General features: G+C 42.0%; 2 protein-coding genes across 2 annotated transcripts in view; both read right to left on the bottom strand.

The window, feature by feature from the left end:
- The window catches only part of LOC134406664 (cytochrome P450 2J2-like), a 21522-nt gene extending 1142 nt beyond the window's left edge, over window positions 1-20380 (bottom strand). The window contains exons 1-8 of the mRNA XM_063138185.1: window positions 20067-20380; window positions 13896-14058; window positions 10398-10547; window positions 8746-8906; window positions 7708-7884; window positions 5118-5253; window positions 3599-3786; window positions 1501-1639 (exon numbers count right to left, since the gene is read on the bottom strand). Of these exons, the coding sequence (XP_062994255.1) occupies window positions 1501-1639; window positions 3599-3786; window positions 5118-5253; window positions 7708-7884; window positions 8746-8906; window positions 10398-10547; window positions 13896-14058; window positions 20067-20267 (1315 nt within the window). The 5' untranslated portion in view covers window positions 20268-20380. The remainder of the gene's footprint in view (window positions 1-1500; window positions 1640-3598; window positions 3787-5117; window positions 5254-7707; window positions 7885-8745; window positions 8907-10397; window positions 10548-13895; window positions 14059-20066) is intronic.
- Window positions 20381-31121: 10741 nt separating this feature from the next.
- LOC134406675 (cytochrome P450 2J2-like) lies at window positions 31122-55816 on the bottom strand. The gene is made up of 9 exons (XM_063138196.1): window positions 55496-55816; window positions 54129-54291; window positions 48672-48821; window positions 46531-46691; window positions 41766-41942; window positions 40521-40656; window positions 36051-36238; window positions 33497-33635; window positions 31122-32220 (listed from the first exon to the last, which is right to left on the bottom strand). The coding sequence occupies exons 1-9, from the start codon at window positions 55694-55696 to the stop codon at window positions 32045-32047; spliced, it is 1491 nt and encodes a 496-aa protein (XP_062994266.1). The 5' UTR covers window positions 55697-55816; the 3' UTR covers window positions 31122-32044.
- Window positions 55817-59784: the final 3968 nt, after the last annotated feature.

The following is a 59784-nucleotide window of genomic DNA, read 5'->3' as shown; positions in this document are numbered from 1 at the left end:
TTCTAGAACTTTGAAATATAGAATTTTATGGACTTCAAATTTTATATCTTAATGTTTATTTCTCCATTCCCTAAATCCCAATGACTTGGAGAGAGTGGAAACAAATTTCATTAAAATACAGATTTAAAACATCCAGTTAATGGGTTGGATCCAGATAAACACTTAACAGAATTCCACTTGGATTGGCAGAAGAAGAGGGCACAGAGGCAAACATCATGATTCCTCCACCCCTCTACAGCCCCCTGTGCCTCCTGAAAACCTGGATGCTGGAGGGAGCCTTTGGTGCAGCGTGAGAGACAATGTAGGAGGAAGATCACTTGCCCAACCCACTCCCTCAGTGATAAGCCTCTGCTGGATCCCAGCACCTTCCAGTCTGGATCCATGCCAGTATCTGTTTCAATTTGACATTTACTGGGCGCATCATACCTGCTCCAACAGTCAACTGGCTTGACTAAGGCCTCTACTGTAGCAGTATTGAACCTCTTTCTACCACAGGGCTGAATTCCATTTCAGAGAAATTTTTGGGGGCCACGTTACAGTGGTGGGTGGGGCTGAAGGCAAAATACACAAACTACCAGCATATTTTAGTTTAAGGTTATTACGCTGGGAAGCCACCTAACAATTGCAGGTGAAAGTAGGTGGTTCCGGGGAAAGGGGTTGTGGCCATTTGGGGAATATGCATTTGGCCCCCAGGCCTAAGATCTACACCCTATTTGTACAGCCAACCCCAAATGGATCCAGAAGATGCAGTAGTCTCTTGAGAGAGGAAATTCCATAACTGTTCCATAACTGCAGAGAACACATTTTGGCTCAGCTGCTCTGACACAGAAGATAAACATAAGAGTTTGTAATATGACTGAGTGTATAAATCCCTCTCTGCCCTTTCCTCTTTCTATTTGGAAGTGTCTTGAGTCAAAGTGTGGCAAGCAGAGTTCCTCCTGTTTTGGACAGGACAGGGCTCCTGTCCCTCAAGTGAAAGTGTGCTGCAGAATGGAGAAAGCTACACCGGCTCTAAGAATTAGCTTGGTGAGAGCAGGGGGTGGGGACTTGAGCCTTCACATAGTCACTGCTTTATACAGTCCAAGCTTACAGAATGAAGGGGAAACTGCACAAACACCAGGAAGCTACAAAGCAATTGGTAGCCGGGGGTAAGTGGGTTGGTCCATGGATAGAGGGCATGGCTCCCTGGGGAATATGCACCTGGCTCCCAAGGCTAAAGCAGTTTCTTGGGAGAAGGCATTCCGTAACTGTAGGAGCAACGGCTGAAGGCACCTTTTGCGGGGCTTAGCTACATTGACACAGAGGACAAACCCAAGTAGAAACTCTCACCCAGACTTTGAAATTGTGATATGGTTGAGACTATATCCTTCTCTGCACCGACTCTAAGAATGAATGAGTCTCATTTCAGGCATGGTTAGAGTAGGGGGCAGGGACTCCAGCCTGCTTTATGCGGCACTTATGAGCAGTCTATCAAGCTTTTTGCTTTTTTCTTAAATTTACCAGCAGAGAACGGCAGGAATGCTTCCCTTTTCCTGAACTGACCATTCTCCAGGAAATGGCCAGGATTAAAGACATTGGGTGTTTCCCATTCATCCTTGTCAAACAGTACTGATGTCAAGCTGGAGAACAAGATGGTTCCCTGCCAAAGAAAAAAAAGAGTGGGAGGTAGATTAAAGTACAAGTCCAACTGTATCAGTTCAGAGATAAAGAAGGGTTAATTTTTGGCTGTGAGAGTCTCTACTCATTACCTAGAAATGCACAAAATTGTTTTTGGAAAACAAACAAAGAACAAGTGCCAGATGGATTTTTTAAAATATTAAGTTTTGGAGTTAGGATTAGCAACACCAGCTACTGACAGATTTCAGGCCTGTTTATTGGTTCAAACTCAGAATTGGGACCGGTGTCCCGTCCCATAGAGGAGTTTGAAGGAACAAAAGGCTAGCTAGCCCAATTCACTGTACCCCTTCCTGATCATAATATGCCTCCATAATACTCCAAGAGTGTCTTAAAGAGAAACGGGTGGCATCTTATTGTGCCTGTGTGCCAGTGGGGACTGGTCTCACAAGAGGAATTTAGCACTTCATAAAGCAACCTGAAATGAGAAGAAATGCTCATTTCTCGAACAGGGCAGGGCAGCAGAACTTGCAGAAGAAAGCTATGCTGGTCTGTCTCTACTGGGGAAACAAGCACTTTTATCTGGATCTTATTTTATGAAGTGCTAAATCCCCATTGTGCAAGCTGTTGCTCCCGCTGGTGGGATATTGCTCAATAGGTCCAAATAACTCATGCAAGCAACCCAGGTAAGCCAAAGCTAACTACAGAAGGCAATGATGATGATTTTTAAAACCTACTAGCAATAATAACCAAAGTCAAGAAAATGTGTTCATAAGACTGACATATCCTAGTCTTATTTGGATTCCAACATCCTTGTGACATTGCAGGCTGAGAAGGCCACCAAGACTGAACAGCCAGGCCTATGCTTCTGTCTGCACTGGTGATGACAACCAGTTCCATAACTCCAAAGCAGCAGAGGAGAGGGGAGAATGGGCAAATCACAATAGCATGGACCAGGGGTATTGCTAAGATTAAGGGCTAGATCAAGACATGCTGAGGCTTTAAACCATGTCAAGAATCAGACGGTAAAAATACAATAAAAAATGTGAATGTCCAGCATTTAAAATATATACAGCTAACTTATTTTTCTCTAGAAACTTTTGAATAACTGTTTCAATTTCTCAAATGAGTTATTCCATTGTCAATACTCTAAAGGATCTTCCACCCTCTTTCAAGACATTTTCAAAAGCTCTCTTCATTGTTAGAATTACTTTTTTTTTTTGCTTAGCCAATAATACTATAAAAGTAGTCTTTAAAATGGTCTTCACATTAGGTAAACAGGCCTTTCCCTCCCTGCTGTAGCATTGCAGAGGGTGAGTTGTGTGCTGGGAGTTGCAGTTAGAGTGGGCCTGTTCAGACAACACGCTAAGCCATGGCTAGGCCACTAACCCTATTGCAGCAAATGGTTAGTGACCGTGTTTAAACTGTGGTTATGTAGCCATCATGGCTAGGAATGGTTCACATGACACACTAAACCATGGTTCACATGACAAGCGAAGCCATAATGTTTAGCTCAAAATGCTTAACCCCTGTGGTTTAGTGTGATGTCCAAACAGGGTCAGTAAGTGAGAGGGTGGAGCCAGAGTTGTTGGAGTGTGGCCTGATGGGTTAATTTTGCTAAACTCCTGAAATAAAGAAGCTTTAAGTCCTTATATCATGTAGTTTGTTATTCCTACAACACAGCACCCCCACCATTAAAGCAGTGGGGGGAAAGGAAAAAAGGGGCAAAATGGAGTGTTGGAGCAAAAATCCGCTGGGCGCATCTGCCTGGGCCCATGAAGGCTGAACATGGGGGTGTCTGTTGCCCTTGTGGATTTTCGCCCCAAAATCTTTTTCCGTATGTCTGGATCTATTTTCTAGATCCTTGGTGCCAGAGTAAGCTTTCCTTCACCAGTGACAATTGAAAGGTCTGATGTAACTCAGTATTTAGATACTTGGCTTAAGGATGTATTACAAAGATTGGATCTATTTCCTTTACACTTACTTTGGGCAAATGAAACCCAGCCAGCGTTGTGTCATTTGTTGTCATTCGTGGTGCATTCAAAGGCACAATGTTGCTTATCCTTTGAACTTCGTGAACAACCGCATTGGTATAGGGCATGCGATCTCTGTCATCCATCACTGGCAGTCGTGACTCGCCAATCACAGAGTCTATTTCAGTTTGGACTTTTGCTACACATAAAGTAACAGTTGCAATCAGTACAAGAAAATACAAATCTGAACTATAAGCAAACAGAACTTCTCCAAGAAACTGGGAACAGTGTCATGAGCAATGAATGTGCAATTTGGGGGGGAAACATACACAGCGTTTTGCTTGGATGAGAAGAATAAGCCTAAGCATGAACAAGTCTGAGAGGGATCAGATTCATAGAGGGATACAAAGATGTACACCCAAAGGTTTTAACAGCTGCCCTCATCTAATGTTTTCAGTCAGTTTAATAAAAGAACCTCCAAATTTAGGGCTAGTTCAAACCCCTTAAAACTGCTCACACACTACACTTAATACTCTACACTTAATAGTATATTGAGACAAGCAAACATAAACTTCAGGTACAGAATTATGATAATCAAACAAATAAAATTGCATTTAATTAAGGAAATAAAATATAATTTGTTTTTAGCCCCTTTATTACTATTGCCTGCAGATGTGAACCATGAATTCACACCTGACATTGATATAAGATTCCACTAGAAGAAATTAAGTGCGTGTGTGCACGTGTGTGCATGCGTGTGTGCATACACACACATACACACCAGCTGGCAGGAGAGATTTGGGAAGTGTCCTGCTCTAGGAGACATTCTTCAAATATACCAATATACACATAATCACAAATAGGGAAAATGGGATTTTCCAGGACTTAGTAATATGAATTGTGGTCAAATTAGCTGAGCAAACTCTTAAATTCTGCCAATTGCCAGTATTTCATATAGGAATTATTTTACAATGTGTGCTCCTTTTCTTTAAACTATTGTTTTCATTCACCTGAAGAACACTGACTTGCTAAACAAAACACACAAAAAAAAACATCATGGCACCTTTGAGCTGAAGTAGCTTCAAAGTGGCATGAGCCACAGTGCTCAGATTTAGGAGCAAATATGTGAGGATATTTTTGAAAGGGATACTAAGAATTCTGTTTCCTGCAAGGAGACCTCAAAATAAGAGCACTAAGTTGATTCAAATGTGCATATCTATTTCTGCTTACTATATCACATCAGGGATGCCGGATGTATTGCAGTGAAGAGTTCAAGGTGCTCTTTCCACCCCTTTAGAAATTACCCTAAGTTTCATCATGGAACAGATTTTATATATCCTAGAACCCTGTACTTTTCTATTCCCAAGTCTCTAAAGCACGCTTCTAACTACTCCTATGGAATTAGCTGTTTGCAGTAATTATTGGGGCTAAAGTTGGAGGCAATGAGTCACTCTCAAGAGCAAAAACAGTATGGCATTGTATTCATTTTAAAAATAGCAAGAAATGAAAGAGAAAAAACTACCAGTCTACCTTGAATTTCTGGATAAAAGGCCATATACAGCAAAGCCCAGAGAAGCGTTGTGGAAGTTGTTTCTGTTCCAGCAAAAAACAGGTCCAGTGCTGAATGTAGGAGATTTTTATCATGGAAACTGGAATCAGCGTCCTCCTTCAAAAAGAAAATAGAAAATGCTAAACATTCACTAAAAACATCAGCCCAACATCAGCTCTAGCTGTCAGGTGATCACATTCAAGACCTCTACAATATTCCTGAAGAGTGCTCAGGATCTAATATGATCAAGCCTGCAGTCTGGAGAATTTGTCTAACTGTTGTTTTCAGTTGGTTGTCTCTCTCTCTGTGTCGTCTGTTTATATGTTTTTATGTAAATAGTTTTACACTTTGTACAATGTATCTCTAATGGGTTGTAATCTATGTAAATTGCCCTGAGAACTTTGGCTATGGGGCTCTATAGAAATGTAATGAATAATAATATTAAGGATAAGTATCAGGGTAATAATTGAGAGTTACTGAAACTGAGAGTAAGTTTTAAGAAATGGAGAAAAAGACTTCTAATAATTAATTATCAAGAGCAGATAACGTAATGGTAGATTATATGGTGCTGTTGCACCATGTCCTGCTTGTTCATCCCTGGCCGATGGCTGGTTGGCCACTGTGTGAACAGTAGGGCTGTGCTCTGCTCCACTAAAGGGAGATCTGAATCGGGTTGGAGGAGCTGTGGATCAAGGCAAAGTGAGTCGCTCCACTGTGGAGCGCTTCACCTCGATGTGGAGCTCCAATCGCCATTTTGAATGGGTTTTTTTCCATAGGATTGTATTGGGCGAAAAATGCCTATAACTTCTTTATTTTTAAAGATAGAGCCCTGAAATTTACTGAGGTTAGAGATTGCTCATTGGGGGTAATTTGTGTAGATTTTCAGAAATATACGTTCAGCAGTTGGGTTGCAATGAATTTTTATTTAATGGGTAAAAGCGGGAGGGGGAAATAAGCTTTTTTCAGCGTTGATAGACGGCTTCATCTCCCAATCGTGATCACCCCATGTGAATCATCCTCCAATCCCAATGTTGGAGGGGGGAATAAGCAAAAGACATACAGAGAAACTTTTCTTTGTTTGTCTTTGGGTAGGACTTCGGTCAGTGAGGAGTGGATTGATGAAGCAGTAGCCCAAGCAAACTCACACAATCATACATTGCTCCAGTAAAAGAACCCAAAAACCAATCTTTTAAATAACATACAAGTAAAATAAAAGATAGGCAACACAGCACTGCAAGGTAACCATAGTAGCCTTGGTGGAAAACAGGATAAACTTGTACTGTACAGCAGTGGTGGAAAAGTGGATGATATCCTGGGCATGTCCAATGTTGGAAAGTGGATGTGACCAGTGCCCCCTGCCCTTGAGGACACATCAGAACCCTCAAAAGGGGAAATAGTGGATTGTGCCACTGTAGTCTACCTCCCGGTGCAGGTCTGAGTTGTTTCTCACATAACCAGCTATGTGCTGTATGCTCGCCCTGTTTAATATTTCTATCTTGAAGTTCCCTGTGTTCATTTTTGAACTGGTTAACCTGAGAGGAAGATTCTGATTTAGGTTTAACTTTAAAAATTCTCCCAAAATCAGGGCATGATCTGGTTTCCTTCAAAGTGTCCATGTCTAAGATCCTATGTGGAAGCTATCATGGTGCCCAGTTACATGTGTGTAGCTCACAAAATAATGGAGATAACTGCATTTCGGTAAATGGGGGGAAATCTTTTAAAAATTCCCCAAAAATCAGGGCATGATTTGATTTCCTTCAAAGTGGCCATGACTAAGGATCTATTTAGAAGCTATCATGGTTCCCAGTTACATCTGTGTAGCTTAAAAATTAACAGAGATAACTGCATTTCTGTAAATGGGAGAAAATATATTATAAAATTCCCCCAAAGTCAGGAGATGATCCCATTTCCTTCAAAGTGGCCATGCCTAAGGATCTATTTAGAAGCTGTGATGGTGCCCATTTTCATGTTTCTAACTTGAAAACTAAAAAAGTTATAGGCATTTTACATTTTCAATGGAAGTCTATGGGGGGGGGGGGGAAGCGGAGCTCCGGACCTGGATCCTCAGTGGAGCAGAGTGGAGGCGGATTGACCCGAAGTGGAGCGGACCCAATCCAAAAGTTGTGGATCAAGATCCAGAGCAGATCGGGGGGGGGGGGTCCATGCACAGCCCTAGTGAACAGAGTGCTGGACTAGATGGACCCTTGGTCTGATCCAGCATGGCACTTCTGTTCTTATGTTCTTATATGATGCCTGTAGAGTGATATTTTTTGTTATGTCAACTGATTGCTCAGACATTCACAAACAAGTTGTGAAATGTAGGTGGTAGGCAAGTGGTGAAATACCCCCCAAACATTATTTCATATGCAGCTATTGTGCATATTTGCATGCATACACACATACACCCCTTTACCTGTTTGAATTCATACAGAATCAATGGAAACAACATGGAGGTAAGGCACTGAATGTTATTTCAACAAATCAATTGGCCAGTTCTAGTCTTTTAGATTGTGTGTCTTTTTCTAAAAATTAAGAAAGAAATTCTGCCCTGCCATTGATTTAGTTAATTACCTTGGCTATTTCTTGTAGATAAGCGTCAATGAAATCTCTTGTGTTAAGTGGGTTCCAGTCTTCCTTGTGCTTTTCAATGATTTCTCTCACAAAGGATTTCAATTGTTCCCAGTTTTTAAACAGGGTCTGATGGGGACCTGGCAAGTATTTCATGAGAGTTGGAAAGGCATTGTACAGCTGGGGAAAGAAATGCTAAAATTATATAGTCTGTATGAGGGGGGGGGGAAATAGAACGTCTAGTGAACCCTCCAAAAATAATGGCACACCATCATGCTATCAAGAGAAAGAAGCTAGCCAAAAGAAAAGTCATATCTAACCTATTACAGGAAAAATTAAAGGATTGTAGACACTGTTCCCTGAGCAGCACACATCATAGTCACTGGGATGCCCCTTAAAATGGCATCCCTGTGGCAAATCATCAACTTCTCGGTTATAATGTATGAATTACAGAACATGAATACACTCAGCATAGCGGTGCTGCCATAAATGGTGTCCCTTCTCTACACATATTGTAGAATTCACATGGGAAGGCCATTTTTGATTGCACCACTTAGTACAACACAGACTCCAATTTAAATATAACGCCCCAAATGTTCATTAACATTTAGTTACATAAACATTGTAGCACAGTATGTTTGAATATTCCACCTGTAGAAAATAAACTCACCTTCTTGCTATGGAAAGCAAGAGAGACAAGTTGGTCTATCCTTCTCATTATGTTTTTACAATCACATACATGATTCCCCACCTATAAGTCTCAGCTGTTCTGTAATATATGATTTTTTATTTTATTTTTTGGGGTGCTAAGTCCTTTATTGAAAACATACCCACACCCAACTTTAATGTCTTCAGTATTGTAAATGTCACCCCAGTTTTCTTGCAGGAGGAGACTTGACACAAAAGGAAAAGAGAAATTTTAAAAACAACCAATCAGAGACCTGGGAGAAGAATGTTCTGGTCAAGGGGCTTTTGACAGTCAAAAGCAGAGGGTGGAGGAAGACAGGTGTGGTTGTTCATTAGATCACAAAGCAGCCCTACCTGGTTCCAAATGCTTCCCTGAAGATACAGTGTTCTGTCAAGCAAGTGCAGTAACGTCTGGAATTGACTGTCATGGTAATCAAAGCGGCCCCCAAAAGTGATGGAACAGATGATATTTGAAACGGCATTATTAATCTGAAAGTGAGGATCAAATGCTTGCCCTGGAGAGAAAACAAAGATAGAAGAAAGTTATTAGGAAGATTATGATTATGGCACTTGTATAACAAATATATGGGGCTTTGGGATAGAATAAGGCACTAATAAATCCAATAATTTCTACCTTAGTAGCACAGGACTCTGCTGTATAGAGCTATGTACAAGACATTCTGTGTGGGTGTATTTTCAAGGAAGCATATGTCCATTATAATTTAGGAAGAGATTACTCTGCAGCAGAAGGGCACATTTGATGGGTTACCGATGGAGGCTGCCTTGAACAGGAAGATGCATTGGTGCAGACTTACAGCCTTAGTGACACCTACTAAAGAAAGTTGCACAGCTCCAGCTCTAGCTTTCTAGTTTACTCACCAGGAAGATTATTAAGCAAAAACAGGGGTCTGGAGAAAAGCATTTTATTTGTTTGTTTAAAACAAATATGGGCAACCTGCAGGGCAAATGTGGCTTGCCACCCCCACCTCCCGCCTTCCCAATTATACAGTTGATAATTCCAAGACATTACAAAAAGCCTCCATTTTCCTCATCCACCCTGCTCTCCCTTCAAGTTTTTAGGAAAGAGTGATCTTGATCAGGATGGCTGGGAGCGGAAGCAACGTTAAGATCAATGATTTGATTGAGATCCCCAAGTAATTATGATTGCTAGGGTGATGGAAGAGAGAGAGAGAGAGAGAGAGAGAGAATGAATAGGCATGGGCATCTGTGTGTTGTGTGTGTGAAGGGGGGAAAGGGCTCCTGGCCCCACCGAGTTCACATACACAACCATGATCATTCCAGTTCTGGATCTTTGGGATCCACCTGCAGCTAGGGATCCTGAAGAGATTTGAGATGGAATAAATTGAGTTTAGATTGCTACGAATCTGACTTGCAGAATCTGATGCGGACTGGCCTCCTCAGTGCGGAGTTGACTTCCAGATTTTATTTTATTTTTACTTTCCTCAAATTTATGCAACTTAATTTGTAGGAAAATATCCATATTCGTGCTAAGACATACATCATGCTGGAAAATATACTTGGGGAAAAGTTGAATGGAGTGTGGGCGGGGTGATACTCTAAGTGTTACATACCAACATCAATTGTGTAAATTGTCATGAACTTTCTTATGGAATTATTTACGTGTTTTTTCACTTAGCAGAAAAATAAATCGACTCCATCTGTGAACAGATGCTGGAACGAACAACACTGCACAATCAACAAAACATAAACAGTACAGATTTCACAAAATCTGGACATCTCTACCTGCAGCCTTCTGGGTGCATACAGAGACCCACACTAGCAGAGGCTCCCACAGGAGCTCCTGTCAATCACATGGGAAATGTACCTTTGTGAAATTTCCAAGAGATATTTTCCTGGTCGTGGAAGAGTTCCTGTTCAATCAGAGATACATTAGTGACCTGGAGCTAATGCATGTTTGAGTTTGTGCCTACAAAATGGCAACTTAAAGATCATCAGCACCATTGCCTGATGATTCTAGTTCTTGCCTTTCTCCTCTTCAATTGCATCCATTAGGTATCTACTCTCCTCCTGTATTCGTTCTTCTAAACTTCTTTTGCCCAAACCAAAGCTTCTGAGTGTTGATAAGGCAAATCTTCTTTGTTGTTTCCAGCTAAGTCCATTAGAATTAATTAATCCTAGATAGGAAGATTTCACATTACATTGGTAAGCACATTTAACATTCTTATTAAATGGTAAAAATGGATTTTCTTCTCTTTGGGGCTATTCCACTTACTTTCTTATGACACACTGGGTGGTCTGCAGGGCATTTGGGGATGATTAAGATTTGTTCGTTCCTCCTGATTCTGCTATTATTGTTTTGACTTTGCTCTTGCTCTTGTTGCTTTTTGTGTGTTTTACTGGTTGTAGAGACCCACTTTGGGGTTCAGCAGTGAGAAAGAAGCTACCCTTTTGCTTTAAAACAAGGTGCCCCAGAGAATTTGCCCTGATAGCGATTTGGGGTGGGGTTGGGGACCCCCAAAAGACTACATGCATCCTGCAGGCTGTGTTTTGCCCTCTGCTGCTCTAGAACCATCACTCACTGTTGACAGCTTGTTTTATTTTCATTTTTATAGCTCTTTTGCTAAATAAAGAGAAGTAAACTGATAATTAACAGGGCCAGCCCTACCGCGGCAGGTCCTGCTTCAGATGGTGACCCGTCTTGGGCCGGGCCTGATAATTAAAGAGTCTTTCATCCTGCCCTAAAGAAATAGAAACTGACTTTGGGGCAATTAGGAGGCTTTAAATCACTGATCTACCACCAGCACTCAACCAGAAGTAATGAAGTGCACCAAAGTTGCAAAATGTTTTCATTTAGGCACGGGAGCCCTGGAAAGCCTAAACAGTGCTTTGGCTGTCTGCACTGGACAGGGTTGTGCTGCAATTAGGTTTCTTATGATACACACATTAAAAAAATACCACAGAGGCCATTATACAAAGCACTGGAATACAGCAGGCTGATGACACCATCTGGATGAACTGTAACATTCACTAGAATATAGGAAGCTGTGCTATACTCAGTCAGTCACTGGTCCATCTAGTTCAGTACTGTTTATACTGATGGCTAGCAGTTCTCCAGGGTTTCAGACAAGTGTTTTCTTTCTCAGGTCTATCTGGAGATGCCAGGGAATTTAGGGGTGCTGTGTTCTACAGATTGTCAGGCACCTTTCATTCTATTGTCCTCCCATCAACACAATTGGATTTTTTTCAGCTTCCAAATTTCCACAAATTTGCATGTGCATAAATGTGCAATTTCCCCGCAACTGCACAATTTCCCCCCAAATGCATTTTTTCATGCTTTAGCCTATGGTGGAAATTTATTTATTTATTTATTTTATTACATTTATATACTGCCCCATAGCTGAAGCTCTCTGGGTGGTTTACAGAAGTTAAAAACAGTGAAATGCATATTTATGGGCCAAGCTTCTTTTATTTTTGTGTATTTTTCTATAATGAAAATGGTTTGCAAGTCCACAGACTCCACCAGACAGGGGAAAAGCCATTCCACTGAGGAATCTGTGGGTAAGATTCATAAAAATCCAAGCTCATTTGGTTTCATTGTGGATTTCTCTGACATTCCTACACAGGTGATCTTGTGCATGCAAAACACATGCTCTATTACTGAGCTACAAGTCTTCCTCTTGAGGGAACAAGGAATGAAACCCAATTAGGTTTAAGCAGCCCAAGAATTGCTGCCATGACATGCGAACCAGCCCAATGCCTTTTAATGTTAAATTTATTTATTTATTTTATTTCTAGTATTTTTATCCTGCACGTCAGCCAAAAAGGCTCCCGGAGCAGCTTACAATCAATCAGTAAAGAAGACAGTCCCTGCCCTCAGGCTTACATTCTAAAAAAGCCATGACACACAAGGAAAAGGGGGTGTGGAGGGAAGAGAGGGGGGGGGAAATTAAGGAGACTGTTTAGCAGGACTGGTGGGAAGGCCCTGCCCCCTCTCATCTCCCAATGGAGGGGCAGACCAACAAGTCCTTCTTCTTTCCCACAGGGTCATGATGCCAATTAACCTTGGGGGTGGGTGGCTGGGGCAACTGGAGGAGGCCCTGATGGTCTCTGCCTGCTCCTGTCTCCCTCACTAAGAAATTGTGAGAAACGGCCTTTAATGGCTAATTTATGGATTTATCTTCATTATTAGCCAACTTGGGATCTCTGTAGGAAATAAAATATACACATGTTTTGAAAGAGACAAATAAACAAACAAAAATTGCCTGATTAAGGAGTACCAATAATAATAATAATAATAATAATAATAATAATAGATAGTTGTTTGTATATTCCATTGCTTCTCCATCTCATGAAATAGCTGCAAGTCTAACACTGACAGAGAGCTTGAACCTCTTAAATATTCTACTCAAAACACTTTCCAAATGGTCTTCAACTTAGCCTGGTTGTACTTGGTGAGTGGTTTGACGGAAGACACACTTACATGCTCCTGCAAAGGTTTTGTTGCTTTTGGGTTGCATCAGAATTATCACATAAGAGGCACAAGAGAAGTTTAAAATGTAAAATAATTATGTTAATTTCCTTAGGCAGTTAGGGCTGAGTCCCAGGACCCCTAGAATCATGGCTGGCTGGGCTCCCTCTCCAAAATCTGGGCATGACACACGGAACAACTACAAAGTCGACAGTACAATGGAGTGCTGAATTAGAGGTTGTGCTCATGTGAAGCCTTTGCCACAAATTAGGTTGAATCACACAGCTGCTAGTCTAAATACAAAAACAGCAGACTGGCATGTAGCTAAAGGTCATCTGAATTGGCCCTTACTCCAGGATGCTATATGTATCAGGTTTGTATGCAACAATTTGCCTGGTTGGCCATGGTCTTCTCCAGGCAATCGGGAAGGGAAGCTCTTGTAAACTGCAAGCAAGATGGTTTTCTGCTTTTTTTAGGCCATCAGATGACAAACGTAAGCGTAAATAGAATAGAATAAATCCTTATGAGGATCTGTTTCCAAGGCTTCTGATACAGACTTCAAGGAGATCACTCCTCATTGGGTTGGGTTGTGAACTGTAGCTTAATGCCCTTTTTCCAGAACTTACTCATAAGCTGATAACTAGTTAAACAAAGAATACTTATCGCTACCCACATGGCATGTTTCGCCTACTATTATATGTGTACAGTCCAATAACAACAAGCTGTTCCATCACTACAGTCCAATAACTACTGTTTTGTCAGAACAGTGAAACCCCAACCAACTGAAGCTCATTTGGTTTACTGAGACTGGAAATGCAAACACTGTCCTAAGCATCACTTGAGAAAATTTTATCTTGTGAAACAACCTAAAGAAGCCTTCCCTATCCTGGCCACTGGTATCTTCCAGATGTGTTGGCCTACAACTTCCACCACTGCAATCAGCAGGGTGCCAGGGATGGGAAGGCTAATCTAGAGGTTCACACAATTAGGGCAGGGACTTTAAAATAATAATACAAGAAACATAAGAAATTGGTCCATGTTAAAAGAAACTCACCAAATTCCCCAAAGATTTCCAGCATAAGAGGAAATCTGGGGCGGTCTACAAAATTTTCACCCTGATGGACGAGGGCTTCCTTCATCAGATGCAGCCCATTCACAATCACTAATCGCTGGTTTCCAAGCTGCAGGCTGAAGACGTTACCATATTTTTCTCTAAGCTGGAGGGAGAGGGGGGAGAATTTAAAAGAGTGAGTATATTCCAGATTAACCTGGCTAGTTGGTGCTCATAGAACGTCTATATGGAGGACAGACAACTTTTTAGTTGCCATGTGCTGACTGCCTGAAAGCTAAACGAGGATTCATTTGTTCTTGTTGAAGTTCTTGCAATGATTTTCTCCAAATTCTCACTTCTTTCCACATTTTTCAGGTGCAACTAGTCTTACCATCAAGGCATTTCTCCTAGTGTTCAGCCAAAGTTTAATCTCCTGTACCTTAAACACATTAGATCTAGACCAGGCCTCTGGAAATGCAGAAAACAAAGCATCTATGATACAGCCCTTCTAGTATTTGAAGAGCACTATCATATTTCCCCTTAATCTTCCCATCTTCAGGCTAAACACTAGGGATGTGCTCCGCTTCTAATCGGACCGGCGAATTAGAAGCGGAGCGGGGGGCTTCGCCTGTTAAGTATATGAAAAGAAATACTTGCTTAGTCATTAAAATTGTGTGTGTATGGCTATCTCAGGGTTAAACAGAGAAAGTCTATCTGTGGGCAATTACCTTGAGATAGAGGCTGTTCTGGGAACCTTGCCAAGATTCTAAGTTAGCCTCATCACAGCTGTATGTAATGTAGATAAGAATTGTGTAAGATGTGTATATAGTTTCTCACTTGTGTAAAATGGAACTGATCACTGCTTACTGATCACTGCTCTATGATCACTGCTCTCTGTGTATGCCTCAGTGTGCTGATCTGAACTGATCTGATCTGAATTGAACTGCACAGAAGCCTGAAGGAAATAAACCAGTTCTGCTGTGTAAGACCTGCGTGATGTGTGTTTGTTTCTGAGCACAAACAGAGTTCCAGAAGGAGAAAAGTTCTGGCACAATAACCCAACAAAGGTTATGGGCCCAGTCCAGGCAGCCTAGTCCTAGTCCAGTCCAGCCTACGCCAGCCTAACCCAGGCAGAAGAACCAGAACTTGGTGGGAACGGTGCAGTATCAGAACCAGGAGTCTGCTAAAACAGAAGACTGTTGATGGAGAAAGACATCAAGCTAAAGCCAGTGCTGCAAAGTGAGGAAAAATCTCAGTCGGCTGACTCTGAGGAGGACTCTGAGCAGGAGGACGGTGAGATACCAATTCCTAAAGCAGAGGGAATGGCAGGAGCTAATATGTCTGGTTTGCATCAATTGTTGGAAAAGCTGAATGACTCTAACTATGCATTATGGTCTTACAAAATGCAAATGTATCTGATTCAGGCTGAACTGTGGTATGTAGTCACAGAGGATCCACCAGATAGAGCAGATCCACAGAATGCTAAATGGTTTAAGGACGATGCAAAAGCAATGGCAGTTATTGCATTAGCTGTGGAAGACTCTCAAATTTCCTTCATTCAGTTTTTGAATACATCAAAAGAGTGCTGGAATGTGCTACAAGCTGTATATCAAAGAGAAACAGCGGGCAGTAAAGTAATTCTAACCCGGAAACTGTATGGAATGAAGCTGAAACCAGGGGAGTCTATGTCAAACCATTTGAAAAGCATGAGAGAAATCTTCAATCAACTCAGGGCACGAGGGATGGAGTTTACAACTATACACCAAGTCTATGTGATTTTGTCAAGTCTTGATTCATCGTACGACGCGGTTGTCACCATGATGGAAAGTCAAGAGGAGAAAAATTTAACCCTCGAGTATGTAGCTGGAAAACTACTGGAAACCTATGAAAGAAGACAAGCTTCAAAACAACAGAGCTTTAAAAATCCTGTGGCTGAATTTCAACAAAGCCATAAATCTTCTGACGTGGTGGCTGCATTAAAGGCAAGGAAATGCTTTAACTGTGGTTCCACAGGACACTTAAGGCGGGATTGCAACAACAAGAAGAAAAAGCAGTCGACAGCAAAGTGGAGAGAAGAAAACAACATGAATGAAGCTGAATCAACAAAGAAGTGTCTTCTAGCAAGAGTCAAAGAGACAATGAATCCTTGGTTTTTGGACTCTGGGGCTTCAATAAGTATGGCAAAAGACAAACTTTCATTTGTAACCTTGGAAACTTCTACTTCAGAGCAAAAGTGTGTTACCCTTGCAAATGGAACAAAAATCCAGATTTGTGGTGTGGGTAATGTATATTTTGATTGTCTGGGAGTTGAACTACAAAGTGTTTTATATGTACCAGAATTGGAAACAAACCTTCTAAGTGTGTTTCAGTTAACAGAAATGGGGTATGAGGTTTGTTTTCCTGAAGAAAATTGTACTATAAAACAGGGAAACAAGGTGTGTGTGCAGGGAATAATGAAAGAATCTTTGTATGTGATTAATATACTTGTACAGAAAATGAAGTTGTAGCCAGCAAAGTCACAACAAAAACAATAGCCAATTGCAAACCACACCAAGAGTGTATCCATTTAACTCATAAAAGGTTTGGTCATGCTAACTATAAAACAATTTCTAAGATTCCAGAATTGTGTGAAGGGGTGAAAATCAAACCATGTTCTAATTATGTAGAATGTAATGTATGCAGTGAAACCAAGTGTCATAAGTCAAACATTCCAAAACATAGTGAGAGAACAACAAAAAGAATTTTTGAATTAATTCATGCAGATCTTGCAGGTCCTTTTGAGACAAGTCAAGGAGGAAACAGATTTTTCTTGTCTATTGTTGATGATTACAGTAGATTTGGATTTGTGTATGTGTTAAAACAGAAGAGTGAAACTTTTGGAAAGTTCAAAGCGTTTGTTAAGTGGAGTAAAAATAGATTTAAAGAACCTATAGCTAATCTAAGAACGGACCGGGGAGGTGAATTTCTTAGCAACCAATTAAAAAAATTCCTCAGTGATGAAGGTATACAACATGACCTTACTGCTCCATATTCACCATTTCAAAATGGAGTTGCAGAAAGGAAAAACAGAACCTTGCAGAACATGTTAAGAGCTCTATTGAAAGAGTCAGGATTGTCTAACCTGTTCTGGGCAGAAGCTTTGTCCACCTCAAATTATTTGTTAAACAGGCTTTACCACTCTGTACATGAAAAAACTCCATATGAAATGTTTTACAAAAGAAAACCTAGAGTGTCACATATAAGAGTTTTTGGAAGTAAATGTTTTGCTCATATTCAGAAAGAAAACAGACCAGGAAAGCTAGCTCAAAGAGGTTTGGAATGTAAACTGTTGGGATATGATACACAAACAAAAGGCTATCGTTTGTGGTCTCCATATCACAAAAGTGTAATTGTGAGCAGAGATGTAGTTTTTCATGAACAAATGCAGGAAACAAAACAGTATGTAAGTTTGCCTGTAGAACAGAAAGCTGTAGAAACAGAAGAAATTCCTGAACAATCTCAGCAAGAGAGGGAGGGGGAAGAAACTGTGGAGGAGGAAACTATGCCTGTAACTATGCCAAGACGATCAGAAAGGGAACGCAAAGCTCCAATTCGTTATTCAGATGAATACCAAAGCAAACAGGTTTCTCATAGAGCTTTACTAATAGCCTATGAACCTACTTCATTTGAGGAAATTCAGGAAATGGAACCTACAGAAGCTCAGGGCTGGCATGAAGCAATGTCAGAGGAAATCAGAGCAATGGAAAAAAATGAAACGTGGGAGCTAGTACCTTTACCTGAAGGTCGTAAAGCCATTACCTGTAAATGGGTATTCAAAGTAAAACAAAATGAGAAAGGACAGGTGGAACGTTACAAGAAAACAAAATTGTGTAGCAACCTCTAGTGCAGAAGCAGAATATATCAGCTTATCTCTGGCTTGTAATGAGATTGAGTGGTATAAACAATTATTTGCTGATCTAAGGTTGGAAATTGAGACACCAGTAACCATATTTGAGGATAATCAGGCATGTATTAGTATGGCTACATCTGAAAAGTGTAAGCCAAGAACTAAACATGTGGATATTCGTTATTCTCATGTGAAAGATATAATTCAGAAGGGCTGGATTAAGTTTGAATATTGTCCATCTGAAATGATGTTGGCTGATTTATTCACAAAACCAGTATCAATGGTAAAACACAAAGAGATGCTTTTAAAGCTGGGTCTCAGATTGTAACACAATTTAAACAACATGCGCAAGAGGAGGACTGTTAAGTATATGAAAAGAAATACTTGCTTAGTCATTAAAATTGTGTGTGTATGGCTATCTCAGGGTTAAACAGAGAAAGTCTATCTGTGGGCAATTACCTTGAGATAGAGGCTGTTCTGGGAACCTTGCCAAGATTCTAAGTTAGCCTCATCACAGCTGTATGTAATGTAGATAAGAATTGTGTAAGATGTGTATATAGTTTCTCACTTGTGTAAAATGGAACTGATCACTGCTTACTGATCACTGCTCTATGATCACTGCTCTCTGTGTATGCCTCAGTGTGCTGATCTGAACTGATCTGAATTGAACTGCACAGAAGCCTGAAGGAAATAAACCAGCTCTGCTGTGTAAGACCTGCGTGATGTGTGTTTGTTTCTGAGCACAAACAGAGTTCCAGAAGGAGAAAAGTTCTGGCACAATAACCCAACATCGCCTGCCCTTAAGGCGGAGGCGAAGAGGATTGGGGGGCCGGCGGAGCGTGGCGAAGAGGATCGAGGTGAAGGCAGATCCTTCGCCACGATCCGGAGCTCCACTGGAAAGGTAAGTGGGGTTTACCGGGCCCTGCTGCTGTCGCTGTCGCCCATGCGGCGATGGCGGCAGGGCCCGGTAAACCCCCCCCCCCCGCCCTCCTCTCCCTTACCTGCCTCCGTCTGCGGTCCGTCGGCTTCTTCAATTGAGCCCGCGGTTCAACCAGGAAGTCTGTGCCGCTTGCGGCCCAGACTTCCTGGTTGAACCGCGGGCTCAATTGAAGATGCCGACGGACCGAGGATGGAGGCAGGTAAGGCCCCCCTCCCCCTTGGTCCCTTACCGGGCTCTGCCGCCGTCGCCGTCAGCTTGTACCTTGGCATGCATGTGTATCCCTGGATAAGCTATCATGGTGGTGAGTTTGAGGTTTCTAAAGTGCAAATTGATAGCACTTGGCGTGCATGTGTATCCCTGGATAAGCTATCAAACTCAGAGGTTTTTAACTTGCAAATTGACGGAGCTATCAAAACGGGTGTGAATGGGGTGCCTGATTTTCATAAATTCCCCAAAAATCAGGGGATGATGGGACTGCCTTGAATCTTGGTGTGCGTGTGTATCCCTGGATAAGCTATCATGGTGGTGAGATTGAGGTTTTTAACGTGCAAATTGACGGAGCTATTGAAAGGGGTGTGAATGGGGTGTTGGATTTTCATAAATTCCCCCAAAATCAGGGGATGATGGGACTGCTTTGAGTCTTGGCATACGTTTGTATCCCTGGATAAGCTATCATGGTGGTGAGTTTGAGGTTTTTAACATGCAGATTGACGGAGCTATCGAAAGGGGTGTGAATGGGGTGCCTGATTTTCATAAATTCCCCAAAAATAAGGGGATGATGGGACTGCCTTGAGTCTTGGCTTGCGTATGGATACATCCATGAGGTGTCATGGTGCCAAACTTGAGGTTTCTAACTTTAACAGAAAAAAAGTTGTATACTTTTTTAGCTTAATGCAAGCCTATGGGGGGGGAACGGAGCTCCGATCCGGATCCGGAGCTCCGCAGCGGAGCGGAGCGGACATAGGCGGGGCGGAGCGGCCCGATCCGCAAATCACGGATCTGGAAGAGAAGTGGAGCGGGGGGTCCGTGCACACCCCTACTAAAAACATCCAGTTCCTCCAGTCTTTTATCGTAGGACTCCTTTTCCGGACCCCTGAACATCTTCATTCCCCTCCTCCCAACCCATTCCAGTTTGTCTTCATCAGCATTTCCCAAACAGGTGTCTTCCAGATGTTTCGGACCACAATTCCTAACCACTGGTCATGCTGGCAGGGACTCTTGGGCATCAAGTTATGGAAGGTTGATCTACATTCTTCCCAAAGTGCAGCACCCAGAACTGTTTCTTTAATAGGGATTCACCCCTAGGACAGGGACCTATTTGGTGTGCTGAAACTGGTCTTATTCTTACCTTTTGCATAGCAAGATGAGGCTTCTTGGGATCAATATCCAGAAGATTGCCCAAAAAAGGAAGAGGCACAGGCCCTGGAGGAAAATCCCTTGGCCGTCTCCATTTTATGTAATTGGCAATGAGCAGAAAGGTAGCCAGGAACACCAGAACCACCTGTAGAGGCAAGCTCTCCTGAAAGATAGCCGGTAAGAGGAACAGCATTTTCCAACTCTACTAGCCTTGCCGAGTCTGAACAAACCGTTGTCTGTAGAGGGAAACCAAAGCAAACTCAGCAAGAGAAGTTATGCCCACCCTCTCTGCTAATGTTGTGAGAATGTTTTCCTGCTGCTGCTGCAAGAAAGGAGGTCAAAGTCTGCACGCCGCCACAGAATGATTCACCACACCTACAAAAAAGCATAATGCGTATTACCTAACTTTGAACTCTGGCCTGGAAAGAGGATTTCTTTTGTTAACATGTTTAACAGAAAGGAAGAAGGGAGGGGAAAGATCATCTTTCTTAACTCACAGGGATGAACTAAGTCATTTTGCCGCCTGAGGCAGAACAGCATGAGTGTTTCACCCCCATGCTACATTCTACGTATAGAAGATGCCTGGACCCGTTTCCTTTTTATTTATTTTTTTAACAATAATAACAATAAAGAACAAAGAAAAAAACCTACTTAATACAATAATCTAATAATTATGATGATAATAATAATAATAATAATAATAATAATAATAACCATAATAAAAATGATAATAATAAAAGGTGCAACCCACCCCCTGGGACCATTATTCTCCACTCCAAAATTGTAACATGTGACAGTTTACACCCTTTCCCTTTTCCTAATACAAATTTGACAAATGGTTTCCAAATCTCCTCAAAACCGTTCTGCTCTAATATTCCTTTCTTAACTTTCATACACCCCGTTAGCCTATCATTAATACCAATATCCCAGACTTCTTTATACCATTCTTCTATTTTATATTCTCTTTGTTCTTTCCAATTCCTAGCAATTATCAGTCTAGCTGCTGTTAGTAAATTAGTTATTAATTTTTTACTATTTTGCGTACATTGGACCCCTTCATATATTGATAACAATGCTATCTTTGGGCCTATTTCTACCTTCATTCCCATTATTTCATTTGTTTCTTTAAATACTATTTCCCAAAACTTCTGAATATTTTTACAATCCCACCACATATGAAAATACGTACCTATTTCCTGACACCCTCTCCAACAATTTACTGAATATTTCTTATCTATCTGGTGTAATCTTACTGGTGTTAAATACCACCTCCATACTAATTTGTAGTAATTTTCTTTTATTCTTGTCGACATACTCTTTAATATACGTTGACTCCATATCTTCCCCCACTCTTGACCACTTAACTGTCCTACCACGTCTTGGTCCCATATCATTTTAATATGTTCTTGTTGTTTTTCCATGCTCATTAGTATCTTATACACTGCACTCATTATACCCCTACCAACTAACTTTCCATTTTTGTTTTCTCTTTGTAAAATCAACATATCCATTTCTGTACACTCTCTACATTCTATATTTTCCTCTTTCCACTTTTTTGTCCATTGTTCTAGTTGTGGTGCCTCCATCTAAGCATTTCACCTCTCTCTTACTAACTGTTTTATTTTGTCTTTGTCCATTTCCTTCATCCAATCTTTTAATTTATTTATTCCCCTTTCCCTTAAATCTTTCTCCAATTCTTTCTTCAAATTCTCTGGGAAATTCCCCATCATCACCACTGGCGTTAGGGGTGATACCTTTGGCATTAATTTTTCTTTATATTTGGCCCAAATCTCTATTATATTTTTCATCAAGGGGTTCTCTATTCCCCCCATTTCTTTTTTTTTAAATTATATATAAAAAAATGTTCTCCAACCTATACTTCTTCTCTTGTGTCTCCCATTCTAACCATTCCAAATCTTTATTTCCTATCATCTCCTCTATCACATATCTTAATTGATTTGCAATGTAATACCAGACTCTTATCTTGCTCCTAATCTCTGATCCTTTCTAAACGTGCCAAATTCCTATCTGTTATTACGTGTCTGTTTGGCAATTATCATCTGCAGTTATTTACATTTAACACCCACTCTGACAGTAATTCACCTCAGTACATATAATTCACAGCGCTTTAATTTATTACTGAAATCCTTCCAATTTAACCCCTTTCTCCACATAGTTTGGAGAAAGGCGGTGGTTGTCCCTCGCCTCAGGCTCCTCAAGTGGTGGGGCTTAGCTTGAGCAGGGAGTGTCTGTGGCCAGGCCTGTTGTTCAGAGCCTGTGTCGTGGCAGGGTACCTCTGACAAGGATCCTAAAAGGTAAAGTTTGTGCCAACTGGCGGAGTGTAGAACGCTCCTAAAAGGTCATAGCGGTCCATAGTGGACCATGAGAGGGTAAGACCTATATCTAGGCACCAGAGAAGACCGGGATAGAGACCCAGCCTGGGTAGAGAAAGAAACCCAGTAAAAGAGCTCAAAAGTTATGAAGTAATTAAGGGGATCCCCAACAGTGAAACACACAAGTGAAACATATGACATTTATGTCTGTCTGTCTGTCTCTTTATCTACTCCAATTCCAACCATGAGCTGGGAAAATAATCGGACTCCCATATAAGCCATACCTGTGTTATGTGTCATGTTTTATGTCTGAAGGAGTTGCCCTAAATAAGTGGACCTGCTTTCTTTTTACCCACCAAATATGAGCTGTGCTGATCAATCTCTACCTATAGAGGATTTTGTAGAATCCTGGACTTGAAGGGGGCCTTATAAGCCATCTAAATCCACCCCCAGCTTGATACAAGAATTGCCAAGCCAGAGCTTTAGAGCATCTGCTTGAAAACCTCACCTGCTTAGACAATTTGTTGCATTGCGGAACTACTCTTCCCATCAAAACCTTTTCCCTAAGGTTCAGCCAAGTCATGACTCTAGTACTTTAAACCCCGTTAGATCTAGACCTGCCTTCTGTAGCAGCAGAGAACAAACCTTCAATTTTACAGCCCTTCTGGTATTTGATGATCACTATCATGTTCCCCTTTGCCTCTTCAGGAAAAACATACCCAATTCCTTTATGTTTTCCTCATAAGACTCCTTTTCCAGAACCCTGACCATCTGTATCACTCTCCTCTCAGCCTGTTCCATCCTGTCTACATCCTCTGTAAAGTGCAGTGCCTATAACTGCTTCCTTAATAAGAATTCATTCCAAGGATAAGGTGCTCAAAGCAGTCTCCATCCTTATCTTTGGGATAGAAAGATGAGGCTTCTTGGCATCAATATCCAGAAGATTGTCCAGAAAAGGAGAGGCACAGGCCCTGGAGGAAAATCCCTTGGGTGCCTCCATTTTATGTAATCAGCAATGAGTAGAAAGGTAGCCAGGAACACCAGGAACACCTGTAGAGACAAGCTCCCCTGGAAGGCAGTAGGTAAATAAAACAGCATCTTCACACTATTTTAGCCTTCCAAGACAAAATGGACTGCTGTCTATAGAGGAAACCAAATTGATCTGAAGATGAGAAGCTACACTTGTCCTCTCTGCTGATGTTGTGAGGATTTTTGCCACTCTGGCTGATGCAAGAGTGTAGAGCAAAGTTTTTATGCCACAGATTGATCCACTGTTATTTATTCAAGTTGACTGCCAACAATGAATCAACAAGAGTAGAACAACATAGAGAATAATACCTTTTTGGTTCAATACATCCCACTCCGTCCCAGGGTCTAGACAGGCCAATGGAAGTCGGGGTCCTTTGGCTGTACTCACAGTTAGTCCAAGGAATGAATAGGAATCCTCCAGGCACAAAACTAAAGGATGCTGCAATATGTTGGACCAGCAGGTGGCAGCAACAGTAACGGGGTGTGTGTGTGTTGTGTGATTCAGCAGCTCCAAACCAAGGGTAATTGCTAAACTAGCTCCACTGTACCAGTGGAGCACCAAGCCTCCCTGCCTAATAGTGATTTCATCCAAAAGTGATTTCAGTGATTCAGCTTAGGAGAGTTACAGCAAGGCTTAGCAATTCCCCATTGAGTCATTCAGCATGGGGTTAGCTCAGCTCTTCCATCTTCCACCCCTACCTAGGATCATACCCAGCTCGCATCCCCCATCCAAAATCTGGGTATGGCACATTGAGCAGCCCCAAAGTAGATAGTAAATGGAGTGCTGTAATAGAATTTATACTCATCTGTCTTTGGCCAGATCTACACCAAGCAGGATATAGCGGTATGAAAGCAGAATGAAAGCAGTATATGGTGTGTGGGCACCATCATACGTGCGAAAACACGCTCCCTACTGTCGCTTCTCTGCTCATGGTTTCTTTGCTCAGTTACTTCCTGTTTCAAAACAGGAAGTAAACAATGAGCACGAGGCCCATTCAGTTGGGCGTTCTAATCATGCTGCTTCTCCTGCACACAGCAGGAGAGAGCAGCAACTTCTGGTTTTAGAAGTGTTTCAGACTTTCTGTGTTTTTTCTTGTGGCGCAAGGAAAGACAGAAGGGGTGTGGGAGGCAGATGATGTCATGTGAGGCACCTGTGAAAAATCCATGAATGCCTAGTAATGAGTGTGCAATAAAACGCTCGTTGGTGGAGCCCTGTGTCATGGCCCCCAACAGTTGTCAGTGCACTTTAATACTGCTATAAAGCAGTAGAGTGACTCTTGCCTCTTATATAGCGCTTTCATGGTGCTATATCCTGCTTGGTGTAGATTTGGCCCAGATCACCAGCTGTTAGCCTGAGTGGAGAAAATAGCAGCCTGACATGTACCTAAAGGTCATCTGAATTGGCCCATAGTCCAGTTGCTCCAATGGTTTGCATAATTTGGGCAGACCCATAAAAACACACACAAAGAAATTAAACCTATTAAAAGAAACTCACCATACTCCCCAACAATTTCATATGTAAGAGGAAATTTTGGACGGTCTGTGAAATTTTCACCCTTATGGACCAAAACATCCTTCACCAGATGTAGTCCATGCACCATCACAAACCACGTGTTTCCAAGTTGCAAGCTGAAGATGTCACCATATTTTTCATTAAGCTGGAGGGAGTAGAAGAAGAATGTAAAAGAGCAAGTATATTGCAGACTAGCGGATATGCCCGGTGTTGGTCAAGTCTGTGAATAATGTTTATAACATTTATTTGATAAACTAGCTGTACCCTGCCACGCGTTGCTGTGGCTCAGTCTGGTTAAATTGAAAAGAAAGAAAAGACAAAGCGGATGTTTCTAATATGTTTAATTTCACAATGCTTGTGGATATACAATATTTTTAGTTGTTCCATTGTCTGTGTAGATATAGAGATTGTCTGGTTTGCCGACTCTAGAACACGCAACATATAATTGTCCATGTGAGAAGCAATCTGTGTCTAGATCTAAACCGCACAATTCTAAAGATTGGCCCTGAGCTTTGTTGATGGTGATTGCAAATGCCAATCGAATTGGGAATTGTAATCTCTTAAATTGAAATGGCATATCTGTTGGAATCATAGGAATGCGAGGAATGAGGACATCTTCACCTTTGAAAGGTCCTGTCAAGATTGATCTCCGACTATAACAATTGCCACTTCATCTATAGTTGGAGCATTGAATCTTCGCACATGTTCTCCAGCAGGCGTTTTGTCAGCATGAATAACAATCTTGTGTGTATCAGATGGCATCATGTCAATTGCTGTTTTGAACAAATGTACTAAATTGTTTTTTTCGCGAAGTAGCTGTTGCAGTTTTGAAACGACGGACCTTTTTATGCCGGTATAAATTCCGCAGCGTGCATTCAATTCATCATTGCCATCACCAATGAAATACATTTGTAGGAATTTATGTTGACTATCTTGAAACGAAAGGAAGGAGCCGGCTTTATGATAAATTTGTCCTTTGACTTTGAAAGTTGGCATAAATGGAGCTGTGATGATTTCTGCGCCGAACAACGTCATTTGGAAGCATGAGTTGTATTTCCTGATGTTAGATAGGAAATGCTTTGATTCAGCGGTATATCCGGCAAGCAAAGTTTGTAATGGCTCTTGTGGTCCTCCAAGTTGAGGCTGTTTAATTTTTCCAGCAGCGCAACACATTCCTTTTGTTTCTCCATTAAATTTAAGAGCCTTGCAATAAGGACACACTTCAGTCATAGTGCCGATGAGAACATGCCGCCTCAAACTATAATCATCAGCTGGGTTGTACCAGAATGCAAGGCGATTGTAATCGTGTGATTGTTTACCACGGAGTCGTGTTTGACGCTGATGTGCTGTTTTTCGTTGACGTCTTTCAGCCACTCTCAGCCTGTCGCATTCATTCTGTTGAGAACAAAGCAGATCTGAAGCTGTAGAACGTGATTGCCGTGCTCGCAACCGTGCATCCTCAAGTCTGGCTGAACGTTGCTTGGCTGGTTCCTTGGCACATATTTGAGGCATTCTTTTTCTTTTTTTCTCGTTTGCTGATGCCCGTTCTTCCTCAGTCTGATTTGCAATTTCTCATTGCAGTGCTTCCGCTCCGCGAGTACGACGACCTAAGTGTGATCTTCTGCGAGGCATTATTTGGATGAAGTAAAGCAGATTGTTTGGTTTTTTAAAAAGGATGTTTTTACGGTGAGAGGGTTAGCGGAAACTCCTGGCAGTTATCTTTCTTCAGAACGTGTAACTGTCACAGGTGTGACATCTATATTCACTCAGCCAATTGCGAGAGTACATGCAAATAGGAGAGGAGGCAGAGGCAGTGGATTGGCCTACTGGTTGGTGATGTCACAATGATCAGCAGGACTGGTTTTGAGGAGGCCTATTTCTTCGATTTTAAGACAAACCTTTGACCCCATAGAGAACATAGTTACATAACAATGCTCGCGTATTCGAATGCAACGCTGTGTCAAAATTTCAAAGCAATCGGTGAAGAACTTTTGGAGCTATAATGACAGTAATGAACGGTCTTTTTCATTTTTATTTATATAGATAATAAATTTCTCTGCAACTTATGTTGGTTGTTGTTGTTTTTTAGTTGAGTTGAGTTAGAATAAATGGAAAATTATGTTAATAAGAAATTTATTTTAAATTAGAGCTTTGTGATAAACCACATTTTTTGTTTTACCTGAAATGCCTACACCTCCCCATCATGCCTTGGCTGGAACAGCCATCTAAACTTCAAAAATGTCAAAAACAATCAGGACACACAACACCTTTTCTACCAGCTAAAAAAGATGCAAACCTAGGAAAATGTTTGCCCAGATATCTGAATAACAGATACTGCCTATTCTCTCTTCAGGCCCAGGATGGCGAGCCACTTCCAGATTATGGCTGACAAAGCCTGATAAATCGTCCCTCTCATCCAAGTCATGCTGGGAGTTGTAGGCATAAGCCTAGGTCCCTGAATAATATGTTAATCTTTGAACACTATTGGAGGTGTGGTGGAAGACAACTGGAGAGCAGATCATCTTAGTTGTGGCACCCTGCTTATGGATTTCTTTTTCCCAGGCAGGCTTGCCTAGTCACTGCATTAATGGCTTTTAAGTGCCGAGTGATTTTTCTAAAAAAAATATTTTCCAAGGCCTTTTAACTTGAGATTTTTTTATGCTGAATTCCCCCCCCCCACCCATTTTAACTAAACCACAAACATTCCAAGACAGATGCAAAAATTACTGAATAAAGTTTATGGAAAGGAAAGGAGAGGAACCTCTCATGCAAGCACTGAGTCATTACTGACTCTTGGAGGGACGCCAGCTTTCGCTGACATTTTCTTGGCAGGCCTTATAGCGGGGTGGTTTGCCGTTGCCTTCCCTGGCCGTTATTACCTTTCCCCCAGCTAACTGGGTTACTCATTTTACCGACCTCGGGAGGATGGAAGGCTGAGTCGACCTGAGCCGGCTGCCTGAAACCAGCTTCCGCTGGGATTGAACTCAGGCCGTGGGGAGAATTTCAGCTGCAGAAACTGCTGCTTTACCACTCTGCACCACACGATAAAAGCCTAACTTTACTACTGAAACAGAAGAGTGAATGGAGGAATGACTGATATGATGTTTATATAAAAGCCTAACTATACCATTGAAACAGAGGAATGACTGAGAGCTGAGGCTAGAATGGAACGGTGAGCAGGGAAAGAAGCAGTTGGGGAAAGTCAGTTAGAGGGAGAACTACTACACCTCCCAGCATGCCTTTGGCAGCCCTCAGGTGCCCATGTCCTCTGAGAGACACTTTCCTCCTCTCATTGCCGATGCTGTTCCTTGAGAGAGCATTGAGGAGTAGCATCGCCAAGGAGGGGAGGTAAGCAGCTCTTAGTGGATGCCCACAACTCTGGCCAAGTCCTGCTGTGACTGCGTCAGCCCACACTTCTCACCCATGAAGTGCTCCATCAGGATCCTGTACTGAAGGGCCGGGACTACTCTTACCATTAAAACCTTTCCCCTAATGTACAGCTAAGTCAAATCTCTTATATGTTAAATGCATTAGATCTAGACAACGGGGTGGTCGAAACACACAGAAAACCACGGGGTGGGTGCATGGTAGTGCTGCATAGATTATATGATGCAGCAGCCACTGTGCACCCACCCAGGGCTTTCTGGCAAAACTGCAAGGGAGAAAAGTCCGGGACTTATCCAACTTTTTTCTCCGGATCGAGGCTAGAACAGTGCATCCACTATCTATTCTCACCCATGATTGGTTGCTGACCACCTGGGCAGAGGGCAGGGTGTGGGCCACCAGAGAGCCTGCACTGCCTCCATGCATCAAGACAACTCAACACCACGCCACAACAATGATACCATGGTGTTTGGTGGTAGAGCAGCACCAACCCCGTGCCATAAAGACAGCCACCTTCTCTCTGTAACAGCAGAGAACAAGACTTAAATTTCACAGCTCTTCTGGTATTTGAAGAGCACTATCCTGTTCCCTTTTTGTCTCCTCTCCTTCAGGTGAAACATACCCAATTCCTCTGTCTTTTCCTCATAGGACTCCTTTTCCGGACCCCTGACCATCTTTATTTCCTCCACTCAGCCTGTTCCGTCCTGTCTACATCCTCTGTAAAGTACAATGCCTATAACTGCTTCCTTAATAAGAATTCATTCCAAGGATAAGGTGCTCAAAATGGTCTCCATCCTTACCTTTTGTATAATGAGATGAGGCTTCTTGGCATCAATATCCAGAAGATTGCCCAGAAAAGGAAGAGGCACAGGCCCTGGAGGAAAATCCCTTGGGCGCCTCCATTTTATGTAATCAGCAATGAATAGAAAGGTAGCCAGGAACACCAGGAACACCTGTAGAGACAAGCTCCCCTGGAGGGCAGTAGGCAAATAAAACAGCATCTTCACACTCTTCTAGCCTTCCAAGGCAGGATCTACACTACTGCTTTAAAACGGTTTATAACAGTAGTGACAACTGTTGGGGCCCAGGACACACTCCATATACAGTTTTCAAACTGTTTTCAAAGTGTCATATCCTGCTTGGTGTAGATCTGGCCCAAGTCAAAATGGACTGCCATCTGTGGAGGAAACCAAATCGATCTGAGGAAGAAAAGCAACACTTGTCCTCTCTGCTGATGTCGTGAGTATTTTTTGCTGCTGCTGCTCTGGCTGCTACAAGAGTGTAGGGCAAAGTCTGCATGGCACCAATTGATCCACCACACCCACAAAGACACATAATCCTTATTACACAACAGAAACTCTGGCCAGGAAAGAGCATTTCCTTTGTTAGGAAAGGGGACAATCATCTTTCTTAATTCACAGGAATGACCTACAGTAAGATGTTTTGCTGCTTGAGGTGAATAACAAGAGTGTTTCACCTCCATGCTACATATCTACATACAAAGCAGAAAGTATGTGTGTAAGCTCCATCACACGTTGGAAGAAACGATGGCTAATGCTGGCTAGTGGCTACCGTCGCTTCTCCGTGGACACTCAATTACTTCCTGTTTTCATACAGGAAGTAAACAAGGTGCATGAGGGCCATTCAGTCCCTTGTTGTGAACACACTGCTTCTCCCACACACAGCAGGAGAGAGCAGCAACTTTAGTTTAAAAAATGTTTTGGCGTTTTTCTTGCAGGGCAAGGAAGACCAGAAGGGGCAGAAGGGGCGTGAGAGGCAGACGACGTCATGTGAGCTACCTCCAGGGAATCCTTGAGTACCCAGTAACGAGCGTGCAATAAAATGCTCATCGGATGGCGCTTCTAGTCACGTATGTCTTTAAATTTTAACCCACTTCCAGATGAGTTAGAAACTTGAAATTTGACCCAGTGATAGGTCTGGCTGTACAATGTTCCAGAAAGATCTAAAAACACAGAATTTGGGGTTATAAGTATTTCTAAAGAATTTAATAAAAACCAAGTCTTGCCCTATTTATTCTAATCCCAGGCAGTTAACAACATATGCTGAGCTTTTAACTGACCACAGAATAGTTAGTATTAAATAGATATTGTTGTTTTTATGCTTTTGATGGTTTTACATGTTTATATTTTTTTTTAATGTTCACTGTTTTTAACTGTTGTAAACCACCCAGAGAGCTTTGGCTATGTGGTGGTATATAAATGTGATAAATAATAAAATAAATAATCCAGTTTTCTATACATTCTATTAACCCCAGTGTGGCTGCAGGTTGCTGCTGCATTGTTTATATGATGCAGCTACCAACTCACAGCGAAATTGGGGTTTTAGCTTTGAAACTGTGCTTTTTCATGGTGTCCTTTTACTGCAACTTTCCCAACTGCTCCCTCTGTTTCTTCCCTCTGTTGATGTTGGCTTCGGTTCAAGGGGAATTCCTAGGGGGTAAGGGGCAGGCTTGACAGGATCACCTACCTCATACAGCAAATAGACACATGAAAGCTGTTATTATGGTCTGCCACTTTGTCTTTAGTAGTCTATAGTACAGACCTCTTCAGAAAGTGGAATAGTGTTATGTGGTTGGGGTCAGTCTAAATTATCTCCAGAGGTACATTCTCCATGCCTCTGATCACAATGAATTTGAGGATTTCCCCTAAACTCTGTAACTCTTCAAATTACTAGGCCTGTTGAAAATAGATTTTAAAATATCAGCAGTAAGACAGTGATTACCCTTTTAACTTGCTAATATAATGAAAAGATAACCACACAAGAAGTCTTAAAATGTGAATGCTTTATAAAGAAAAGTAAATGTAAAAGAACATCAGATACAGAAGTGAAATGTGAAACATAAAATGATAGAAAGAAAATACAAGTGCACACAATGCAAAATACACTACAGTTTAGCTGTTGCTAAGGCCTGTTAGAATACAACGTGAGTAGTCCCAAAACCATGTTAGGAGGCCCAAATAGGGCCAGAAGCACTTAGAAAGCTTTATAAGTTATACTTCCACCAGTCCAAACTATTTAAATGAAGTGTTTGAAGCTTTCAAGTTTATATCAGTGTGGTCCAAACATTTAGAAAACAAAAGAAGGGGAGTAATGCGGGGGGTGTAGATTAAAAGGAATGCATAGCTACCTATCCCAAGGAGAGACCTGTGCTTTGAATCCCAATTTTCACCTGTGACCAAAATGAAATAGGGAGAGAAAACTACACAAGCTTCTGGGGAGCTTGGTGCCTGGCTCAAATAAACTGGCTTGGGTAAAGATGGCTCAAAATAGTCTCAAACCAGGGGAAAACATGTTCTAAAAGAGGACCTTTCTTTTCCCAAAAGAAAGGCAAGGAATAATGAATACCTGGAAAGAGATTGTGTGGTTATTCTCCTCTTTCCCTCCTTATTGCAGTAAAAAAAAGAAAGGAAGAAAGAAAGAGGGAGAGGGATGCAACGCTAAGGAAACATGGGCTGATTATAAATGGATCATGGTGTCATTTGAACCCTTCCATGAGTCCCATGAAAGGAAACCATGGTGACTAAACAATAAAGCCTCTTCTAGAAGCACCCCACATCCAGTCATAAAAACGGGACAAAACACAATAATGGGACAATGGGGGACATTGGTTTGATACTGGTCCAAAAGAACAGAAATGGAGGAGATATTTTCAGCTAACCCCATTTGTTTTAAAGAGTAGTGTGGTTTCCCTTAGCGTGATAATGCACATATATTGTATGGCAGGGGGGCCCGTGTACTTCCCATTTGGAAGTCCAGGCTTAATGTCACATCCTTCGGAGCCTGGAAAGTGAACTTCTGGATTAGGGCAGTGAAGAAAAGAAAAAGTTCTCTTCTGGCCAACTGCTCTCCAAGACAAGCTCGATTTCCTAGAAGAGAGGAGCAAAGTTGCTCTGTTAGCTGAGACTTACAATGGTGAACTTTGAAATATAAAATGTTATTTACTTCAAATTTTATCTCTTTAATGCTTGTTTCTCCATTTCCCAAACCCCAAAACACGAGAGCGTAACAAAAACCTTCACAAAAATACACATTTAAAGCATCCAGCTAATGGGTGGGACCCACTTAATGGAGTTCAGCTTGCACTGCAAGTAGAGGGCACAGAGGCAAACCTCATGATTCCTCCCTCTCCCTACAACCACCTTTGCCTCTTAAAATGCTGCTCCAGAGGGCTGAGGAGTAAGACACCTTTGGAACAACATGACAGACAATGTAGGGGGAAGTTTGGTGGATTTCTGCTGGATCCCAGTGCCTTCCAATTTAGATTCGTGCCAATAGCTGTTTCAAATTGACATTAACTGGGTGCATCATACCTGCTTCAGCAGTCAACTGTCTTGACCAAGGCCTCTACGTATTTATTTATTTATTTATTTATTTATTTATTTATTTAAAACATTTATATCCTGCCCGATATCATTAAGATCTCAGGGCGGTGTACAATAGCGGTGTTGAACCTCTTTCAACCACAGGGCAGAATTCCATTTCACAGAAGGTCTTGGTGGCCACGTTCCAGTGGTTTGTGAGTATGAGGGCAAAAGGGATGGGGCAAAATTCCCAAACTGCCAGTGTATTTTAGCTTAAAGTTATTACTGCCAGTATCTAAGTGTTAGGGGAGGCTTACTTTCTGTTAGAAATGTTGCCAAAAAAAAGAAAAAAAAGTGAGAAACCACCAAACAATTGCAGGTCAGGGGAAAGTTGGTGGTTCCAGGGAAAGGGGTTGTGTTGAATATGATATTACTCCTAAGTTTAATATCTGTACAGCCAACCCCAAATGGATAGATCCCTGAAATGGATCTGGAAGATGCAGTAATCTCTTGGAAGAGGAAATTCCATAACGGTTCCGTAACGGCAGAGAACACAGAGGATAAACATAGAGTATAAATCCCTCTCTGCCCTTTCCTCTTTCCATTTGGAAGTGGCTTGATTCAAAGTGTGGCAAGCAGAGGAACACAGAGCTGTTTCAGTTCCAGATGGAAGAGGGCTCCTGTCCCCCAAGTGAAAGTGTGCTGCAAAATGGGGAAAGCTACACTGACTAGGAAATAGTGAGGGGCATTTCAGGCATGGTGAGAACAGGGAGTGGGGACTGAAGCCTTCATATGCCTTTTGTAATTATATGAGCAGTCCAACTTTTGTTTTTGTTTTTACCTGCAGAGAATGGCATGAATGCTTCCCTTTTCCTGAACTGACCATTCTCCAGAAAATGGCCAGGATTAAAGACACTGGGTGTTTCCCATTCATCCTTGTCAAACAGCAGTGATGCCAAGCTGGAGAGGAAGATGGTACCCTGCCCAAGAAAAAAAAATAGAGAAGGAAGTTGACTAACATATCAGGGAACTCCTTCGTATATTGATCAATGGATCTACAACCCTACCAAGCCTCCAACTCTTATCTGCAGACACACAGAAAGGGTTAATTTTTCAATGAGAGATCCTCTGATCATTATTTAGTCATTCTTGTAATGTTTTACAGAAACTCAGGTCCCCTTTTAGATTTTTAAATATCTTCTCAGCGTATGGGATTCTCTTAGAGATACTGGCTCAGTTCAGATAACACGTTCCTCAACACTGGTTTTAGAACTCCTCAGGGGAGTTTTTACACCACCATTGAGAAATGTGTTGCCTGGCAGGAAACACATTTCTCAATTCTCATTTCTCAATGTGGCTGATGGGATACTGTCGGGAGGACTGGGGGAGGAGACAGGGGGAAGGAACTGTCAATCAAATGTCACAATGGATTTTACTCAACTCCATGGCAGCTCACAGTCACACAATAGTGGAGTTAGAACATGTTGTGTGGGGAGTACTCAAACATTGAGTGGAGTTTTCATACTGCATTGACTAATGTGTTGTCTGAATTGAACCAACAAATGATTTTAGGCCTGTGAATTGGTTCATACTCAGAACTGGGGTTAGCATCCAGTTTTATAGAGAGTTGGAAGGAAGCAAAAATTGCCAAAAGCATTCCACCCCTTCCAGAATATAATGCACTCCCAATACTTCACAAGAGACCTTAAAAGAGCAATAATTCAGGATTACTCATACAAGTCAAGTTAAACCATAGGAGGAAAAAGAAAATATCCCAATGATATTAACCAACACTCAGAAAATGTGTTCATAAGACTGGCATACCCTAATCTTATTTGGACTCCAACATCCTTGCGACATTCTGCATTCAGCAGGGGGGTTGGACTCGATGGCCTTCCAACTCTACTATTCTATGATTTTATGATCTCAGACTGAGAAAGCCACCAAGTTCAAAATCCAGGCTTGTGATTCTGTCTGCACTGGTGCTAGTGCAGTTGTTATGCCCATCAGTTCTACAACTCTATAGCAGCAGTCAAGAAGGAATAATGGGCAAACTGTAGTGTCATGAAGGGAGTGGGCAGCCCTACAACTGAGTAAATACACCTTGGGTTTTCAACATGGTGCCCACCAAGCTCCCTGCCCATGATTTTTATTAGGGCTGTGCTCTGCTTCTCTTCAGTTCAGAGAGGCAGGAGCAAGTGGCCTGATTCGCCTCCAGAAAAGACGGAGGCGAAGAGAGTCAGGGGGACTGCGGATTGAGGTGAAGAGGATCGCCTCAATCTGGAGCTCCGCCTGCAGGTAAGTGTGTGGGGGAGGGAGACTCATCTGGTGCTGCTGGTGCCGCCATGCATGCGGTGGCGGTGGCAGCGGCGCCAGGTAAGGGAGCAGGGAGGAGGGATGCTTACCTGCGTCCATTGCGGGCTTCAATTGAGGCCCCGGTTGAAGCCGGAAGTGAAGGCCGAGGTCTCTTCCGACTTCAACCGGGGCCTCAATTGAAACCTGTGACGGACACAGGTAAGGGGGCGGGGGGCTGGCCTACCTGGTGCCGCTGGTGTCGCCATCCATGTGGCAGCAGTGCCAGGTAAGGCAGCAGGGAGGAGGGATGCTTACCTGTGTCCGTCACGGGCTTCAATTGAGGCTCCAGTTGAAGCCGAAAGTGAAGGCCGAGGCATCTTCCGCCTTCAACCGGGGCCTCAATTGAAGCCCTCGACGACAGACACAGATAAGGGGGTGGGGGGTGGCTTATCTTGCGCCACCGCCGCTGCCGCCATCTATGTGGTGATGGCGGTGAAGTCAGATCTCACTCCACGGAGCGGAGCGGGAGATGGGCGGAGCAACACGAAGAGGATCAGGCCCAATCTGGATTTTCTGGATCGGGCCACGAAATGGATTGGGGGGTCCATGCACAGCCCTAATTTTTATGTTATTTCTGAAGACTGTATTAATTAAGGTTTTATACACTTGGATGCTGGCATGCTGTGAAACAAAGTGCTGCCCTGCAGATCCATCTTTATCTGGGTTCTAAAGAATGGTCTTGTGTTTTGGACTTCAGAAATCAACTCTATCTTATAAGGGCCATGGTTCTTTTAGTCTCACCAGTCTGTCTTCTTGGAAATTCGTATTTTGTGACCACCATGACTACCATGGCAGCCATTTCATGAATGTGCTGCAAAGCTCCCCATGGCATCCATTTTATGAGAGCAGCCATGACGCTCTTTCGGAAATCCAAATGTGCCCACTGACCCAGAACAATGAGGACCACTGAAGGAAGCTTTTCTCAACCAGTGACAACTGAATGGTCTTTTGTGATTCAGTAGTTACACCCTTGTCTTAACATTTTGGCCCCTTAAGGGGAGATGCATTATGAAGATTAGATCTGTTTCTTGAACACTTACTTTGGGCAAATGAAATCCAGCCAGGGTTGTGTCATTTGTTGTCATTCGTGGCACATTCAAAGGCACAATGTTGCTTATCCTTTGAATTTCGTGAATAACTGCGTTGGTATAGGGCATGCGATCCCTGTCATCCATCTCTGGCTGTCGCGACTGGCCAATCACTGCATCTATTTCAGTTTGGACTCTTGCTACAAAGTAACATTTGCAATCATTACAAGAAAAACAAACTTCAGCTATCAGCAAGCAGGGCTTCTCGAAGAAACAGAGAAGCACACACCTACACACAGTTTGGCCTGCATCAGAAGAATAGGAAGCTCCCCATGCCAGGATAAGCATTAGTGTGAACAAGTCCCTGAAGGATCAGGTCAATAGACAGATACAGGGATGTCACCCAAAGGATTAAACAGATGCCACCATCTAACCTTTGTCAGTTATAATTATTTTAATAAAACAACCACCCAAATTTAGTGATGGTTCAAACCTCTTATTTACTCTGCTCACCAAATTATGGGGATACTTTATATGGAGAGAGCAACCCCATGCCTCCGAGACAGAATCCGGGGGATAGAATCTCGGAGCCTAGAAACCATGATCCCACAGCCAGTCTGGCTTTCTCTGTGCCAGCTATGTCTGTGCACTCAGAAACAGAGCTCAGAGATGAGGAAAACAGAGTGGTTCCCCAGCCCATTTCTCTCGCAATCAGAAGCTCATAGCTAGATGGGTGAAATCATCTGCCTATCCAGTGAAAATGCAGAATAGGTGGAGGATGGAGAGGTGGATCCCTTCTGTGCCTCCTCTGGCCTGCATTGGATACTTGGCAGCCTCTGACAGGAGGCTGCTGACTATCTCCACAGGATTGCACTGTAAGTCAAGCAGATATGGAAGGGCAAATGTGAATAAACTCCATGTACTGAAGTATAATAATAGAAAAATTAAAAAAAGTATTTATTTAAGGAAATCATTTACGTGCCATTTAAGAAGTAGAAACAAACAAAAAGTGCAGTAATATATCAATGAAAGAATTTTAACATGTGGTATTATTTGACCAGCAGTTCCTTGGGTCTCTCACCCCCAATAGACCTTTGTTTTTTTCCCATTCTAAAGGCGGGGCAACGCATACCTTTCCGTGAACAAAGGGTTTTGGAAGAACTTCCATGAATTCGTAAAGTGAGGTCAAGTTAGCCTAGTGAACTTTTAAATCCTGCTGATTGCTTCACTAGAAGTGTCATCACACGGGAGGAAATTGCTCTTCCTTACCGTCACTTCTCCGCCCCTGCATTTGTACCTAATTACCTCCTCTTCTACCTCGAGGGGAAAGAGGAAGTAAAAAAAGACCACATGACCCATTCAGAGGCCCTTTTAATCATGCCACTTTTCCTGCACACAGCAGGAGATCGCAACGCATTCCATTTTTTTTAAAAAAAAATCAAATTAAAGGGAGTCTATTTTGTGACAGAAAAATGAGCAGAAGGAGTGGGAGGCATGCTGGAGGTGGACATCTGTAAGTGAGCACTGCTAGTCAAATAGGGTGACCGTATGAAAAGGAGGACAGTTGTATCTTTAACAGCTGCATAGAAAAGGGAATTTCAGCAGGTGTCATTTGTATATATGGAGAACCTGGTGAAATTCCTTCTTCATCACTACAGTTAAAGTGCAGGAGCTATACTAGAGTGACCAAATTTAAAAGAGGGCAGGGCACCTGCAGCTTTAACTGTTGTGATGAAGAGGAAATTTCCCCAGGTTCCCCAAATATACAAATGACACCTGCTGAAATTTCCTTTTCAATACAACTGTTAAAGATACAGGAACTCTCTCCTCCTTTTCATATGGTCACCCTAAGTCAAATAATAGCACATATTAAAATGGCTTCATTTATATTACTGCACTTTTTGTTTGTTTCTACTTTTTGTTTTTCTATAATTATACTTCAGTATGTGGAGTTTATTCACATTTGCCTTTTCATATCTGCTTGACTTACGGTGCAATTCTGTGGGTTAATGTATCAGGGAAGTGTGCAATAAAACACTTATTTATTTAAAAACCTCAAAGTGAAACTCAAAGTCACTATTCCACAAAGCAATTATTCTACAGTATGCACTCCTTTTCTTTAAACTGCAATTTTAATCCACCTGTAGAATACTGGCTTGCTAAGCAACACAAACAAAACAGGATCATGGCAGTTTTGAGAGAAAATGCTTCAATGTGTCATGAGCCACATTGCTCAGATGCAAGCATAAAAGTAGAGCTGTGCTCTGCTTCTCTTAGGGTCGTAGAAGCGGCATCGGAGTGGCCTGATTCGCCTCCGTTAAAGGCGGATGCAAAGTGAGTCAGGGGCGAAGCGAAGCATCTTGAAGTGGACTGCCCATTTGCAGAGTGCTCCGCTAGTTTTCGGCACTCCGCTCGCCATTTTGGTTCCCCCCCCATAGGATTGCATTGGCCAAAAATGCGCCTATAACTTTTTTTTTTTTTTTAAAAAAAAGCTAGATCCCTGAAACTTACTGTGCATAGACATTGATGATTGGGGGTCATTTGTGTCAAATTTCAGAAGTTTTTGTCATGCGGTTTGCTTGCTATAATTTTATAGAATGGCTAAAATGGAACGGGGAAGCACTTTTTTTCCAACTTGGTGGTTGACAGATTCAATGCCCAATTGTGATAAGTGATTACCTGATGTGTACATCCTCCAATCCCAATGTTGGAGGGGGGGGGAATAAGCAAAACTGCATACTTAGTAACTTGGGATACTAGTAACTTTGATTTCTTTGTCTTTCGATCAGACTTTTTTCAGTGTTTTGAAGCAGTAGCCCCAGTAAACTCACACACACAACTTTAAATCATATACTAAGTAAAATAACAGATAGGCAACACACCTCTGCAAGGTACCCACCATAACCTTGGGGAACAACTGAATAGATGTGGTGCAAGGGGATGATGTCCATTCGGCATGTGGACATGACCAGTGCACACTGCCCTTGAGGCTAGTCAGAACCCTTGAAAGGGTAGCCAGTGGAGAAGCCAATGACTTGCATGAGTTGAAGTGTGATGTCGCTTCTCAAAAGCACGTACCTAGACAGGACCGGCCAAATGACTGGTGACAGTCCCCTGTCCTGCTGGGCATGTCCTCTTTCCCCTTACTAGTAATAAAGTCAGACAAAGCCTTTAAAAAAAATCTAGTTGATTATTCCTAGATCCAGCAACACTGCTGCTTTTAATTTCACACCTCTTGTGTTTATTTATTTATTAAATTTATATACCACCCCATAGCCAAAGCTCTCCTGGCTTTCCCTCTTCAGTGAAGTCAGGCAGGCTTTCATTGTGATTCAAGTTCTTATTGCTGTTGTGATTATATTATTAATATTAGTACTACTATTATTAATGTTATTATTATTGTTTAATAATGGCTGTGATCCCAGTGCAGTCAATCAACTCTGAAGCAAGGAAGACAAAGGTTTACTCTTATCCTCCTAGCCCCCTATTAGTTATGGGATGCAGAAGGCATCTCTCTGTGCTGTTCCCGCCTCACAGGGCTGGTTTGCATTACTGGCTTTGAATGGCCTGGAAAGTGGAAACAATCCTTGGCTCACTTACTTGTGCCCCTAGAAATGTCTGCTGCATGCCCGCCTTCCCGCCTCCGCCTGGGTTCTGTCATTGTGGGGTATTAGGATCTCCTGGGACTTACTTCCCCATAGATCTATGGCATAGTCATACATCGTGTGTGTGTGTGTGTGTACAGTACCTCTCTGCCTGCCTCTCTGCCCTCTTGGTGCCTGGGAGATGTAGATGGGCTGTGTGGGTCAACCCCACAAGCCTCTTGCATGCTTGCTCCCAGTGCTTCAGGCAGGGCATGCTACCTCTCCTCTTCTGTGCCCACCACCCAGGGCAGGTTTGTGTGTGTCTTGCTTTGACTCAGGGCATTAGTCCTTCCTGCTGATGAAAAGGCAGCTGCATTGCCGCTGTGCTCACCCTGTTGAAGTTCCTTGTTAATTTTTGAAGTGTTGAAGATTCTTATTTAGGTTTATCTTTAAATATTCCCCACAATTCATGGCATGTTGGGATTTCCTTTGAAATGCCCATGAATAAGGATCTATTTAGAAGCCCATTCACCTGTCTGCATCTTAAAAAATCACTGAGACAGAATGTGGATACCTGTATAAGCTCTCAAGGTGCTGATTTTGAGATTTCTAACATTAAAAGTAAAAATGTTATAGGTGTTTGATTTTCAATGCAAGTCTATAGTGGGGAAAACACAGAGCTCTGATCCGGATCTGGAGACCCACAGTGGAGCGGAGCATAGGTGGATCAACATGGAGTGGACCCAATCCGGAAGTTGCAGATTGGGATCCAGAGCAGATGCGGGGGAGGGGGTCTGTGCAGAGCTCTACTTAAAAGTGAGGGTGAATTGAAAGCAATGTTAAGATCTGTGTTCACTTCTATTTCCCACACTGAACTGTATTCACTTCTATTTCCTACTTTGAATTTCTGGATGAATGGCCATGTACAGCAAAGCCCAGCGCAGCGTTGTAGAAGTTGTTTCAGTTCCAGCAAAAAACAGGTCCAGTGCTGAGTGTAGGAGGTTTTCATCATGGAAACTGGAAGCAACGTCCTCCTTAGGGAAAAAAGAAAAGAAAAGAATACTCAGCAGCATGTGAAGCTTTCACTATAAACACAATTGCAACATCAGCCATTGCTGTCACTTCAGCACATTGATAGCCAAGATACAATCAAATCAACAGTGTTGAGAATCAATGAAGCCAGGAATAGGTATGAAGAAAGGGGAAAGACTCCCAATAATTCCTGAAAGCCTGTAGAGACTGTATTCAGACTGGAAGAAATAATGGGACATCATGTAATGACTCTAGGGTGATGCTTTTTTCTTGTCATGTCAACTGTTGACTCTGACAAACTAGTTCTGTCAATTTTTTGTTGGCAGGCAATGTGGATACGTAGCTAAACTATAACCTAGGGTGACCATATGAAAAGGAGAACAGGGCATCTATATCTTTAAGAGTTGTATGGAAAAGGGAATTTCAGGAGGTGTCATCTGTATGCATTTTCCCTCTTCATCACAACAGTTAAAGCTGCAGAAGCCCTGCCCTCTTTTGTCTCTGGTCAAGAGGGCAGGGCTTCTGCAGCTTGAACTGTTGTGATGGAGGGAATTTCACCAGGTGCTGCATGCATACAAATGACACCTCCTGAAATTCCCTTTTCAATACAACTGTTAAAGATGCAGGAGCCCTGTCCTCCTTTTCATATGGTCACCCTATAGAACACACCAGAACATTTTACTAATAAACACAGTGATGTTTTTAATTAAAGAGGGGGGAAATAAGGTCCCTCTCCCTCATCACCCTCATTGCCCAATATGTATAGAGAGTGACTGTCTGAAACGGAGAGACTTTTCTATCCACAGGAGTCTCCGCACTATACAGATTGTGAAGAGAACCCCCATGGATAGAAGGAGGTTTCTACTACAGACAGTCACCCTCCAAATCTATAGAATAACAAAAGCAATGATGGAGGAGGACAACTGACATGCTCCCAATCCTCAGATGTTTAAACAACACACTTTCAGAATGCCTGAATAGGGCTAATGTGGAGGTAAACCACTGGAGACTGTTTGGACAAATCAGTTGGTGATTTCTTTCACATAGTGTCTCTGTCTTCTCCTACAAATCAAGCAACTAAATCCACCCTGCCCCTGATTTTGTTAATTACCTTGGCCATTTCATTTAGATACGCATCAATGAAATCTCTGGGTTCCAGTGGGTTTCGGTCTTCCTTGTGCTTTTCAATGATTTCTCTCACAAATGATTTGAACTGTCTCCAGTTTTTAAAAATGGTCTGATGGGGTCCTGGTAAGCGTTTCATGAGGGCTGGAAAGGCATCATAGAGCTGGGGAAAACAAACACTACAATTATATTGTGTTTAGGAGGGTGGGGGGAAATGGAACATCTACTAAACCTCGGAAAACATAGGGCAGATCTACACCAAGCAGGATATAATACTTTGAAAGCAGTTTTAAAATGGTATATGTAATGTGTCCTGGGCCGGATCTACACTAGTCTTATAACGTTGCTAGTGTCCGTTTCTAACGTGGTTCTCTGTATCGGTTCTCTGTATCACGGGGCACACTAGCGTTACTTACGTTTAGCTGTAACGGTACCTCAGGGCACACTGTTCAATCCTTTCCATTCTTCCTCTTCTCTGAGAGTAAGCAAAGCTGCTTGATTTGCTCCGCCCACTTCCTGCCTCGTTCCTAGCTAGCAGTGCAGGCCAATAGTCATAAGCATACACAAATTCCGTCCCAAAACATCTTAACATAAGTCCCAGGGAATAGCCTGAATGCATAGGAGCCGGCCACTTTGCTGAAGCTAAGAAGGTTTGGGTCTGGTCAGGGCTTGGATGGGTAACCAAACTGAAAAGCTTTAGCAGCGCAGAAGGGGAGGCCTGTTTTCGGCAGCTCCAGCTGTTGGGATTATTTCAAACACACCATTTCAACCCCGCTAGTTAGAGTTTTGGACTGGTAGCAGAGACCCTTGTTAATTTTCCTGCATGGAGCTACAGCGATCCTTTGCTTACCAGGAATTGATTTGAACGCTCCTCAGCTCCTTTGCAAAGAGAAGGGGAAATATATATATATATATATATATATATATATATATATATATATATATATAAAATAAAAAATCAATGGATGACCCAATTCGATTCAAATTTGGTATGCTTAAAGCTCTCCCTAATATCTATTACTGTGCTGATTTCAGTGTCTTTATCTTTAAAGCTTACGCAGGTGTAAGCATTTGTTTACAATCCTGCTCCTGCACCCACAGCAGCAGCTCGGAATTAGGATGAATCTTTTGCAAAAGGAGCACAATTAAGGCAGGATGCATGAGAGTATTTCACAATAAAAGCAGATTTTAAGGTGGAAAACTTCTGAGCCCTTTGCATGCAATTGTCAGTGATTGCACAGTATAACATTGGTGTGATAAAGCTCCAACTGCTGTAGCAGATAAGACAGCAAACGGGCAAAGCGAAGGAAGTAGAACAGGAAGTGGGCGGACCAAACCCAGCAGCTCTGCTACTCTCAGAGAAGAGGAAGAAGAAAATTACCGGTAGAACGAGGCACATGGATCAGCAGCAGTGCTACAACTAAGCAACAAGAAAGGGGACAACGAAATAGAACCAGTAAGTACAATTCATTTACAACGTTAGAGATACAGGGTCACGTGATGCTGTGCGTCACAGTAACCCATTCAAAACGTTAGAATAACATCAGTGTAGATTCCCACCTGGGCTCCAACAGTTGTCAATACAGTTATAAAGCAGTAGTGTAGATCCTGCCACAGTTGAAAGGATTGTATGCACTAGTGACTGAGCACATTTCATAGTCACCACTGGGATGCTGCTTAAAATTATATCCCTGTGGTGAATTCTCAACTCCCTAGTTATAATATGAATTGCAGAGCATGAGTTGCACTTAACATATGCATGCTGTCAGAAATAATACCCCTGTCCTACACACACTGCTGAATTCATGTGAGACCACCATTAGTCTGTTGAGTGAGGAACTCTTGAATCAAATGTATAAACATGCTCATAATGTCCATTAATATTTAGTTACATAATATTCTAGCATCAAGTGCCTGAAAATCCCAAGTATAGAAAATGGGCACTATCCACTGCTAATGCAACAGGAAGTTAACAGACCTTTAAGCCAACAGAAATGAGCTGAAATGCTTATTTCCAGAATGGGCCAGTCTGCCAAGCTCCCAGAGGGGAGCTCTGCTGATCTGTCCTGTTTCAGACACAAGTATTCCCACTCATTTCCTATGATGCTTTATGAAGCCCATAGTTTGTCCTGCTGGTGCAATAGAAACAGTGGGAGCAGAGCAGCAGTATAGGATACTACCCACCCACCCCAAACAAACAAACAAAAAACAAATTCTTGCCTGTGGAAAACTAGCATATTAGGAAAAAATGGGTCCTGGAAGACTTAACTGTGCTGGAATACATATTTATATCTTTTGGGTGCTCAGTGCTTTATTGAAAACATAGGAAAGAACCACACTACTGCTTTATAGCTGTAGTGAAGTACACTGATAACTGTTGGGGCATGAGACACATTTCATATATGGCTTTCATAGTGTTTCATCCTGCTTTTTATTCCAAATTTGGAATGATTTGACACAAGGTGTAGATCAGACCATACACACCCCAACCTATATATCTTCAGTGACACTCCAAAGTTTCTGAAGAGGGACTTGATTGATACAATAGGAAAAAGAGAACGTTTGAGGACTATTGATCAGAGATATGCAAGAAGAATGTTCTAGCCAGTGGAAAATGTCAGTAGGGATTTGGGTGTGGTTGCTTCTCCCATTAAATCACAAAGTTCTCCTCTTTCTCTTCTGCCATTTCATTGGCCAAACAGCAGTATTACTCAACGTTGATCCAGTCAAATGCTAGGCATCCTCAGCGGCTCTTTGCGTCCTTCAATTCTCTCCTGAAGCCTAATCCACCATCTCTCCCTGCCTCTCTGTCTGCTAATAACTTTGCCTCTTTTTTCAATGCTAAAATCCAAACTATTCGCTCTGATCTGGCCAGCTCTGCTCCTCTTCCAGTTCCTGTTCCTCATCTGTCAGTTCCTCCTGCAAATTTCTCTGTGTTTCCTTCGGTCTCAGCTGATGAACTGTTTACAATACTGCGCTCTTCGAAGCCGTCCACTTGTTCTCGTGATCCGATTCCTTCTCGCGTCTTTATAAATCTTATCCCTGCTATCCTCCCTTCCTTGCTTCATATTATTAATCTTTCTCTGTCCTCTGGTTCATTTCCTTCTGCTTTTAAACATGCTACAGTCTCTCCTATTCTCAAGAAACCTACTCTTGATAGGCTATCTCTGTCTAACTACCGACCTGTCTCTTTGTTGCCGTTTGCTTCAAAGATCCTGGAGCGTGTGGTCTACTCTCGTTGTCTTGATTTTCTTTCTAGTAACTCTGCTCTGGATCCTTTTCAATCTGGATTCCATCCTTTGCATTCCACTGAAACAGCCCTTACTAAGATTACCAATGATCTTCTTACTGCCAAGTCTAAAGGCCATTATTCCGTTCTTATTCTCCTTGATGTAACTGCAGCCTTTGACACGGTTGATCATGATCTTCTTTTAGATTCCCTTCATGACCTTGGATTTTGTGGCTCTGTCTATAACTGGTTTGCCTCCTATCTAGCGGGTCGCTCTTTCAGCGTGTTGGCTAATGGCAGCTCGTCTTCTTCTTTTCCCCTTTCAGTAGGGGTTCCCCAAGGCTCGGTGCTTGGTCCACTGTTGTTTTCTTTATACATGTTGCCCTTGGGTAATCTTATTCAATCTCATGGCCTCCAATATCATCTGTATGCCGATGATACACAATTATATCTTTCATCTCCGGATCTTTCTCCTGATGTTCACGATCGTATCTCGGCATGTCTTTCAGATATCTCAGCTTGGTTGCTTCATCGTCATTTGAAACTTAATATGGCAAAGACTGAATTGCTTGTTTTTCCTCCTAAACCTTCTCCTCGTCTCTCATTCTCTCTTACTGTCAATGATGTTACACTTACTCCAGTCAAGGAAGCTCGTAGTCTTGGCTTTATATTTGATTCCTCGCTCTCCTTTATTCCTCATATTGAGGCAGTAGCTAAATCCTGTCGTTTTTTCCTGTATAATATTGCCAGGATTCAATCATTTTTGTCTGTCTCTTCTGCCAAGACTCTTGTTCATGCATTGGTTATTTCTCGGTTGGACTACTGCAACCTTCTTCTCACTGGCCTTCCTTCTTCTCACATCAGTCCGTTGGTTTCTGTTCACCACTCTGCTGCTAAGATCATCTTCTTGGCTCGCCGCTCTGACCATGTAACTCCACTTCTGAAATCTCTTCATTGGCTTCCAATTCACTTCAGAATCCAATATAAACTTCTCCTGTTGACCTACAAAGCTTTTCACTGTCTAGCTCCTTCCTATCTCTCCTCTCTCATCTCACACTATTGCCCCGCTCGTGCTCTTCGCTCCTCTGATGCCATGTTTCTCACCTGCCCAAGGGTCTCTACTTCCCTTGCTTGGCTTCGTCCATTTTCTTCTGCTGCCCCTTATGCCTGGAACGCTCTTCCAGAACATTTGAGAACTACAAGTTCAACCGCAGCTTTTAAAGCTCAGCTAAAAACTTTTCTTTTTCCTAAAGCTTTTAAAACTTGATTTTGTTCTGACTTTATACTGTTAGTTTTACCCTACCCAGTGCCTGTTTACCCTACCCAGTGCCTGTTTGCATTCTCTTCCCCTCCTTATTGTTTCATTATGATTTTATTAGAATGTAAGCCTATGCGGCAGGGTCTTGCTATTTACTGTTCTACTCTGTACAGCACCATGTACATTGATGGTGCTATATTAATAATAATAATAATAATAATAATAATAATAATAATAATAATAATAATAATAATGCTTCCATACATGGCTCCAAATACTTGCTTGAAGCTTCATTGTCTTATCAAGCAACTGCAACAACATCTGGAAATGACTGTCATGGTATTCAAAGCGGTCCCCAAAAGTGATGGAACAGATGATATTTGAAACGGCATTATTAATCTGAAAGTGAGGGTCAAACGGTTGCCCTGGAGAAAAAAGTAGAAAAAATATTAGTATCATATGGCTCCCATTTAATAAAAATATAACATGGGGGAAGTTGCGGGTCTTTTGAATAAACCATTAAACTAAAGCATTAACAAATCCAGCAACTAGAATAGCAAAAGCCTCACACTGGAAAGACAAATTCACACCTTCCATAACACAATGGATCGAGGACCTAATGACATGGTAAACCAGAAGGAAGCTCAGCCACAGATGTCTCCTCTCCCTTCATCTTGACTGGCCTATTCTACCTCCTCCACCACACCTCTCTCTGCCTATAACAACTGGTGCAGCACCTTCACAGTCTGATGACAAAGAAAAAAGCTGAGCGGCATCAGCATACTGATGGCACCCCAGGGCACAGAATTTTTGCAAGAATGTCTTAGTAAAATTGATGAGCATTGTCTTGCTGAGAGACAGAATATTGATTTATTAGTTACATTTCTATAATAACCCAAGGAACTCACAAAGCAATGGAGAATAAAGATCTGAATAAAGACTGAAACATAAAATGTAACAACACTTAATGTGTGTGTGTGTGTGTGTGTGTGTGTGTGTGTGTGTGTAGTCTCTCTTTCTGTGCATGTGTGTGCATAAAAGATTGAAATGAATTGTTTTGAAATATTACAAACACATATTTCATTCCTGAGTTCGATTGCAATAGCTTTCAAAGTCATCAGTCCAAACATTTTACCTGCCTGTTGTTGGTTCAATTCTTTCCAACCCATCGTCATCTTTGGGACACAACTAACAAAAGCCTATGGAAGTTTATAACACAGTATTCAGAATGTTGTGAGGGAGTGTGTGGAGGAGGGCACATCATAATCTTTTGGATGCAACTTTAGCCTTCAGGGTACAAGTTGTTACAAGGTAGCTTCTGGAGCAGTACTGACTCCATTTTGAAGTGACCCAAAACCCCACCTACAGACTGAGAGCATTCACAGAAGGCCTAGGTCAAGTAATCATTTCCTGATAGACTTCTTCAAATGCATTCCCCAGAGACAAAGGTAGGGGTAAAACTAAGCAGAATATGAATGCTGGATGGCAAGAGTTTTACTTGGTCATACACATGCTAATGCAGCCCTGTTGCTGAACTCCAAGCTGCATCAAGTACAGCCATCATCCCAAATCATCCTCTTTTGTTCCCATAGCAAGTAGAACTTTAGATAAGATCACACACAAAAAGACCCCTCAAGTTAGGGGGGGGGGGAGGGCGGCTAGCTCTCTCTCCTTTTTGAACCAGAAGCAAAGAATAAACTACACTTTCCAGCTTGCAAGTGCAAGCTGCCATGGGTGAGTGTTTTGCCTCGCTGTCTTCTTTTCCTCTTCACCTAAGACTAAGAGTTGCAATGCTCTCCAGTTCTGCTCTACAGGAAAGGGCTGCAGCCCAAGGAAAGGTATATTGCCTTTAAAGATTCCCTCTACTCTTTCCCCTGCTGTCTGCGTGTGTATGCTCTTAAGTCTCAAAAAGTCTATTTTTCAGTCTTGAAACTGCTTCTAAGCTTATACTTGCTCAGCTAATTTCCCCAAAACTAGCTTGTGCCTTTGTATTTGTTTCAACCTCAATAAATGTGCCATTGTGGTATAAGTTTCTTGAATAAGAATCGTCTTACTTAGCCACAGACGCTCTATTGCCAATGTCAAAAGAATCCTTAGAAGTGGGTGTAAGTCTCATTAGAACGTGTGCAAGTTTGTACACGGGTCTAATGAGAGCACATCACGTAACAGATCGGAGTTCCACACCAGTCAACGTTCCCACATGACCTACCTAGTCAGCCAAGTTCCATGCATCAGAAGGGATACAGACTATGTGAAGCTTTCAATGGACATTTCCCAAATCATGGGGTAGCCTCAGCTCAGTCAGAGCTATATTTGTGTGCTGGAGCACTAACACAACTAAAATATCATTGAACATCTGCATACAAAATAGCTGCTTAAATATCAACTACACCACTAGTTCTCACCTTTTTCCTCTTCAATTGCATCCGTTAAGTATCTGCTCTCCTCCTGTATTCGTTCGTCTAAACTTCTTTTGCCCAAACCAAAGTTTCTGAGAGTTGATAACGCAAATCGTCTTTGTTGTTTCCAGCTAAGTCCATTGGAGGAGACCAATCCTAGGTGGAAAGAGTTGGCATTACATTGCTAACTAACTTTTGCATTCCTTTAACATTGGAAAGGTGGCTTATATGACACAGGTTTGTAAGGAATTTCATGAGGATTACAATTTGTTGGTGGATTTTATCTGGTTGCCCTTCATTCTGCTGTTATTATTCTGATTTTGTGCTACTGTTGCATCTTTATTACTGCTTTTTGTGTGTTTTACTGCTTGGGATTGGTTTTTAACAGTGCTGTGCTGAATATTTCTCCCATAAGAATTTCAACTGTTCTCATTCAATTTGAAAGATAAGAAATTGCTTTCGAAAAGAAATTCAAAGGGGAAGAAATTTCAGATAAATCCTCATGTGTTTGATTCAAGGGTTCTTGTGCTTTCCTTACTGATGAGATGGCTAATGAGAGTGGGTGAGTGTCCCGTCTTTCATTGTACAATAACTCTCTGTCAATCTGTAGCATCCCTGGCTTCCTGCACTTTCCACCCAGAGGTAGACATCATGCATTTATTCCTCCCATAGGGCTTATTCAGATCAGGAAGTGCAGGCAGCCTGAGAGACTGTAGAGCAATGGTGAGATGTGTAATAGAAAGAAAAATATAGACAGCCACCTCACAGTGATTAGGTAAAGTAAAAAAAAACTAACAACATCACCAAGAGAGGCTTCCCAAGCACTTTGGGTGAAACTTGATGTTTCGCTGCCTTCTCTCCCCACTATCCATTCCCGGGACCATTTGGAAGCCTCACGCTTGCTCTTTTCTCCACAGTGGGTGTGTGCGTGGTAGAGAAAGAGGAAGCCGAGGTCCTTGCACCAACCAACTGCAGTTGAGGAAGATGAGCCAGGGAAAGGGAGCTTTACAAATAACCACTTCAGCCACCACTACGCATGAGAAACTGCAACAGCGGCAGCCATTCCACTTGTCGAGCCCACCCTTGTCCCCTAGGAACGCCTCCTGAACTGAAGCCACCACTTCAGAGCAATTGGAAAAGTCGTGGTAAAAGGACACCATGGAAAAGCAACATTTCAAAGCTATTGTTAGAGAAAAATATTGTTTCCTGCCTCGATCCAAACGGAGAGGCGGGTAAGAATTATTATTATTATTATTATTATTATTATTATTATTATTATTTATTAAAACTCTGAGTCAGCTGTGAGTTGGCACCTATGTCATATAAACAAAGCAGAGTGACCCTACAACCACAATGGGGTTAATGGAGCATATAGACACACCCACCCCTGCAGATTAATGAGAAACTTAGAGAAACCAAAATTTGGGATTATATTAATGAGAAATTTAGAGAAAATGAAACTGATGGACCTGTCCATTCCTAATGATGGAACTGCTTCCATCATTGGAACCAAAAGAGGGACAATTCCCTCTCTGCCTGCCTGCTCTTAAAATCTGCTATATGGGGTTGGGGAACCTTCCAGAGCAGAGTCTGGAGAGGCATGGTGGCTGGAGTGGGGAAGGGATGAAGGGGACAGGAGGAAGGGAGAAAGTTCCCTTGCAGTATTCGCTTCCACCACAAAACATGGCAGTTCTATATAAAAAAATGCCAAGTGTGAAAGCAACCAATATTTTGGGATTTCCAGGATGTATTGCCTAAGAAGTTAACTAGGCAAAGGATAATAATTGCTCCCATTGTGCAATCTTTCACCATCACTACAATTGAAGAACTACAAGCTGTTCTTCTGGTATACTGAACAGGGAGTCACAAACAGTTGAGGCTCTTCGGTGGGTGCACATCTATGAAACACATGTTCAAATTAATATAAGTGATTTCATTTGGTTTGTCCATACTGGAAATGCAGAAACTGACCTAAGCAAGACTCAAGAAAATTTCCTCTAGTGAAACAATCAAAAGCTACTTTCCAGAACCCTCCAGATGTACTAGACTACAACTCATATCATCCCTAGCCACAAGGCCATACCAGCAGGGGATGGTGGGAGTTATAGTCATAGAATCATAGAATCATAGAATAGCAGAGTTGGAAGGGGTCTACAAGGCCATTGAGTCCAACCCCTGCTCAATGCAGGAATCCACCCTAAAGCATCCCTGACAGATGGTTGTCCAGCTGCCTCTTGAAGGCCTCTAGTGTGGGAGAGGCCACAACCTCACCAGGCAACTGATTCCATTGTCGTACTGTTCTAACAGTCAGGAAGTTTTTCCTGATGTCCAGCTGGAATCTGGCTTCCTTTAACTTGAGCCAGTTATTCCGTGTCCTGCACTCTGGAAGGATCGAGAAGAGATCCTAGCCCTCCTCTGTGTGACAACCTTTTAAGTATTTGAAGAGTGCTATCATGTCTCCCCTCCATCTTCTCTTCTCCAGGCTAAACATGCCCAGTTCTTTCAGTCTCTCTTCATAGGGCTTTGTTTCCAGACCCCTGATCATCCTGGTTGCCCTCCTCTGAACACGCTCCAGCTTGTCTGCATCCTTCTTGAATTGTGGAGCCCAGAACTGGATACAATACTCTTGATGAGGCCTGACCAGGGCCAAATAGAGAGGAACCAGTACCTCACATGATTTGGAAGCTACTTCTATTAATGCAGCCCAAAATAGCATTTGCCTTTCTTGCAGCCATATCACACTGTTGGCTCATATTCAGCTTGTGAACTACAACAATTCCAAGATCCTTCTCGTTTGTAGTATTGCTGAGCCAAGTATCCCCCATCTTGTAACTGTAGTATTGCTGAGCCAAGTATCCCCCATCTTGTAACTGTGCCTTTGGTTTCTATTTCCTAAATGTAGAACTTGGCATTTATCCCTATTAAATTTCAGTCTGTTGTTTTAAGCCCAGCACTTCAGCCTATCAAGATCACTTTGAAGTTTGTTTCTGTCTTCCAGGGTATTAGCTATCCCACCCAATTTTGTGTCATCTGCAAATTTGATCAGCGTTCCCTGCACCTCCTCGTCCAAATCATTAATAAAAATGTTGAAGAGCACTGGGCCCAGGACTGATCCCTGCGGTACCCCAATCGTTGCCTCTCCCCAGTTTGAGAAGGTTCCATTGATAAGTACTCTTTGAGTCCGATTCTGTAGCCAACTGTGAATCCACCTAATAGTTGTTCCATCTAGCCCACTTTTAGCTAGTTTGTTAATCAGAATATCATGGGGCACTTTGTCAAAAGCTTTGCTGAAGTCAAGATATATGACATCCACAGCATTCCCACAGTCCACAAGGGAGGTTACCCGATCAAAAAATGAGATCAAATTTGTCTGACAGGATTTGTTCCTGACAAATCCATGTTGGCTTCTAGTGATCACCACATTGATTTCAAGGTTTTTACAGATTGACTTCTTTATAATCTGCTCCAGAATTTTCCCAGGGATGGATGTCAGACAGACTGGTCTGTAGTTCCCAGGTTCCTCTTTTTTGCCCTTTTGGAAGATAGGGACAACGATAGCCCTCCTCCAGTCGTCCGGCACCTAAACCGTCTTCCATGATTTTGCAAAGATAATAGACAAAGGTTCTGAGAGTTCTTCCGCTAGCTCCTTCATTACTCTAGGATGCAGTTCATCGGGCCCTGGAGATTTGAACTCATTCAAGGAAATTAGGTGTTCTTTGACCATTTGTTTATCAATCTCAAATTGCAATCCTGCCCCCTCAACTTCTGCTTCACTTTCTCCAGGGAGGTCATAGACCCACTTTTGGGAGAAGACTGAGGCAAAGTAGGAATTGAGCACCTCAGCCTTTTCTTTGTCATCTGTTATCAATTTGCCATCCTCATTAAGCAGTTGAACCACCATTTCTTTCCTCTGTCTTTTACTACTCACGTATCTGAAGAAAGCCTTTTTATTTCTTTTAGCATCACTCGCTAACCTCAGCTCATTCTCAGCTTTAGCCTTCCTGATGCCGTTTCAGCACTTCTGCGCCACCTGTCTGTATTCTTCTTTTGTAGCCTGGCCTTCCTTCCACTTCCTATATGTATGCCTTTTTGTTTTCAGGTCATCTCTAAGCTTTTTGTGGAGCCACATTGGTTTCCTCTGTTGTCTTCTATCTTTTCTCCTTGTTGGAATTGTTTGTAACTGTGCCTTTAAAATTTCCTTTTTTAAATACTCCCACCCATCCTGCACTCCTTTTCTCATTAGGCTCAAATGCCACGGGACCTTACTTATTATAGTTCTGAGTTTATTAAAATCAGCTTTCCTAAAATCCAGAGTACGTGTATGGCTACACTCAACTTTTGTCTCCTTCATAATCAAGAATTCAAGTATGACGTGGTCACTTTCCCCCAGAGTTCCCGTAACTACCACTTTATCCACTAAGTCATCCCTGTTGGTCAATATCAAGTCAAGGATTGCCGATCCTCGAGTTCCTTCCTCCACTATCTGTAGGAGAAAGTTATCACCCACACATGTCAGGAATTTCTTGGAAGGGCCGCTTTTGGCAGTATTTGTCTCCCAACAGATATCAGGGTAATTGAAGTCCCCCATCACTACTACATCACACTTCCTTGAAGCACTGGCAATTTGTTTCTCAAAAGTTTCGTCCTCATCTTCTCCTTGATTGGGTGGTCAGCAGTAGACTCCGATTATCATGTTCTTTTTATTCCTTGCCCCATTTATTTTAATCCAGACGTTCTCGACGGGGCTCCCAGTCTGATCTGCCTGTATTTCTGTGCAGGGATAGGTATTTTTAACATATAGTGCAACTCCACCTCCCTTTCTATTTCTTCTGTTCTTTTTGAACAAGTTATATCCTTCAATTGCTATATTCCAGTCATCCCACCAAGTTTCAGTTATACCTATCAAGTCGTATTTGCCTTCATGGAGTAAGAGTTCAAGTTCATTCTGTTTGTTTCCCATGCTCTGGACATTAGTATATAGACATCGAATACCATGTGTTTTATAGTCTGGCTTTGTTCCTACATTGTTGCGGACACTATTTTGGGGCACTATTGGAGCTGTTCTCTGTACTGTGGTGCCTTGGCCTTCATCCATTGTTGCCTCGAAGTTTACGTCTCCCACCCTCGTAAGATTTAGTTTAAAGCCCTCCTGATCAAGTTCTTCACGCTGTGGCCGAACACATTCTTTCCAGCCCTTGTGAGGTGCAACCCATCCCTTGCCAGCAGTCCATGTTCCAAGTAGCGTAGCCCGTGGTCCCAGAATCCAAAACTCTCACGACGGCACCACCTTCGCAGCCAGTCGTTCATCCGGAGTATTTTTCTTTCAAACACATTTGGAGTGTACCATGTAGAGGAAGGCTAATCTAATGGTTTACACAATTCAGACAGATTCTAAAACACACGCACACATGCAGAGCATACAAAAACAAACCAAGACACTGAACCTTCTTAAAAGAAACTCACCAAACTCCCCAAAAATTTCATGCATAAGAGGAAATTTGGGGCGGTCTACAAAATTTTCTCCTTGATGGACAAGGGCTTCCTTCACTAGATGCATCCCATTCACAACCACAAATTGCTTGGTTCCAAACTGCATGCTGAAAATATTGCCATATTTTTCTCTAAGCTGGAGGAAGAAGGATGAAAATAATTGGATACATTCCAAATTAGTGTCTAGTTTATTTATTTACTTATTACATTTATATACCGCCCCATAGCCAAAGCTCTCTGGGCGATATACAAAAGTTAAAAACAGTGAACATTAAAAAGTATAAAAAATTTAAAACCAGCAAAAGCATAAAAACAACAGTATCCATTTAAAAACAACGGGTCCATTAAAAACTAACTCAGGATATGTTGTTAAATGCTGTTAAATGTCTGGGAGAAGAGAAAAGTCTTGATAACAATGTTGGTGCCAGGTGAGCCTTGTCAGGGAGATCATTCCATAATTGGGGGGGGGGGTGCCACTGAAAAGGCCCTCTCCCTTTTTGCCATCCTCTGAGCTTCCTTCAGAGTAATTTTGATGGTACTTGTCCGTACTTGCCCTCACCCACTCCTTTTTATGAGGAAACTTTAAAAACTCTTCGTGTGAGAGTGCATATATCATCAACCTTTTTCTTACTTCCTCTGTGGTTTCATTTATCCATTTTTATCAACAAAATAAGACCGAGCAAGACGTGCTTTAAAACAACAAAACAAAGCTTAAAGCTTTATTTATAAGAAAAAGGTTATTTTAATTCAATTACATTTCATGTTGTTAAAATAAATACACCTCCCAGGGAAAATGTACCATTCCCCAAATCTTTAACCCCCCCCCCATTCCCTAATTATATGCATCAGACAGCCAGTCCTTACCTGCCTCACAAAGAAAACCCAGTCCTAGTTATACCCTCTCTCACTCTCAACTGAAAATGAAAAAGCCAATCAGAAGGCACCATTCAAACAGCTCAACACTCTAACTCCCCCCTCCCACCAATTTGCCATTGCTTGTAAAAGAAAGGATTTCTTGAAAACCTCCAATGAGGGAAAGATTACCCACACCCCATGCCAAAGTACTCTTATCATCAAGGCCTTTCTACTAGTATTCAACCAAAGTCTAAGCTCCTGTACCTTAAGCCCATTAAGTTCTGTCCTCTGGAACAACAGAGAACAGATCTTGTATGTTACAGCCCTACTATATTTGAAGAGCACTATCCTGTTCTCCCTTGGTTTACTCTTCTTCAGGTGAAACATATCATGTTCCTCCATCGTTTCCTCATAGGACTCTTAGGTACTCAAACCAGGCTCCTTTTCTAGGCTCCTAAGGTGCTCAAAGCAGTCTCCATCCTTACCTTTTGTATACCAAGATGAGGATTCTTGAAATCAAAAGCCAGAAGATTGCCCAGAAAAGGAAGAGGCACAGGCCCTGGAGGAAAATCCCTTGGGCGCCTCTGTTTTATGTAATCAGCAATGAGTAGAAAAGTAGCCAGGAATACCAGAATCACCTGTATAGACAGAGTCCCCTGGAGGACAGCAGGTAAGTGGAACAGCATCTTCACACTCTTCTAGCCTTGCCAAGTCAAAACACACTGCTGTCTATAGAGGGAAACGGAACCAAACCCAGCAAGCTTCAATCACCCTCTCTGCTAATGCTGTATTTTTGCTGCTGCTGCGAGAAAGGAAGACAAAGTTCGCATGCCACAGATTGACACACAAAGAGGCCTGTTATGCAACTAGGATCTCTGGCCAGGAAAGTGGATTTTTTGTTTTGTTTTTGTTAGCATGTTTTAGAAGAAAGTGGAAGGGAAGGGAGAAGCTCATATTTCTTAACTCACAGGGATGAATTAAGACATTTTGCTGCCTGAGGTGGAATAACAAGAGTGTTTCACCTGTGGTGGAACCTGAAAGGGCGGGTCCCTGTGGTTCACTGAGTGATAGTCACAGAGTGGGGATCTACACTACTGCTTTTAAAGCACTTTGAAAACGTTTTGAAAACTGTACATGGACTGTGTCCTGGGCCCAAACAGTTGTCAAAACTGTTATAAAGCGCTTTAAAGCAGTAGTGTAGATTTCCCCGCCCCCACTCTCAAGACACAATTTCTCTGTCTTTAGAAGATTTATTATATAAATGGTATTTAAGCCAAAAAAAAGGGAGGATTGGGTCTCCCAAACATAAAATTATATTATGTAGCAAATAGATTAAGACATATTGTAGAAGCAATTATAGGAGTAGGAGATCTATATTGGATGGAAGATAAAACTACAAGTAATGTGGAGATGAGCTTGGAAAATGTCTTTTTCAAGGAAGGAGGGAGAAAATGGGTTGAAAGTATAGATAATCCACTCCTGAGGTCTCAATGGGAAATTTGGAGTAAATTTAAAGGGAAGCTGCTTCCGAGCAACTCTCCCTTATCACCGGTAATAATGTTGAAGAATTTCCCAGAGGAACTGAAGGGTAGATTAAGTAAAATATTAAAAGAGAAAAACAAATTGAAATTAAAGGATTGGTTAAGAGATATAAATACAAGAGAAGATATGGAAGATTTGTTAAAGGAGAAAAAATTATCTTGGTTAGAGTATGGGCAATTAGAACAATGGAATAAAAAGTGGATTAAAGATAATAGAGTTTGCAGAGAAATGATGAAGTTTGAAGAGTTAATAGTAAATAAAGAAAAAGGTAAAGGAGGAAGTATAGTTTTAAAAGGGTTAATGAGTGAAATATATAAAATATTGTTAGAAAAGGAGTTAAGGGACAGCTCAGGGAAAATGGTATAGGAGACAGATTTGAAGGTACAAATAGGGCGACAGAGCTGGGAGGGACTGTGGAAACAAAGAGTGTTGAGAAGTATGTCAGTGAGAATAAAAGAGAATTACTTTAAAATTTTGTGGAGGTGGTACCTAACCCCGATTAGATTGAATAAGATAAATGATCAGCATTCAGCAAATTGTTGGAGAGGTTGTGGGGAAAAAGGAACATATTTACATATGTGGTGGGAATGCAAATATGTACAAAGATTATGGAAGATGGTGCTTTTTGAAACTGAAGAAATAGTGGGAATGAAATTAGAACAAACACCAAAGATTGCATTACTGTCACTATTTGAAGATATAAAATGTGGAAAAGAAACTAAAGAGTTGATATCGAGTTTGCTGACTGCAGCATGATTGATGGTAGCTAGGAACTGGAAGATTCAAGGGGAATACTTTATTGAAGAATGGTATAAAGAAGTATGGGATATAGCTATTAATGATAAACTGACTTGTAATATTAAGTGGAGAAAAGGTATAACTAAAATAAATGAGTTTGAAGGAATCTGGAAACAGTTCCTAATATTTGTGTTTACTAAGGGAAGTGGGAAACCGCCAGCAGAAGAAACAATAAGATTTTGGAATCAGGAATAGATCCCGAGGTGGGGGGTGCACTTATATGTTAAGAAGGATTATGTTATGGTATGATATTTTATTGTTAATATCTATTCAATACATATGTATTCAACATTTATTCAACATATATGTAGTAGTTGTTTTGATGTTTTCTTGTATTGTAAGGTTATACGATCTGAAGAGAAACCAGAGTATTTTATTGTAAGGTTGTATGTCTAATTAATGTGGAAAAGTAATAATTTTTTTTTAAAAAAAGAGAAGATTTATTATGAGCAGCGCGCTGCAAGGTGACAGTCCCAGAAGACCTGAGGAACTGCCCAATAATTTCAGGGAAGGCTAACATATTTATAGGGTCAGTTCCCCCCAGATACAATGGCAGAATCTTCCCACCAATCATAATACAGTTCTGCAATACAATAACCAATGAGAAGCAAGGCATTTAGGCATGTACAGAGTGTAAGTACTTCTCTTGACTAGAATACCATACATAAATGGGAATTGCAATAGTTACAGGAATCACATCTCCATCTGTTTCCTTATGTGGTTAGCTTGCCTTGAAACATCTTACTCCACCTTCTAGCTGCCGGTGTTGACACCGTCTTGTGACATGGTTTCAACATCAGCTGAGTTGTGAAAGCAATTGCAGCTTTAAAAATATGTTTTGATTAAGCAGGAATACATGAACTTTATGATTTATAGAGCTAATGATTTACAGAGCCATTTTCTTATACCTGTGTGCTTGGGTAAAAGAACCACCCAGCTTGATTTCCTCGACAACCCACAGGCTACTTTCTATGTATAGAAGCTGACTGGGCCGGCATTGAATCAAACTTCAACATTGGCAATGGGACAGCATCCTCCACAGCACCTCAGGACAGCAGGCTAGAGGAACGGGTGCAGCTCAAGCCACACGGCAGTGTGTTCTGTCCTCTAACACCTCACTGCCACTTTCCACCAGCTAGTATCCAGGGCCTGAGCTGGCTGCCTTGCTCTGCCATCAGCTGTTGTGGGAGGACTCATGTTCCACCTCTTGCTGCTGCTGCCCTCATCCCTCCCCTCTGTCCAAATAAGGAATCAGAGAGGTCGCTGGCCCAGAGCGCTACAACTCTGAGGAGTCCTTTCTGAAAGCAAGGCATTATGACTGGCCCTGGACTGCCTGCATATTGAGGCCAGGAAGGCTCTCCAGTTAGGTCACTCGCCCACCTGATCTCCCACCCTGGGAAATTCCCCTGAACGAGGAATTGGGCCGGCAGCCTCTCTGGAGAGCCCAGCCACCTGATCTGCCCCTCTGTTCCCCCTCCTAAAGTGAGAGATCAAGAAGACCTACTCTCTAGAGAGTCCACCCGTCTGATCTCTGAGGAGGGCTCAGAATGAGAAATGGAGCAATGGTGGCCTGCTCCTCCCAAGTCAGTGCAACACATAACACTAGCTTTGCATATCGCCTCTGCATATGATAACCTTCTGCCCTCCAGATGTCTGAGATTACACCTCCCAGCATTCCTGACCATGGGACATACTGACTTGCAGTGAAGGGAGTTGTAGTCCAACACCTTTGGAGGGCACCAGGTTGGGGAAGGGATGCTCTAAACAAAAAGAAGAAGAAGGTGGACCTAAGTTGTTTGTCATCAGTTTTCCACAATCCCACAGTCCCCGCTGCATATCATATTCTCCATCCTGTCCTCAGGGTTTATCTGCTTTGGGAAAATGAGAATTTCACTGGCACTTTCTGCCCCTTTCGGGAGGATGTGGCGTTAAGGCTTGTGAGCCTTAACTCCCAATTTCCCTGCTTCTTGGTGCTTGGTTGAAAACTGTAAAGCCTTTACATTGTTTTGTAAACTGTAGGTTTTTTATTTAATGATATAGTTTTGAGCTGAGAGGAAGACATTAAGGTGTATGGTCATATGAGAGTAGAAGTGTATGATCTATGAAAGAGATTTATGATTCTATAGGAGAAATAGATGATTATATGAGAGAAGTATATGATTCTGTAGTAGTAGTGGGGATGATTATATGAACACAGTGAGAGGCAGATACTGGATAGGAAGGATTCGTCTGAGATATTGAGATTATATAGGTGGTAGAATTCTACAGTGGAACCATTTAAGAAAGTTCTCACAGAAACCAGTACGCTTAGAAGCCTTGTAACCATACGCATTGCAACTGAGGAAACCATGAAGCTTATGAACACACACTTACTTATGTTAATAAATTCCAATTATTTCAAACAATGGGTGTGGTCTGTGGGATAGTGACTGAG

This window comes from Elgaria multicarinata, chromosome 1, assembly GCF_023053635.1.
Source record: "Elgaria multicarinata webbii isolate HBS135686 ecotype San Diego chromosome 1, rElgMul1.1.pri, whole genome shotgun sequence".
Classification (NCBI taxonomy): Eukaryota; Metazoa; Chordata; class Lepidosauria; order Squamata; family Anguidae; genus Elgaria; species Elgaria multicarinata.
Note: the sequence above shows the minus strand (reverse complement) of the source record. Positions and strands in the feature narration are given on the sequence as shown.

Bases quoted from the DNA above. Each gene is read 5' to 3' on its own strand.
- LOC134406675 (XM_063138196.1), bottom strand. From the start codon at position 55,696: ATGCTGTTCCACTTACCTGCTGTCCTCCAGGGGACTCTGTCTATACAG. The intron at 48,822-54,128 runs GTGAGTTTCTTT...CTTTCCACCTAG, and splicing joins TGAAATTTTTGGGGAGTTTG to GATTGGTCTCCTCCAATGGA. The intron at 40,657-41,765 runs GTAATTAACAAA...TTTTTCCCTAAG, and splicing joins ATCTAAATGAAATGGCCAAG to GAGGACGTTGCTTCCAGTTT.